General features: G+C 45.1%; 2 protein-coding genes across 2 annotated transcripts; one reads left to right on the forward strand and one right to left on the reverse strand.

Annotated features, from left to right (window-relative positions):
• Positions 1 to 565: 565 nt before the first annotated feature.
• LOC308580391 (von Willebrand factor A domain-containing protein 7-like) lies at positions 566 to 35,941 on the reverse strand. Its single transcript, XM_081181920.1, has 18 exons — positions 35,663 to 35,941; positions 33,868 to 33,990; positions 32,178 to 32,357; positions 30,177 to 30,252; positions 29,849 to 29,940; positions 27,806 to 27,970; positions 26,683 to 26,892; positions 25,262 to 25,400; positions 24,026 to 24,162; positions 23,011 to 23,289; positions 21,201 to 21,416; positions 18,818 to 18,990; positions 17,647 to 17,761; positions 16,531 to 16,735; positions 12,983 to 13,064; positions 11,426 to 11,649; positions 10,406 to 10,525; positions 566 to 749 (listed from the first exon to the last, which is right to left on the reverse strand). Exons 1-17 carry the CDS (start codon positions 35,922 to 35,924, stop codon positions 10,417 to 10,419), a joined length of 2,787 nt encoding a protein of 928 aa, XP_081038046.1. The 5' UTR covers positions 35,925 to 35,941; the 3' UTR covers positions 566 to 749; positions 10,406 to 10,416.
• A 10,909-nt stretch (positions 35,942 to 46,850) lies between these two features.
• On the forward strand, positions 46,851 to 52,426 carry LOC308581153 (natural cytotoxicity triggering receptor 3-like). Its single transcript, XM_081183657.1, has 4 exons — positions 46,851 to 47,201; positions 49,209 to 49,331; positions 50,346 to 50,389; positions 52,278 to 52,426. Exons 1-4 carry the CDS (start codon positions 46,874 to 46,876, stop codon positions 52,389 to 52,391), a joined length of 609 nt encoding a protein of 202 aa, XP_081039783.1. The 5' UTR covers positions 46,851 to 46,873; the 3' UTR covers positions 52,392 to 52,426.
• Positions 52,427 to 65,005: the final 12,579 nt, after the last annotated feature.

The following is a 65,005-nucleotide window of genomic DNA, read 5'->3' on the forward strand; positions in this document are numbered from 1 at the left end:
GAGATAGACTTTCTGTGGTTTGGAAAGTGAAAGGGGGGGGTAGCCTTGGAAAGTGTGGGAGGGAGGAATGATTAACGAGAAACAGTGTAAACACCCCGCAAGAAAACCGGGGTGCTTATTGTTGTATAACCTCTGTAAACAACTCAAGATGAATGCCGCCAGATGCAATCTAAGTTCCCTGTAAGCTTTGTGCAAGCAAATCAGGAGGAACGCTTAATAAACAGGTCGTTTGGAGGGACCGATACAGTGGTACCTCGGCTTAAGAACTTAATTCGTTCTGGAGGTCCGTTCTTAACCTGAAACTGTTCTTAACCTGAGGTACCACTTTAGCTAATGGGGCCTCCTACTGCCGCTGCTCCGCCACTGCATGATTTCTGTTCTCATCCTGAGGTAAAGTTCTGAACCTGAGGTACTATTTCTGGGTTAGCGGAGTCTGTAACCTGAGGTACCACTGTATATGCTATGGGCCCAGAAATTCTGGCTCATCAAACTGATGGATGCTTTGTTAGTTTAGACTGCAGACATGCCCATTATTCTTAACAGCGAGTGTAAACACAGGCACAAGTGCTTTCTGAAGTTTGTTTTATTTGGCTGTGGGTGTAATGGAGGCTGCCAATGTGGCTGGATCACCACTTGGCCGTTTAACATCTGGATAGTATCTCCTTCCCGATTCAAATGGCACCACAAAACCAGAAATGCGACTCTCCAAAGCTTATTGCCTTTTGTGATAGTCATATAATGCAGTTCAGCTGTTAGGAGAGAGAAAGAGAAAAAAAAAGAATTTCTGCATGAAAAGCATTCAGGTATCTGTCAGTGTCCTCCCTCTCTCAAATCCCCAGATCCGGGGAGAACTTTAGGGGTGCCACATATGTCCTTTGCTTCTTCCGTAGTTCAAGGCAGATGTTCAGCTTGAACTCTGACCTAGAGAAGCAGCAATGGGAGAAGCTGCTTCTGTTGAATTTCTGCCAGTCAGCTGGGCACAGAGCTTCTGTCGAGAGAAAAAGATAGCAACTCTGCTGACTCCCAGCCCTCCTGTTCCTCTGCTAACTCCTTATGCGTTTGGAGTTATTCCCTCACTAACTCCTTTTAATGTTTGTTTTTTTAAAAAAATATTATTATATTTATATAAAGGGATTTGAACCCTAGTTTCCCATGTCCTAGTTTAGCACAATCGCCATTATACCACACGGCCTCTCTGCTGTCATTCAGCAGCAACTAGACCTGTACAGTGGTACCTCGGGTTAAGTACTTAATTCGTTCCGGAGGTCCGTTCTTAACCTGAAACTGTTCTTAACCTGAAGCACCACTTTAGCTAATGGGGCCTCCCACTGCCGCCACGCGATTTCTGTTCTTATCCTGAAGCAAATTTCTTAACCTGAAGCATTATTTCTGGGTTAGTGGAGTCTGTAACCTGAAGCGTATGTAACCTGAGGTACCACTGTAAATAAAACACAATTTTAGACCTGCAATTGTATTTCAAATCACACTCCCCAAAAGCCCACTCCCAAGGGCTGCTTCTTAATATATGTTTATTCAGAAGCAATTCCAATTCAGCAAATCTCCCACTTCTTCCACTACCAGAAATTACTCTTTCATTCTCCCCCCCCCCGAATAGTGCAACTGTTATTTTTAATATTTCTTTTTTAAAGGACAAATTGATCATAAAAGGTCCTATATGCAGAGTACAAAAAATGACAAAGCCACTCCCGACATCAGGAGGGGGAGGTGTTGCGGGCTCACGACCCCGTCTACAATCTCGCGGGGCTGGGGCAGCACCGCGGGAGTCAGGGATTCCCCTCGCTCATCCATATTCATCACCAGCGAGCCGGCCAATCAGCTGCCGGCTGGGGCGGGTCTATCTGGGCGCACTTAAGGTCGGGGCAGCCCTGGCTCACCCCTTTTCCTTCTTGGGGCTCCCCCTGTTGGTGCTTAACCCTTCCCGGTTAGACCGGTAGTTTGTTAGGGCCAATGCCTAAAGCCTATACCTCTCTTACCTGTAATCAATAAAGTTGTGGCCATTTACGCCCATTAACCTTAAATTCTGGTGTCCGAGTCTTTATTTGCTACATTTGTTGGAGGGGTCGGGAATTGCCACGCAATAGCTGATTCGGTAACATTGTGGCCACAGCGAAGGAAATATCTAGTTAAAGAGTCAGTTAAGGGAGAAGCTGACGATGCTTTATAAGGGCCTTTGCCAACCTAGTGCTCTCCTAGTGTTTTGGACTACATTTCCCATCAGCCCCAGGCAAGCAGGCACGGGGCGAAGCAGGGCCAGTGAGGGGACTGGCTTTTGGAGAGTGCTGTCTGTGGGATAACATATAACCAACATGCTTAACTCTAATTAATGCATGAAGGGGTTAAAACCATAGAGCAAGCTGTCCTGCCAGGTTTAGTTCACCTCGGGAGAGACTAGGCAATCAAGCCTTTGTTCCCTCTGTCTACCTGAGAAGCTCAACGTGTGCGTTGGTCTAACAGCCTACATTTCCACACTTCACCTCGCGGTACATTTAGTGATTTCAAATCTCTGCTGGGGTTCCCTCACCAAAGAGTGCTTGCCCCAAACCTGGATCTTTAGCATCCAGGAATTCTCCTGTTTAATACTTACATTTTGTCTCCTGCACCTACACTCTCGGGGCCAGGTAGAAAGGTTTGAAAGATCACCTCCAGCCCTTGGGCCTGAGGATCCCCACTCCTGTCCAGTGCAATGCTTTTGGCAGTCGTGCTCTCTTATTTCCCTGTCCAAATGGTGATATCAGTTCCAAAGAAAACAGCTAGTTTGGGAGCAGGCCTAGCAGATGATGTCCCTTCCCTGTCCCATTGGGATCCATTCTTCTCACTGAGAACCATGGAGTCCTAGTTTTTAGCTGCAACCTAATCTAATAGGGAAGAACAGAACTGTCCATTCTTCTTCTTTCTCATTTTCCCCCAGTCTTAAATTAAGTTCTCCACATTTTTGCAGTGATTTGTGAATGATTATTGAATCCATGAAAATTCACCAGCATTGACTTCCGGAGGCGGCGCGAAATAAGTAATGGCGGTCCTCTTTGCGCTGCGAAGAGGGGCTCCGCAGGAAAGGGACGTTCGCTGCGGCAAAGCGACGACCCATTAAGATAAACCACGAGCAGAGCGAGCTCGTGGCCGTGGGATCCGGCGGGCACCTAGAGCGACCCCCAAAACGAAGAAGGGTCCCCGTAAGGGGGTCCGGAAGTGCGGAGGGGAAGCGGTGCTGTGGATTCATCGCTCTTTCTGCGGGAGTGAAGCCGCGCGGCTGTTGCTGATGAGCGCCGACCTTTCTTCCTTAAGAATTGGATTCTAAATCATCTACTCGTAAGTAGGAAGAGTATTAATTTCGGGACTACAAAGTAAAAATTTGGCTGAAAGCGGGAGACGAGAAAAAGGAAGTCCGTCTCCCGGTAGTGCTTAGAGATCAAAGGCAAAGGAACTGACAAGCTGGAAGCAATAGAAAGGGTTTTTAAGACGGGAAGTTTCATGCGTCTGGTGGAGTTTGTAACTGAAGGGAAAGGCAAGCTTTTATTTTTCTATCTGCTACTGTGTTGATTTTACTTGAGGATCCTCTCCTTTACTGGACTTTTAAAACTTTAAAAACTTTAAAAACCCCAGTCCCGGGCTTGCAGGGGGTAAAAGGCTCCTTTGCGGATACATATACAAAGTTGAAATGGATACATAGAGGCATCATTGGTGGATACAATTAAATAACTGTATCTTGCATCTTCAGATAAACTATTGGGACAATATTGAAAGGGCTTTGCCAGTGGAAAAAAGTTTTCTTTGAGGACTATTGTTAATTTACTTAACTGCAGGAACTTTAATGGCGACTGAACTTTCTTCCTTCTTTCCTGAACTGCAACAACACTCCCTCTAGTGGAGTTTGGGATTTACAAATTCCTGAGAACCAACTTTGTTTTGACTCTCTGTGGCTTGGTTATCTACTTTGAGGCCTGTCTTTCTCATGGAACATTTGACAGTTTGACCTTGAATCCAAAGGCAGGTGTGGAATGAGTGGCCCACCGAAAACAAGAGCTGCGTCGAAAGCAGGAAAAGGCCAATTAGTACAAACAACTCTGATTTCTCAGGCTCGCAGATCTTCAGTCCCTGCTGTTTTACAGGGAGCTGTACCCTCAACAACAGCTCCATCTAAGGAAGCTGAACAGCCAACAACTAAGGATATGGCAGCAGGGGGATCTGGAACTCTTTTAGAGGAAATGCTACAACAATTTGCAATTTTGAACAAAAAGGTTGATGACCAAACTGCAAAAATTGACTTAGCTACATCTTCAATTACTAAACTTTCTGAACAGGTGGCTAAGCATTCACAAGATATTGGGAGTTTAAAGGACGCTACATCTGAAAATCGGAAATTGGCCGAGGCTGCGAATGAAAAAGCAGGCCAAGCAATTCAGAAAGTGGATGAATTGAAAGGAGAAGTAAGGCCGCTTTACAAACACGTCAGCGACCAGCAGGCCTACCTGTCTATGGTGGAACTGAGAAACAGGGAAAATAATTTGAGATTACGCTCTATCCCAGAGATTGAGAAAGAGGACTTGACTGGCTTTTTGACAGCAGAATTTTCTAAATTCTGGGGTATAGAAGAAGATTCAGATTTTAAAATAACAACTGCATTCAGACTGGGAAGAGTTGCCAAGAAGGACAGGCCTAGAGACTGTTTGATCATCTTAAGGACCAAGCAAGAGAGAGACAAACTACTTGACCTACATTTCAATAAAGCACTTGAGATCCAGGACAGAAGAGCTCAAATTTACAAGGATATCCCTAAACAACTACTGGATCTCAGATCAAACTATACTGACCTAGCTGGACTTTTGAGAAGCAACGGAATACCCTACAGGTGGGAGTTTCCACAAGGCCTATCATTCAACTACAAAGGAAAGAAGATTAAAATCAAAACGAAAGAGGATAGCCAGAAGTTTCTGCACGATCACGGAGAAGACCTGCAGAAGGGAATAGCAGGTCCTTGGCCTCCACCTGAGTCTGGGAAAGTGCCAGCACCCTCGGATTTAGACAAGAAAGAAGACACCCCATAAAGAGCAACAACAGATCGATACAGGATGTCTCTACAGCTGTATAGTTGGAATATTAATGGCGCAAATTCCCCGGAAAAACGCAAAAGGATTTTTCATATTTTGAAGAAGGAACATTTGGATATAATCTGTCTGCAAGAAACCCACGTGACCAGGCTTCACAGGAAAGTGTTAATAAACAAAAGACTAGGCCAAGAATTTATCTCATCAGACAGAGTTAAAAAGAGAGGAGTGGTGATCTATGCAAAAGAGAATTTATCACCAAAATTTTTGTTTAAAGATGAACAAGGAAGAATCCTGGCAATTGAAATACAAATCCAAGGAGAAAAAGTTTTGATATTAGGAATTTACGCACCAAATGAGGGGAAATCAGAATTCTACAAGAAGCTTCATGAGACATTACTGGACTATCTGGACTATTCTAACATCATTATGATGGGAGACATGAATGGGGTGGTCTCTACCTATATGGATAAGTCACAGAACCAGAACCTGACCAAAGATGGAAGACTACCAAAGACTTTTTTCGAACTAACTGACAATATGGATTTGATTGATCTATGGAGGACGAGAAACCCCCTAGGTAAAGAAGGAACTTTCTTTTCTGAGGCCCATCTGTCATGGACAAGAATCGACCAAATTTGGACAACTAGAGGTCTGGCACCTAAGACCACAAGAGTAGAAATCTGCCCAAAGACATGCTCCGACCACAACGCTATGAAAATGGAAATGAGATTTACTACTGCCGACTCCTTCAGATGGAAAATGAATGACAACCTGCTAAGAGATCAAGAGATTGTAAAGAAGGCCCAAAAAACTTTAAAGGACTACTTTGAAATTAATCTCAACACCTCGGTGGAAAAAAGAATAATCTGGGACGCAAGTAAAGCTGTTATGAGAGGGTTTCTGATACAACAAAATACGATCAAGAAAAAACTTTGGAATGGGAAAAAGGATAAGATATTAGAGAAGATAAGAGTCGGAGAGAAAAAATTAAGACTGAATCCAAAATCAAAAGAGACTTTAAGAGAAATTAAATTTCACCAGTCACAATATATGAAATTGATCAACCAAGAAGTGGAATGGAAAATTAAACAAATGAACCAAAGATCTTTTGAATCTGCGAATAAATGTGGGAAGCTGCTAGCTTGGCAGTTGAAAAAGAGACAAAAATTAAACTATGTTACCAATCTAGAAGTTGAAGGAAAAAATATTCAGAAACCAGGAGAAATTAGAAAGTGTTTCCAGAAATATTTCAAAAAACTGTACACCCAAGGGCCTGAGGAAGTGACTGAGATAGAACAATTTCTGAAAGATAATGGCCTACCAGAATTATCTCAAGAGAAGAGATCAATCTTGAATTGTAAAATAACACAACAGGAAATTGAGGTTGCCATACAGAACATGCAGTTAGGCAAATCCCCAGGCCCTGATGGACTTACCTCCAAGTACTACAGGATGTTAAAGGACTACTTGACACAACCATTAATGGAGGTTTGCAACCAGATTATGGGGGGAGGGAGGGCACCAGATACGTGGAAAGAAGCATTCATCACTCTGATACCTAAAGTGGAAACTGAAAAGACTCAACTCAAGAATTACCGTCCCATCTCACTCCTAAACGTGGATTACAAAATATTTGCAGACATTTTGGCAAATAGATTTAAAAAGGTTTTAAATGAAGTAATTCATAAGGACCAAGCAGGCTTCCTCCCTGGTAGACATTTGTTTGATAACACCAGGAACATTATTGATATTCTGGAACTTTTACAAACAAATATCAACACTAAAGCAGTGTTAATTTTTATTGACGCGGAGAAAGCCTTTGACAACATCTCTTGGAAATTTATGAAGAGAAACTTGGAAGGGATGGGAGTGGGAAGGGGGTTTGAGAACGGAATAGAAGCAATCTATTCCGAACAAAAAGCTAAGTTGATAGTGAACAATGTGGTGACAGAAGAACTTCAGATTGAAAAAGGAACACGTCAGGGGTGCCCCCTGTCCCCTTTATTGTTTATTTCAGTCCTGGAGGTTTTGCTGAACATGATAAGGAAGGATCGGCAGGTACAAGGAATACGGGTCGGAATGAAACAATATAAACTGAAAGCATTTGCAGATGACTTGGTTTTAACATTACAGGAGCCAGAATCTAGTACAAAAAGAGTTCTGGAACTGATACAGAAATTTGGTCGGGTGGCGGGTTTCAAGTTGAACAAACAAAAAACAAAGGTGTTAGGGAAAAATTTGACAGTTACTGAAACAGAAGAGTTTCAGAAGGAAACAGAACTAAATATTGTTAAAAAAGTGAAATACCTGGGGGTCAATCTCTCTTCCAAGAACCTGAATTTATTTAAAGATAATTATGAGAAATGCTGGTCAGAAGTTAAAAAAGATCTAGAAATTTGGTCAAGACTGAAGTTATCCTTGTTAGGCCGAATTGCAGCTATAAAAATGAACGTTTTGCCAAAGATGTTGTTTTTGTTTCAGGCCTTGCAGATTGTGGACAGAGTGGAATGTTTTGGAAAGTGGCAGAAGGATATCTCTAAATTTGTCTGGCAGGGCAAAAAGCCCCGAATAAAGTTTAAAATACTAACTGATGCAAAGGAGAGAGGGGGATTTGCCCTGCCGGACTTAAGGATATATTACGAAGCTGCAGCCTTCTGCTGGATGAAAGATTGGATCTTGTTGGAAAACACTGATGTCCTAGATCTGGAAGGCTTTAATAACTCGTTAGGTTGGCATGCGTATTTGTGGTATGACAAGGCAAAAACATATGGAATGTTTAAAAACCATATTGTCAGGAAAGCAATATTTATGGTCTGGAAAAAATACAAAGACTTATTAGAAAGCAAAACTCCGAGGTGGGTATCACCAATAGAGGCCAAGGCTCGGAAAAACCCCAATATGGAGGCCGGTTGGCCGAAATATTGGGAAATAATAGAAAACATTGGAGATAACTGGAGGTTGCAGAGCTTTGAAAGGTTAAAGGGTAAAGTGCAAGATTGGTTTCACTATGCCCAAATTAATGAGGTTTTTAAGCTAGATAAAAAAACAGGATTCCAGGTGGAAAAATCGAAACTTGAGACAGAATTGTTAGAACCAAAGACCAAGCTATTATCGAGAATGTATAACTTGCTGCTGAAATGGAACACCCAGGACGAGACAGTTAAATCAGCCATGATAAAATGGGCTCAGGACATTGGTTATAACATCATGTCTGAGGACTGGGAAAGGTTATGGACCACCGGTATGAAGTTTACGGCATGTAATGCCTTGAAAGAAAACATTATGAAAATGGTATACAGGTGGTACATGACCCCAGTCAAGCTTGCTAAGATCTACCATTTGTCCGATAATAAATGCTGGAAATGTAAGGAGGCTGAAGGGACATTCTTTCACCTCTGGTGGACCTGTCCAAGAGTGAAGGCCTTTTGGGAAATGATATACAACGAGTTAAAAAAGGTGTTTAAGTACACTTTCCCTAAGAAACCAGAGGCATTTCTCTTGGGCATTGTCGGCCAGAAGGTGTTAAAGAAGGATAGAACTCTTTTTATGTATGCTACTACTGCAGCAAGGATTCTTATCGCTAAGCATTGGAAGACTCAAGATTTGCCCACACTGGAGGACTGGCAGACGCAACTGATGAACTACATGGAACTAGCCGAGATGACTGCAAGGATCCGAGATTTGGGAGAAGAAGCAATGGAGGAGGATTGGTGTAAATTTAAGGACTATTTGCAAAAGTATTATAAGTTATATGAATCTTAAGACGCCGTATGATTTGGAATATCAGCCCTAGCAACAAAAATGGTTTATATAAGAAATTGGATAATTTTTATGAAAGAATCAAGGTTTAAATGGGTAAAAATGACAATATGTTATATTTTAAAAGTAAATGGAAAACAAGAGATTTAAACTTAAACTGCAATTGTAAGTAAAAAGAAACACATGAAACAAGGTTATAATTTGCTGATAATTTTATTGTCAAGAATGCATTATGTGGGAGATGTGGGGAAGCCCGATAGAAATTTGAAATAAGTTGTTGAAATGGTTGAGATTTTCTGTTTTTTCTTTCTTTCTACTGTCTATGTTCTTTCTTTTCTATCTGTAATTTGGAAAAAACCGTAATAAAAATTATTATAAAAAAAAAAGAAAATTCACCAGCATTTAGTGCATTTTTCTCCTAATATGCGTGTTATGTAATAAGATTAGCTGCAGTTCTTACTCAGGGCCACCAGTATGCAAATGAAGGATCGAGAACTGTCGTTCTCTGATTGGTTAGCTAGTTGGGAGTTGTTACTGTTACAAGTTACTTAGTATTACAGTGGTGCCTCGCAAGACGAAATTAATTCGTTCCGCGAGTTTTGTTGCCTTGCGATTTTTTTTGTCTTGCGAAGCACGGTGTCGGGAAAGTTTTGGAAAAGCTTAAAAAATCACCAAAGTCTTTAAAAACCTCAAAAAAGGCTACCACACCGCGTTCTATGAGTTGCTCCTCAAAGTCAAGTCGCAACTGTATTAACAGTGTTAAGAAAAAGGAAACAAACTTGCAAGACGTTTCCGTCTTGCGAAGCAAGCCCATAGGGGAAATCGTCTTGCGAAGCAGCTCAAAAAACAAAAAACCCTTTCGTCTAGCGAGTTTTTTGTCTTGCGAGGCATTCGTCTTGCGAGGGACCACTGTATATAAAGCAGCCAGCTAGACTGCACTGAGTCTGACTCCAGGAGCAGATCTAATTGCTGTAATAAAGAGCTGTGAATCTAACAGAGCTGTCTCCTTCGTCCATCTTTCCCACTATTTAACAATGCGCATGTTTGTGTGCGGTTTTTACATTATATAGAGTTCCCCCTAATAAAATGTATTTTTGAATGTTTTGCATGTATCCTTTCCCCATACACTTTCCCCTAATACAGTGGTACCTCTGGTTAAGAACTTAATTCGTTCTGGAGGTCCGTTCCTAACCTGAAACTGTTCTTAACCTGAGGTACCACTTTAGCTAATGGGGCCTCCCGCTGCCGCCGTGCTGTCACCGCGTGATTTCTGTTCTCATCCTGAGGTAAAGTTCTTAACCTGAGGTACTATTTCCGGGTTAGCGGAGTCTGTAACCTGAAGCATTTGTAACCCGAGGTGCCACTGTAATACATGCATTTCTGCCAACATTTTTTGCTTGGAGAACTGCGTCGCAAAATTCAACGCTGTGTTTCAGTTTTGTGTGCATTGTTTCAGAAAGTGTGAATTTAAAGGAAAGCCTTTAAATGCAAACCGAGCTGGGTTCGTCCCCTATGCCTACAGTTACAGGAAGGGAACATTGCCCCAAACATTGGAGAGCTGCTGCTACTGCGTGTTATACCTGTTGTAGGTTTATGAGGCGGAGGCAGGACGGGGTCGTCTGTAGTCTACAGTAAAAGTCTTTGTGTTCCCGTTTTCATCGCTGATCAGGAATTCTGCATAAGGAGAACAGCAATTCGACCTACAAAAGAAGACACAAGGCCGATAAACCAAAGATGAGAGGAAGGGAAGCTCTGATGGGCGTGTGATTCAGAGGTCATGGTCTCATGATATGCAAAAACCCCCACCCTATATACAACAATGGGGAAATATTGTTAACATTAGTTGAAAAGCAAGCAAGCATTGTTTTCAGGGACTTCCTGAAGGCCTTTAGAGAGGTATTCTTATATGCAACGGTCGCAGCTCAGACTTTGGTGGCAAAGGGGTGGAAGGAACAAGAAGCCCCGACAATAATGGATTGGCATTACAAGCTACAAGAATTTGCTGAAATGGCGCAGTTAACAAATACCCTGAGAGGCAATTCAAAACAAAAAATTATGGAAAAGTGGGATAGATATAAAACATATGTTCAAAAATACAGTAAAGGTTCGCTATCTATGCTAGCATTTGATTGACATTGGAGCGAGACTGAGTTGAGATATAAGACTAAGAGCACATATTGATATAGGAATGTATTAGATAAAATGTAAAGAAATATACAATAATAAGAGTACATTCATTTGTAAAAAAGGAATATACAACGGGATAGACAGGAAGTCTAGTGTGTTGGTATGTATATGATTTGGGGGGGGAATTGTTTTTGTTTCTTCTCTTTGTTTTTTTGTGTGTTTCATTTTCTTTCTAGGTATATAAAATTTGTATATAATTTTTGTATACATATTGGAAATTATAGTAAGTCCTGTAATATAATATGACAACGTTTACCAATGTAATATAAGAATGTTAACAAATAAACAAAATGCAAATTAAAAAAAAAAAGCAAGCAGAGGTAAACAGGAATCAGCCTCTGCTGTGGAGCTCCATGATCAGTGGTCATTTTCTGCACCATGCCATCAGATTTCTAGAAACCGGATATACATACTGATAGTGACACATGACTTCCTTGCTGCCATCAGTCCCCCGTGGGCTGCAGGATAGACCAGAAGGATTTGCACTGATTTGGACGGTGACAGCGCTGTGATTATCCATTGCAGAGAATCTCATTTTCCAAATGTGCCGAGAGCAGGTAGGCTTGTGCTGCAATTTGCTGACACAAGGCATGTAAAGGTCTAGAAGCGCGTAGTTTGGTGGGATCTCATCAGTTTTCTGTTTGGATGGAGCACAGGTTGGTTAGGAAGAACCAAGAGTAGCCATCTGTAAAGACCACTTTCTGCTAGGACTCGGGTAGCCAACACAGTGCTCTCCAGACATTTTGGACTACAATACACACAACTCCTGACTATTGGCCACGCTGATTGAGGCTGATGAGAATTATAGTCTGGAGGGCACCACATTGGCAACCCTTGAATGGCAGATGGATCAATCAGTCTGTAGCTTGTCTATGTAAGTTTCACATGTGTTCATAAGTCCCATTTTCACATTAATGTGTGTGTGTTTTCAAAAAACAATCTGCATGCAAATTTGTATTTACATTATTTAAATACATGAATATATATATGTTTATATATGCATGTGTGTGTGTGTGTGTGTGTATGTTTAAATACAAATTTGCATGCAGATTTTTATTAAAAACACACACACACGGATTAAAAAGGGCTGATCGCCGAAGAATTGATGTTTTTGAATTATGGTGCTGGAGGAGACTCTTGAGAGTCCTATGGACTGCAAGAAGATCAAAGCTATCCATTCTGAAGGAAATCAGCCCTGAGTGCTCACTGGAAGGACAGATCGTGAAGCTGAGACTCCAATACTTTGGCCACCTCATGAGAAGAGAAGACTCCCTGGAAAAGACCCTGATGTTGGGAAAGATGGAGGGCACAAGGAGAAGGGGACAACAGAGGACGAGATGGTTGGACAGTTTTCTCGAAGCTACCAGCGTGAGTTTGACCAAACTGCGGGAGGCAGTGGAAGACAGGAGTGCCTGGCGTGCTCTGGTCCATGGGGTCACAAAGACTCGGACACGGCTAAATGACTAAACAACAACCTTTCTCAAACTGGGAGGCATTTAGGAATGTAAGAGAATTCTCACAATAATAGAAATGGGAGCGGAAACTGCAGGTGTTCACTTATTTGTCCCATATCTGGAGCAAAAATCAATACAGCAAATAAGATTGGTATTCACTGTTGTTGTTGCTCTCAGTCCATAAAAAATACGTAATTGATTATGTCTCTCCCACCCCCCCCCATTTGGATTGTGTTTCCTTTACATTTTAAACGAATGGGGGTGGAGTAACATGACGACAACATAACTTACGTAACCTGCAAAATTAATTATGCAAATTACGTAAGCTACATAATTTCACCGCAACAGACTGAGAGACAAATAACATAATTTGGGGCAGTGGAAGATGAATTGCAGTGGGGGGATGGGACAGCAGGGCAGAACAGAAAATCATCCATTTTTACATTCTTAGGAAGTAGGCAATTATTCACTGACTATCACATATTAGTGAATAATCAACGTGGAGTGAGAACTCACCGTATCATTTTCAGAAATGACAGTGATGGGCAGTCTCAGGTAGTTTTGAGTTGCTGAGCTTTTAGCTGTGAACGTTGCGGTGCTGCAAGAACATTAGGTAATGATGAACAGAGTGCATTTTGGGGGGGGGTAAGGAGTGGCGCTGTGGGTTAAACCACAGAGCCTAGGACTTGCCGATCAGAAGGTCGGCGGTTCAAATCCCCACGATGGGGTGAGCTCCTGTTGCTTGGTCCCTGCTCCTGCCAACCTAGCAGTTCGAAAGCACGTCAAAGTGCAAGTAGATAAATAGATACCACTCTGGCGGGAAGGTAAACAGCATTTTCGTGCGCTGCTCTGGTTCGCCAGAAGCGGCTTAGTCATGCTGGCCCCATGACCTAGAAGCTGTAAGCCGGCTCCCTCAGCCAATAAAGCGAGATGAGCACTGTTATGTTCTGAAGTTCTCACCCTGGGCCAGCAGGGGGATACTCTGCATGGGTGAAACCTGCGGTCCCATCCCTGGCATCTCCTGGCAGGGCTGGGAATATTTCCTGCCTGAAACCCAGGAGAGCCACCGTGGGTCAGGGCAGCCAGTATTGACCTGGACTGGCCATTGGCCTGACGCTGTGTGAGGCAGCTTCCTATGGCCCTAAAGTGCATCGAGGGAAAAGCTGTGTCTCAGCAATAGAGCAGTTGCTTTGCATTCAGAAGGTCCCAGGCTCAATCATCTTCAGGTTGGGCGGAAAAGAAACCGTGGAGATCCAGTGTAGCAATACTGAACTGGATGGTCTGATGGTCTGATTTGGGATACAGCTGTTGGATTTGCGTTCGACTGAGTGACTCTTCCGGTTGAGTCCTCCGATGTGATTAATGACCTGAGCCTTTGATGAGGATCTAATCACGTTCCCCCATTACACAGAGTATCCAGCACGCAGGGAAGGACGAGAAATATGAGCTACATCGCTATGCTTTATTTCTAGCTACGCAGACAGAAAAGAAATATTCATGCTCTCTCTGTGAAAGCAGAGAGCAACTGGAAAACAAAGGAACAGGAAACCAGTAACATCACATCCATCTCCTGTCTTCCGTGAGACTTCCAACAACCTGGAATCTCTGGTATGCAAAACAGAGTCTTGTGACTCCAAGCACTGCACAGTGGCACAAACAGAAACCAACAACAGCAACCTGTAACCTGTTTGTGCCCATCTGTCAGGGAATATCTGAAGGGGACGAGATTGAAGAGGAACGGTGGCAGGGCCGGATTTAGGTTTGATGAGGCCCTAAGCTACTGAAGGTAATGGGGCCCTTTATATGTTCAGCTGTCCTTTGTCAACAACAAAGTGTCACTGTTTTTTGTGTGGAATATATGCTATATGGTAATTTATGGACCTAACAGGTATCTAAAGCCATTTGCTCATGTTGCCATGCAACTGGTCAATGCAGAATGTAGGCACATTCTATATACAGAAATGAGCAAACCAGTGATATTTTAGGGAGCAGGCCAGCAGGCGGGGCCCATTCCTTACGTCATAGGAGCCTACACAACACAAAACAGTGTTGCTGTATGTAGGTTTTGTTTTTGTTTTTTATCTTATATTTTGTAAATGTACATCCAGTTTTTTCTTTAATTTTTTGGGGAGCCCCCAAGAGAGTGGGGCCCTAAGCTATAGCTTGTTTAGCTTATACGTAAATCCGGCACTGAATGGTGGCGATCCACCCCCTTCTCCTGAAGCTTCCAGAGAAGAGAAAGGCAGTACAGTGGAACCTTGGTTCTTGAACTTAATCCGTTCCAGGAGTCTGTTTGACTCCTGAAACCATTCAAAAACCAAGGCGTGGCTTCCTGCACTCAAGCGGAAGCCTCACCGGATGTTCAACTTCCGAAAAACGTTCGCAAACCAGAACACTTACTTCCAGGTTTGTGGCATTCGGGAGCTGATTTGTTTGACAACTAAGCTGTTCGAGAACCAAGGTAACACCATATTAAATACAAGATGGGTGACACCTGGCTTGAGAGCAGTACATGTGAAAAGGATCTAGGAGTCTTGGTTGACCACAAACTTGACATGAGCCAACAGTGTGACGCGGCAGCTAAAAAAGCCAATGCAATTCTGGGCTGCATCAATAGGAGTATAGCATCTAGATCAAGGGAAGTAATAGTGCCACTGTATTCTGCTCTGGTCAGACCTCACCTGGAGTACTGTGTCCAGTTCTGGGCACCACAATTCAAGAAGGACACTGACAAACTGGAACGTGTCCAGAGGAGGGCAACCAAAATGGTCAAAGGCCTGGAAACGATGCCTTATGAGGAACAGCTAAGGGAGCTGGGCATGTTTAGCCTAGAGAAGAGGAGGTTAAGGGGTGATATGATAGCCATGTTCAAATATATAAAAGGATGTCACATAGAGGAGGGAGAAAGGTTGTTTTCTGCTGCTCCAGAGAAGCGGACACGGAGCAATGGATCCAAACTACAAGAAATAAGATTCCACCTAAACATTAGGAAGAACTTCCTGACAGTAAGAGCTGTTTGACAGTGGAATTTGCTGCCAAGGAGTGTGGTGGAGTCTCCTTTTTGGAGGTCTTTAAGCAAAGGCTTGACAACCATATGTCAGGAGTGCTCTGATGGTGTTTCCTGCTTGGCAGGGGGTTGGACTCGATGGCCCTTGTGGTCTCTTCCAACTCTATGATTCTATGATTCTATGATTCTAAATTACAGCAGTGGTTTGAGGAAGGTCATAGCTCAGAAGAAGGTCATAGCTCACAGGCAAACAGTTAGGAGGTGGGAGGTGTTGGGAGAAGGGGGGGGAGAGACAGAGACAGAGCAGCCAGCTGACACATTATCACTGGAGAGTGTTTCTGGCCCCCCCTTCTCCCAGATCATGGCGTTCATTGAGAGTGCAAGAGCAAAAGAGTCACAGTCAATTAGCCCCTGTCAGCTCCTGTAAGGGGAAGTGCTGTTGCTAGGAAGGAAGCGGGGAGGAACTCAGTTGGGGCAACGCCATTATTGGGAGTCAGGCTGCATTCCTTTGTCTCTCGCTGTGATCACTGAATAAACTCATTTGTAAGGACTCTTCCTTGTTTTTCTCTGCTTCTTGCTGCTACTGGGGAGGGATAGAATTCCCTGAAGACTGACACCATCAAAGTTGGTCCGTCTTGAGCAGGGGTCAGCAAACTTTTTCAGCAGGGGATCGGTCCACTGTCCCTCAGACCTTGTAGGGGGCCGGACTATATATATATATATATATATATATATATATATATATATATATATATATATATATTATTTGGGGGGGGGGAAATGAACGAATTCCTATGCCCCACAAATAACCCAGAGATGCATTTTAAATAAAAGGACACATTCTACTCATGTAAAAACACGCTGATTCCTGGGACGTCCGTGTGCTGGATTTAGAAGGCGATTAGGCCGGATCTGGCCCCCGGGCCTTAGTTTGCCTACCCATGGTCTTGAGACTACCGCTTCCTGCCCATAGACCTCCCAAATGTTGGCACCTCGTCCATGGTCCCACTTCAACCTGCCTCTCCTGTTCCAGACCGTTACAGCAATCCTGTCCTACCTGGAAGTAAAGCTGCTGTTCTTCAAAGGCGCCGTGAAGGTTGCCCTGAGGACGACGCTCTCTCCTGAATTTAGGAAACTTTCCGTCGGTGTAAAGCTCTCCAGGAAACCAAAGTCGTCCCAGACTTTAAAGGAGAAGGCGGCAGCTGTCCCTTCATTCACCACCATGACAGAGACCTCCAGACTTTCGCCAGGTGCCATTGTGCCTGGATAGATAGGAGAACATGGGCAGGTACTGACAGCTGGGCCTCAGCCCAGTATACTAGAAGGAGTGTCTCCAACCCCATCGTTCAGCCTGGGAGGACGCATTGGTTGTCAAACCATTCTGTAGCTATGTGGGGGGGGGAATAGGGGGCACCTAGCAACTCTCAGCACCCGGAAGGAGAGTCTCCACCCCCATCGTTCTGCCCGGACACTGAGGTCCAGCTCCGAGAGCCTTCTGGCGGTTCCCTCCCTGCGAGAAGTGAGGTCGTAGGGAACCAGGCAGAGGGCCTTCTTGGTAGTGGCGCCCACCCTGTGGAATGCCCTCCCTTCAGATGTCAAGTAAATAAACAACCACCAGATTTTTAGAAGACATCTGAAGGCAGCCCTGCTTAGGGAAGTTTTTAATGTTTGAAGTTTCATCGTGTTTTTCATATTCTGTGGGGGCTGCCCAGAGTGGCTGGGTGGATTTCTGCCTGGACACTGAGGTCCAGCTCTGAGGGCCTTCTGGCGGTTCCCTCCCTGCGAGAAGTGAGGTCACAGGGAACCAGGCAGAGGGCCTTCTCAGTGGTGGCACCCGCCCTGTGGAACGCCCTCCCACCAGATGTCGAGGAGATAAACAACTATCTGACTTTTAGAAGACATCTGAAGACAGCCCTGTTCAGGGAAGTTTTTAATGTGTGACATTTTAATCTTTGTTGGAAGATTTTTAATCTTTGTTGGAAGCCATCCAGAGTGGCTGGGGAAACCCAGCCTGATGAGCGGGGTACAAATAATAAATTATTATTCTTATTATTCTTATTATTATCATCACCACCACCATCATCTCACCGTTGGAGGTGGCTGCTACTGGTCATGAGAGCTAATGCTTTGCCTCCTTTGTTGGAGGCAGTCTGCCTTTGAATACCATACTCACTGTTTTGGTCCGGCACGGGTAGAATCTGCACGGACTCCGTGCTGATGGGGTAGCTGCTGACTCGCGAAAAGGGCAGATTCTCTGGAGACAGGCCTTCCACACTCAGCAGCGTGGTCTGGAAGGTAGAGGAGAGAGAATTATTGTTAAAGATATTTTAAAGCAGGGCAGGAGAACCTGTGGCCCTCCAGAAGTCATCGGACTACAGCTCCCATCATACCCGACCATTTCTTTTCCTAGTAGTATCATATATATTGGACGCAGGTAGTGCTGTGGTCTAAACCACAGAGCCTCTTGGGCTTGCCAATCAGAAGGTCGGCGGTTCGAATCCCCGCAACGGGGTGAGCTCCTGTTGTTCTGTCCCAGCTCCTGCTAACCTAGCAGTTCGAAAGCACGTCAAAGTGCAAGTAGATAAATAGGTACCACTCTGGCGGGAAGGTAAACAGCGTTTCTGTGTGCTGCTCTGGTTCGCCAGAAGTGGCTTAGTCATGCTGGCCACATGACCCAGAAAAATTGCCTGCGGACAAACACCGGCTCCCTCAGCCAGTAAAGCAAGATGAGCGTCACAACCCCAGAGTCGTTCATGACTGGACATAACGGTCAGGGGTCCCTTTACCTTTTTATCATATATATGTATGTGTGTATAGGACCCCTGAATGGTTAAGTCCAGTCAAAGGCGACTATGAGGTTGAGGCGGTCATCTTGCTTTCAGGCTAAGGGAGCCGGCCTTAGTCTACAGACAGCTTTCTGGGTCATGTGACTAGCATGACTAAACCGCTACTGAGACACTGTGATGGAAACTAGAGCGCACGGAAATGCCGTTTACCTTCCTGCCGCAGCGGTACCTATTTATCTACTTGCACTGGCGTGCTTTCGAACTGCTAGGCTGGCAGGAGCTGGGATGGAGCTACAGGAGTTCACCACGTCGTGGGAATTTGAACCTCCAACCTTCTTATCGGCAAGCCCAAGAGGCTCAGTGGTTTAGACCACAGCGCCACCCGTGTCCTGACATTTGTCTCCGGGTTAGTCCGGGAAGGTCTTGGTAGTAACATAGTAGGAGCACTGGAAAGCTGCATTTGGTTCTGCACCTGAGGTCCTGCCCTTGCCCAATGGTAGAGCCGGCCCTGCAACTGGCACCAGTCTTTAGCAAATGACATGAGGAAAGGGTACTTACCGGAGTGTGCAAGAAAACAGGGGCAATAGCCAGGACATTGCCAAGGGCATCAGAGGTCTGGTTCAAAGTGATGGAGTCTAGGGGGTTCCACAATCCAGAAATAGGGATCAGGCGCTGGACCCGGGCACCTTTAGCCCCACCCACCAGCCTCAGCGAGACAGTATAGTTGGAGCCTGGAACAGAGATGCAGGAACTCAGAAGAACATCCTTGGAAATCCCCACCTATCACTTCAGTATCTCCACTGAGCTCATCCAGACCAAGGGTCACTGGGAGATATTTGGACTATATGGAACTTGCCAAACTGACAGGGAGACTCCGAGACCAGAGAGAAGAGACGGTGGAAGAAGATTGGGAGAAGTTTAAAGGATATTTGAAAAAAATATGTTAATATTTAAATCTTAGAATAGCTTTGGAAGTGGACATAGGCTGTAGGGTTAGAAGTAGAAGAGAATAGTATTATTTATCAGTGATAAAACGTGAAGATTTTTATGGTAAAACTAAGTGATAAAAAATGGTTAAAAATTATGATATATGAAACTGCTAAAGATGAGCTAAAATGAAAATCAGGTAGGGGGGACTTGGGGAAGCTCACCTAGCAATGTTTAGAAAAAATAAGGATAAGCCAAGAATTTGTTTGCATTGTTAGTTTTTCTGTTTGTATTGTTTATTTTTGTTATAAAATGAAATTATTTTTTTCAGGGGGGGGGGAAAGTATCACTGGGAGATAGCACCTCCCATGGGTGCTCCAGCAAGAACCTCATGGCAAAAGGAGACACCAACCTGCCCCCCCATCCCCATCCCTTTAAGCCTGCAAACAGGGAACTTGCATAACTGGGGGAGAGGGGATGAGCAGGTTAAACTACAGCTCAGTGTAATGCAGATGAACACCCAAAAATGAGTGCATGGGACATGGCAAACATGCTGCAAATGACAGGTGTGGGAGTGTCCTTAACAGGCATGCCAGCTGCCCCCCCCCCAAGTTCTTAAGGACAGGGCTGGGCCCCCTCAATATCGAGCAGTAACGTTGTGCATACTTAGGGTTGCCATATTATTTCAACTTTGGGCCAATGTTGTTGAGCTTGTTTTGCAAAATCTCCCCCCCTCCCAAAAAATGAAGTTTTTGAGGAAAATCGGGGGGGGGGGGGTAAACACTTTAGACATGGGTTGCCATTGGAGTTGCCACATTATTGCCATATTCGGAAGGTGAAAATCCAGACACAAAAGTTGTTGAGCTTTCGTTGGCCAAAGTTGTTGAGTTTTTGAGCTATTTTTAATGAAAACCACCAGAATCTACACTGTAATGGGAATTGGGGTTGCTTGTGCGTAAACTGCAAACTGCTCCATGCTGGTCGTATAGCTAAACTTTTCCCTGGTTTGACAGCCCTTAAAACGCGACTGTCTTAGTCACTGGCAGAATCCGTCAGTGGGCGTCTCCTAAACTTCCTCCAACATAGAAATTCTTTGACTCCAAGTCTCCTCCTAGATTCTCTGCCGGAAGCCTTCTGCGCAGCGTGGGCGTGCCAAGCGGAGGTCCTGTGCTCTCTCCGCTGATTTCACTGGAAGAGTCTCGGAGCCTCCCCTCCGCAGTACTCTCAGCCTCCCCTTCCTCCCTGGTGTCCCCTGGATTTCCTTCCCCAGCGGAAGCTCTCTCTCTCTCCTTGCTAGTTCCCTCCCCTGCATCATTGGAGCGTCTTACCTCTCCTCTTGCCTCTGATGGCAGTTCCCTGACATACACTATTGGTCTGAGCTGCCAAACGTCCGGATTTCCCTGGACGTTTCAGCAATTTCCACCCGGACGCTGTTTACGAGGGCTGAATCCTGGACGTACGGCAGCCCTACGCATGCTACATTGGCATATTGCGTGACGTTGGCCCCCCTCAAGAGCGGAGGAAGCCGGAGCCTCTGGCCCTTACTATCTGTACAACTCTTTAGGTGCTTTGTAAGCCTTAAACAGGGATGCGGGTGGCGCTGTGGGTTAAATCACAGAGCCTAGGACTTGCCGATCAGAAGGTCGGCGGTTCGAATCCCCGCGACGAGGTGAGCTCCCGTTGCTCGGTCCCTGCTCCTGCCAACTTAGCAGTTCGAGAGAACGTAAAAGTGCAAGTAGATAAATAGGTACCACTCCAGCGGGAAGGTAAACGGTGTTTCCGTGCGCTGTTCTGGTTCGCCAGAAGCAGCTTAGTCATGCTGGCCACATGACCCGGAAGCTATACGCCAGCTCCCTTGGCCAATAAAGGCAAGATGAGCGCCACAACCCCAGAGTTGACCACGACCGGACAAAGGGTAAAGGGTTAGGGGTCCCTTTACCCTTTTAAAGCTTTAAACAACAACATCAGATACTCCTGCCCTCAGTATGGCTGCTTCAAATCCCCCCAAACTTACCTTTCACAGGTTTTCCCTGGACCGGAAGCACATACTCTTTCTGCTTCTGCATAATCTGGTAGGATATGTCTAGCAAGCTCTTGCCTCCGATTTCCAGCTCGTAGGAGCCACTGGGAGAGACAGTCACGGTCCACATGCCCCGCTCAGGGATGGGGGACACCTTCACAATCTTGTGGCTGGCTGTGTTGATCACTGTGTGAGTGGATGGCGAGACACCTGCTACAGGATGACACAAAGACAGACAAGGTTGCAGGAGGGGCAGAGCAGGGGTGGGGAATGTCAGGCCCGGTGGACAAATGCAGTCCTCCTTGTTTGTCCCTCTCCACAGTCAATAACCTCTCTTCTGGCCACACTCTTTACTGCCCCTGCTTCACACCCTCAATAAATGCAAGTTCTCCAAGCCCTGTTGAAGACTATGTACCGTATTTTTCGCTCTATAAGACGCACCAGACCACAAGATGCACCTAGTTTTTGGAGGAGGAAAACAAGAAAAAAAATATTCTGAATCTCAGAAGCCAGAACAGCAAGAGGGATCGCTGCGCAGGGAAAGCAGCAATCCCTCTTGTTGTCCTGGCTTCTGGGATAGCTGCGCAGCCTGCATTCGCTCCATAAGACGCACACACATTTCCCCTTACTTTTTAGGAGGGAAAAAGTGAGTCTTATAGAGCAAAAAATACAGTATATTTGACTGGGAAGTAAGCACATTCTCCACGAGGGCTGGTGAATGTGCACCACAGCTGGTTGTTATGCTCAACATACCTTCCCCTTAACATACATTTATTGTATTATGCTTTGGGGGGAGTCCCCTCATGAAATCGGGAAAATATTAATTAGTTAATAATAAAATAATAAAAATTAATTGATTCATAATAAAGAAAACCCTGCAGCAAACAAACATGAGTTCTTTAAAAAATAAATACAGTGTTATGTTCTCCTCCTCTCTCTCCTTTCTTTTTCTTTTTTAACAAAATGATAATAATTTTTTTTCAGGTTTCCCTTAAATCCAAAGAGCCAGTTTGATTTAAAGATCCCAGTATGATTCAGGTGGCTAGAGTGGCTAGAGCAGGCACCCCCAAACTCGGCCCTCCAGGTGTTTTGGGACTACAACTCCCATCATCCCTAACTAACAGGACCAGTGGTCAGGGATTGTGGGAATTGTAGTCCCAAAACACCTGGCGGGCAGAGTTTGGGGATGCCTGGGCTAGAGTGTCAGACTTGCACTGGAGCCACCCAGCTTCAAATTCCCTATTGTGCACCTAGGTATTCCCTTTCTTGATGTCCAGGGCAAGCGTCACAGGTTGTTGCTGGGGGCTGGAGCAGCTGCTGTCTGGTGGGACCACCGCCAGCCCCCAGAGTGGCTGGGGTAGATCCAGTCAGATGGGCGGGGTGTAAATAATAAAATTATTATTATGGAATAAGACGTCCCTATTTTCATCAGAGATATGTTGGAGGATATGCCTTCCTTGAGTACCCACCCCTCTTGCTTAAATGTTTTTGAACTCTGATCATGCCCCTCATTTCCCTGGGTGGTTGATAGAGATGTAGGCCTGTGAATGTGTGTAGAAGCTCTCTTAACTGCACAAAGGTAACATTTACTGCCAATGCTCTCCTCTCGCTTTGCCTGTCGCTGACGTGGGGTCCCTGGACGGTAGCCCAAAAGCCCAAAACACAGCCCTCAGGCCAAAAAGTGTTCACCATTATTTGCGTAGAGGATGATTTGGCAAACCACACAAAACTCTCCACAATTTTCATTCCCCCCACCCTACTTTTGCAGGAAAGCTCTCTGCTTCATTCTCTGAACAAGCTGTACCTGAAGGTTGCCTCACAGTAATGGTGAAATCCAAAGAGTGCAAGCTCTTGACGGAGACTGTGATTTCTGTGAGGGTCTCATCCACATGGAAGGAGCACTGAGACCCATCCAATTGCTTATGGGCCACCGTAACCGGGGCGGCATTCAGAGACAGCTCCATGATGCCCAAGACCTGGTCGAGTTCGCCTTTGGTGGTCATCACATAGAAGCCTCCGGAATAAGCAGCTAGTTCTTCATAGATGTTAGCATAACTTCTCCCAGAAGCCTCTTTGGCAGCACCTGTGGAGAGAAAGGATGGGTTTTTGTCTCAAAACCTGGCCTCCTTCTCTTCTGTGTTCACAGGAGGAAAGGCAAACCACAGTGGGTGTTTTGGCAGCAGTTGCTTATAAGGTTTGCCTGTCTAATGCCAGTGTACTGGAAGAAGCAAAGATCACCAGTGTAGAAGCAATGATTCTTCAACATCAACTTCGCTGGACTGGTCATGTTGTGCAGATACTTGATGATCGTGTTCCAAAGCAACTACTCTATTCCGAACTTAAAAATGGAAAGTGTAATGCTGGTGGTCAACAAAAGAGGTTTAAAGATTCTCTTGAGGCAAATCTTAAAAATTGTAGTATAAACACCGAAAACTGGGAAACACTGGCCTGTGAGTGCTCCAATTGGAGAACAGTCTTTACCAAAGGTGCCATGGGCTTCGAAGACACTCAAACTCAGGACGAGAAATGCGCTAAGAGGAAGGCACGTTTGGCAAACCCTCACTGTGATCAACTCCCACCTGGAAACTACTGTGGATCCAGAATTGGCCTCCACAGTCACTTATGGACTCATTGTTAAAACTGTGTTTATGGAAGACCATCATACTTGGCTACGAATGATCACCAGAGAAGAATTATATTGGCATAAGTTGGGAGGTGGGCCTGCTGATTTCTCAAGGATCCCACCCTTCTATTTGTGGAACACTCTCCCACCAATAAAAATGCCCTCTTTCTCATTGCTTGCCAAGAGCTATACATACTTCTGCGTTTCCGGCTAGAGCAATACCCTGTGAGAGCATAATTCACTTCAGACCCGGATGAATCAAGTAGGACCTGGACTTCATCTTTCAGGTGCTCATCTTTGGCTCCAGCATCAGTAAAGGTGTAGATCTTGGACCTTTGTGCAAGGAAGAGAACAAATCAGGAAGCTAACTAGAGTTTTCCATTTTGACCGAACCGATGGTTAATGCCTTCTGAAGAAGTCAGGATATCAAACCCTAGTTCAAAGTAGGTGTAATACCAAGGCATGTTCCAAAGCGAATAGAGAGAGCGGTTTTTCTACCCGCCGGAGGGGTCCCACACTGATACCAGAACAAGAGGCCATCAAACAAAGCTGAATGTTGGGGCATGAAGGTCTTCTTCATGCTGTGCATAGCTAAACCATGGAATTCTCTACAACAAAGACAAAATAAAAAAATTCCTTCCAGTAGCACCTTAAAGACCAACTAAGTTAGTTCTTGATATGAGCTTTCGTGTGCATGCACACTTCTTCAGATACAATCTGAAGTATCTCTGTATCTGAAGAAGTGTGCATGCACACGAAAGCTCATACCAAGAACTAACTTAGTTGGTCTTTAAGGTGCTACTGGAAGGAATTTTTTTATTTTGACTATGGCAGACCAACACGGCTACCTATCTGTATCTACAACAAAGAGGTAGTGTTCAAAGGAGATTAGAGAAATTCCTGAGGCTATTGGAGGCTGATAGCAGTGATTCAGGATCAGAGGAAGGGCTAATGCGCCCATGTCTTGTGTCTGGACTTCCCATAGTCCAGCAGTGAGATGCTGGACTAGATCGGCCTCTGGTCTGATCCAGTAGACCTCTTCTTATGTTCTAGAGCTTAATGGGAAATTAACTGGTTAATTTTCTGGTACACATAAAGGGGTTGAGCGCATGTTCATGAGGCTCCTTCCTACCGCAGCTTATTTAATGGAGGTATGATCGTTGGAACATGGCCACTCAATACATACTTGGGCACCATAGTTGTTGGGGGCAGGTGGGGGAGGACTGGAGTTTTGAAGGCTTAACTGGTGGTGGTGGGGATTTGAAAGAATAGAGGTGACCACAAGGAGATGACCTGGGAAGAAGTTCCAGGTCGCAAGGGAGAATGAGTGGAGTGACTTCTAGGTCCTCAAGCAAAGGTACTAGGAATGGAGGAATGAAGGTAACGGGAATATTTATGTTGGGAATAAGGCGGGAAAGGCCAGGTCTATTACCTTGGCAAGCTGTGTTCCAAAGCCAACTTCAGGCCACTCAAAGACATCTCTGGGCAGTCACCGCCACCTGTAGGTCTGAGGTTAGAGATCAAGGTCTTAAGCTCATCCACATCCTGAGTCACTTGGACTGGGCCAACATCTGCAGGGATAGATATGAGAGGGACTGAGTATCTGCAATGGAGAGCTGGCAGGCAGAGACATACCTTAAGCTGGGTCACGTAGGGTATGTCATTTTTTGGGGTGAAACTTACTTTCGGCAAATTTCTTCAGCGAGGGGTCTTAAAATACGTGTTTTTTGGGGGGGTGTGTGTGAGAAGAATTCAAACCTGATATTATTTTTGTGATTAGTCAATGTTTAGCTTGGTCAATTTACCGTATTTTTCGCTCTATAGGACGCACTTTTTCCCCTCCAAAAATTAAGGGGAAATGTGTGTGTGTCCTATGGAGCGAATGCAGGCTCCTTGGCTTCAGCGATAGCAACGCGAAGCCTCCGAAGCGCAGAGGGAGCGCTCCCTCCGCGCTCCGGAGGCTTCGCGTTGCTTTCGCTGAAGCCAGGAGAGTGAGAGGGATCGGTGCGCACCGACCCCTCTCGCTCTCCAGGCTTCAGGGATAGCTGCCTGAAGCCTCCGGAGTGCAGTGGGAAGTCCCGCTGTGCTTCGGAGGCTTCGGGTTCCTTTCGCTGAAGCCGGGAGAGCAAGACTCCCCTGCCTTCAGCAGAGAGAGAGAGCTGCGCGGTGCCCCTTCAGTGAAGTGGGAGGAGAAATGGAAGGGGCTCCGTTTCTCCTGCCGCTTCGCTGAAGGGGTGCTGAGCAGAGAGGGGGAGAATTTTTCCCCCTTGTTCTCCCCCTCTAAAACAAGGTGCATACTATAGAGCGAAAAATATGGTACGTTTAGTGAAGAAGGACATAAAATGCTTTGGGGAAACCACAGAATTCTAATGTTACCTTCTGAAAATGTCAGGTAATGCCACATAACAACAGCAACAAACAACAAACAATATAAATACATAATATATAACTGCAAGTACATGGCAGTCATTTTTAACTATTCCTATGCAATTTTACACTTATTTTACATACCAAGCGGAACAGAATTATGGGAATGACCATTATGTGTGCAACCAAGGCATGCGTGACCATTTATGGTCCTGGAATGGGGCAGGGAGGGGGCAGAATGGGGTGGGGTGGGCTTACGCTGCACCAACATGCATGATGACCCAGAACGTAACCCCCACACAAATGGGGGAGTTGCCTGTATATTAATTTAACCAAAATATCATTTGAAGTCACTTAACAAAAGAACAGGTGAGCAACAATGTTATTTGGATTCTCCGAAAAAAGGCAGAGTGAAGGAAGGCATGCAATTTCAGACTAAGCAGACTTAGCGTGGGAAGAACCAGCTCTGCCTTTTTGCCCTCTCACCTGGATCGTTGAAAGGCACAAGAATGTAGTTAAAGGGTTTATCCGGGGAGCTGGAAAATTCCCGGAGGAGGTTGATGCAGGTGGTTATGACATGGTGGATATCCTCCGACATGCTGCCAGTCGTGTCTATTACAAAGGTGAGCGAATAGCCTTCCAAGTTGAAAAACCTCTTAAAGGTATCACTGCCCACCTGGTCCAGCAGGCCGTACCCTGAAAAACAACAACAATGGAGTAAAAACAGGTTATGCTTATCCACTTTTCCTTAGGACCTCCCTATTTTCACTGGTGAAATATACTCAGAGTCGCAAAGTGATTTCATGCTCTTTATTCAGCTCATAGTGGAGAGGAGGAATGAATGAATGCCCCCTCACAGTATCTGCTTTATATACATTATTTACACAATGGGCTGCACATGATTGGCTAATTCCGGAATTCTACTGTAAGCCAATCAGGTTGTGGATTCACTTCTATCTGGAGCAGGATTGGGTGGTTCCTGCCAACCAATCATACTGCTGCATTGTTCTAGGACCAATCAGACTGCTGCATTCTGAATCCTATTGTTCTAGGACCAATCAGACTGCTGCATTTTGGATCCTATTGTTCTAGGACCAATCAGACTGCTGCAGTTTGGATCCTATTCAACTCAGTACATAACAATTGGACAATACCTTGTCTCAGACTGGCATGGTGGATGGTGACATGGTCTTTATGGGCAAAAGAACAAAAGCGGTAGGTCCAGGGTGAGGAATCGGTCCATGGGCCTATTTCTTTGTTTATCTATTTCCCACCCTTCACTGTAAGGTCTCAGGGCAAGTCACAACAGTTTAAAACGCTACGCGAAGAAACAGTTTAAAACAATTACAGGAACAAGGTGGTGTCTAATGATCCATGTCTATATCATGTGTCACAAGCGTGCCTTCAGAGCACAACAAACACCATACGATGAAGGTGTGTGATGCACCTCTGTGGGGAGGGAGTCCCATAATTTAGTGACAGCCACAGCCAAAACAAATCACAAGAGCTAAAACCACCACAAGGGTTGCAACTATATCAAGGTCATAAAAGGCCTGGAAGAAGAAAAAGGTATTATTTATCCCTGTGCTGAAAGGTCAATGAACCATACCATCTCCTACAAAGAAGTCTCTTGTGGCTTGTATGGCCAGTTCAGCTGCTTGTTGATGCAACTGATAGTGCGGGGAGAGCCGGGGGTCAGTTGTCTCCTTGTTGATCCCCCCCGTGGTAGGGAACATTTCGGCCGGGTCATTTCTTCCACCATGTCCACATTTGCCTACAGAAAGAATATAGGAAAGAGAATGGAGGAGACATAAGTGAGAGCCAGTGTGGTGTAGTGGTGAAGAGCAGTAGATTCGTAATCTGGTGAACCGGCTTCGCTTCCCCGCTCCTCCACATGCAGCTGCTGGGTGACCTTGGGCCAGTCACACTTCTCTGAAGTCTCTCAGCCCCACTCACCTCACAGAGTGTTTGTTGTGGGAGAGGAAGGAAAGGAGAATGTGAGCTGCTTTGAGACTCCTTCGGGTAGTGATAAAGTGGGATATCAAATCCAAACTTTTCTTCTTCATAAGAGCCAGTGCAACGTAATAGTTAGAGTGTTGGACTGGGACCTGGGAGAGCAGGGTTCGGATCCTTACTCAGTCATGAAGCTAACTGGGTGACTTTGGACCAGCCACTGTCTCTCAGCCTAGTCTACCTCACAGGGTTGCTGTGAGAATGAAATGGGGTGGAAGAGAACCAGGTACACTATCTTGAAATCCTTGTAAAATAAAGGTGATATATAAATGTAAAGAAGGAGGAGGAGGAGGAGGAGGAGGAGGAGAAGAAGAAGAAGAAGAAGAAGAAGAAGAAGAAGAAGAAGAAGAAGAAGAAGAAGAAGAAGAAGAAGAAGAAGGAGAAGAATTGCTAGGCTGGATCATTTAAGTTAACAGATTGAGGTTGAATCCTGACAAGACAGAAGTACTGTTTTGGGGGGAAAGGGGCGGGCGGGTGTGGGGGATTCCCTGGTCCTGAATGGGATAACTGTGCCCCTGAAGGACCAGGTGCGTAGCCTGGGAGTCATTTTGGACTCACAGCTGTCCATGGAGGAGCAGGTCAATTCTGTCTCCAGGGCAGCTGTTTATCAGCTCCATCTGGTATGCAGGCTGAGACCCTACCTGCCCGCAGACTGTCTTGCCAGAGTGGTGCATGCTCTGGTTATCTCCCACTTGGACTACTGCAATGCGCTCTATGTGGGGCTACCTTTGAAGGTGATCTGGAAACTACAACTAATCCAGAATGCGGCAGCTAGACTGGTGACTGGGAGCGGCTGCCGAGACCATATAACACTGGTCTTGAAAGACCTACACTGGCTCCCGGTATGTTTCCGAGCACAATTCAAACTGTTGGTGCTGACCTTTAAAGCCCTAAACGGCCTCGGCCCAGTATACCTGAAGGAGCATCTCCACCCCCATCGTTCAGCCCGGACACTGAGGTCCAGCACTGAGGGCCTTCTGGCGGTTCTCTCGCTGTGAGAAGTCAAGTTATAGGGAACCAGGCAGAGGGCCTTCTCGGTAGTGGCACCCGCCCTGTGGAACGCCCTCCCATCAGATGTAAAAGAGAAAAATAACTACCAAACTTTTAGAAGACATCTGAAGGCAGCCCTGTTTAGGGAAACTTTTAATGTTTAATAGGTTATTGTCTTTTAGTGTCTTGTTGGAAGCCACCGAGAGTGGCTGGGGAAACCCAGCCAGATGGACGGGGTATAAATAATAAATTATTATTATTATTATTATTATTATTATTATTATTATTATTATTATTAGTTAGGGAAACACAGTAGTGAGGGTCATCAGCTTCAGTTATGGGAACGAGGTGGACATTTTAGTCTTCACATCAGTGGTGGGGAATCTGTGGCTCTCCAGAAGTTGTTGCTGGACACAAGCCTTGACCACTGGCCATGCTGACTGGGCGGTAAGCAAACTCCTTTAACCAGGAAGCCACCACCGAGAAGTCCTTGTCTCTTAGTCAGCATGTAGGAGGTAGGTGCAGACATGCAATGAACTCAGAAGTTGCCTTTCTCGTGTCTACCTATCCTCCATGCATTATTCAATGGCATGAAAAGAAAACGAAAATGCCCAACAACTGGCAGGAAAGCGACAATCGCTGGTCTTACCTTTTGGTTTACGCCTGCATGATGCTGACAACTTGTACCCACTTGTGAGCAGGTCGTTCACTAGGATGTTTCCATCGCACACAAACTGGTTGCTGTTAAACAGAGAACGTGGAAGTTGGTAAATGCACTGCTTAGAAATAAATTTACCATTTGAAGGGTGCTCTCCACTTACACAATTTTCACTTATGTGTGAGGGAGACTCTGAGGTGTTACGGAGCAACACAAATCAGTAGCACTCCTCTGTTGTTTACTGCCTGCATGGTCACAATAGAACAAGCAGCCGTTTCTTCTCCTCAACCATCACCCATGGGTGCCCATGGGTTCCTACCTTGCATCTCTGCTGCAGTCGCGACAGGTTTCCTTAGAAGCGGGAGCAACAGGGAAAGCAGGACTGGCAGGGTTTACTGTAGGGCAAACATAATGGGAGAGAAAAAATCCTATTTTAGTCTGTGTACATACCATACGGGGACGCGGGTGGCGCTGTGGGTTAAACCACAGAGCCTAGGACTTGCCGATCAGAAGTTCGGCGGTTCGAATCCCCGTGACGGGGTGAGCTCCCATTGCTCGGTCCCTGCTCCTGCCAGCCTAGCAGTTCGAAAGCATGTCAAAGTGCAAGTAGATAAATAGGTACCGCTCCAGCGGGAAGGTAAACGGCATTTCCGTGCACTGCTCTGGTTTGCCAGAAGCGGCTTAGTCATGCTGGCCACATGACCCGGAAGCTGTACGCCGGCTCCCTCAGCCAATAAAGCGAGATGAGCGCTGTTATGTACTGAAGTTCTCACCCTGGGCCAGCAGGGGGATACTGTAGATAGTTATGCAAATAAGGGATCGAAAGTGACGTTCAGTGATTGGATAGTTTTAGAAAATTGTTACAGTTACGTTGTACTGGAGCTCTATATCGGCCACGACTGGCTCTATCGGCCATGACTGGACCTAATGGTCAGGGGTCCCTTTACCTTTACATACCATACATTCAAAGCACATGTGTGTCTCCCTCCCAAAATGAATATTGGGAACTGTAGTTTGCCAAGGCCGCTGGGAGTTGTAGCTCTGTGGTGAGTAAACTAAAGTTCTCAGGATTTTTTGGAGAGGGGGAATGTGCTTTAAATATATGGCGGGTACACAGCTTTAGACTCCGTTGAATTCCATGTAAACCTGACAATCGGCAGCTCAGGCAGGTTTATGATGATTCTGTACGGTGATCTGAGAGCATGAGTGGAAAAAAGGGATGTCGGTTTTAAAAACCAGGTAGATAAAAAAAAATGCAAAAGGTGCTTTAGATCAGTCTTGCAGATTCCCACTGAATCTCTTGAATGTATTTGCCTAGACTGGAAAGAGAAGCTGCTGAATTGCAACTCATTACCAAACTTAAAACCATGGAGAGACCTGGTCTGAACAAAGACATTGGATTCTTATCTCATTATACATGACTAAGCCATTTTTCACCTTCTCACCCCTTGCCTTTTCCTGTAAGACCTATTGCAGTCGTTAAGAGTCGTCAACAGGCTCATCTCAGCTATCTGCCAATCTCCCATTCCCACCACCCTTCTGAGTAATACCCCTCCCCACCTTCTCACTATATAGAAGGATCTGGCAACTTCTGTTTCAGTGTATCTGAAGAAGTGTGCATGCACACGAAAGCTCATACAAAGAACTAACTTAGTTGGTCTTTAAGGTGCTACTGGAAGGAATTTTTTTATTTTGACTATGGCAGACCAACACGGCTACCTATCTGCCTAGTTTTGCATATGATCAAGCTCACTCATCCGGTCAGGGACAAATAAAGTCATGAAAGAATGCAAAAAATGAGGAATTCTACCATAATTGCAATAAATTCTTTGTTTTTAAACAAATGATCTATATATTAAAAAATACGCAATTGGAGATATTTATATTAGGATGCAATGAAACCTCTCAAATGAGCTGTTATTGGATTTCTTATACTGATTATGGATAGCATTGTTTGGGGACCTGGAATGCAAATGGATGAACCATGGCATGCTTCTATATTTCTTTGAAGTAATACAGTCGTACCTTGGTTGTCGAGGGCCTTGGTATGCATACGTTTCGGCTCCCGAACGATCGAAACCCGAAGTGAGTGTTCCGGTTTTTGAACGCTTTGTTGGAAGCCAAATGTCTGATGGGGCTTCTGCAGCTTCCGATTGGCTGCAGGAGCTTCCTGCAGCTAATCGGAAGCTGCGCTTTGGTTTCCAAACGTTTTGGAAGTCAAACAGACTTCCGGCTTCCATTTGGCTTCCAAGGTACCACTGTACTTCTTATGTTTAACTTTGAAAACAAGAGAGAGTTTTCCAGATCCATTTTGACTTACAGAGGTGATCGTAAGGTCCACCTTTCCCCAGCTCAGGCCAGTTGGTGTTACTGTAGAATTGTTGAAGGATGTGCAGAGCTTGTCCAGCACTTTGTCGAGCCGATTCCAAATCCGATGAACTCACGGGTTCCTTTAAGCTACTTAGCATGGAATCCCTCAGGTTTCGCATCTGTGTTATACCTGGGAATAGATAACACAGGAGAACTTTTTATATCCCTGTTCCTCCTCTGAACTCTTAACTTCTAAACTGGAGAAATGTCAAGTCTCAAGCCTAACTGGAAGCCATGCACTCTTCCTTGGAATGAATTTCTCTAGGGATTCTCCAGGTATGGTTAGATTCCAGCTCCCATGGCGCTGTGGTCTAAACCACTGAGCCTCTTGGTCTTGCTGATGAGAAGGTTGGCGGTTCGAATCCCCGTGACAGGGTGAGCTCCCGTTGCTCAGTCCCAGCTCCTGCCACCCTAGCAGTTCGAAAGCACACCAGTGCAAGTAGATAAATAGGTACCGCTCCGGCGGGAAGGTAAACGGCGTTTCCATGCGCTCTGGCTTCTATCACGGTGCCCCGTTGCACCAGAAGTGCTTTAGTCATGCTGGCCACATGACCCAGAAAGCTGTCTGCGGACAAACACTGGCTCTCTTGGCCTGAAGGTGAGATGAGCGCCATAACCCCATAGTTGCATTTGACTGGATTTAAGTGTCCAGGGGTCCTTTACCTTTTTACCTTTTTGTTTTTATGTGTTACAAGCCTCCCAGAGTGGTTAGGGGAACCCAGCCAGATGGGCAGGATATAAATGATAAAATTCTTGTTGTTGCTGTTACTGGAGATGATAATATCCAGAACATCTGGAGGGCCAGAAGCTTCCTAACCTGAGTTAGGCAAACCAAATCTTCTGTAAGTAGTGGCCTGGTAAATCTGAAGAAGCATCTCCACCTCCATCACTCAACCCGGACACTGAGTGGGCCTTCGCGGTAGTGGCCCCCTCCCTTTGGAACGTCCTCCCGTCAGATGTCAAGGAGATAAAGAACTACACAACTTTTAGATGACATCTGAAGGCAGCCTTGTACAGTGGTAGCTCGGGTTAAGAACTTAATTCGTTCTGGAGGTCCGTTCTTAACCTGAAACTGTTCTTAACCTGAGGTACCACTTTAGCTAATGGGGCCTCCCACTGCTGCTGCTGCTGCGGTGCCGGAGCATGATTTGTGTTCTCATCCTGAGGTAAAGTTCTTAACCTGAGGTGCTATTTCTGGGTTAGCGGAGTCTGTAACCTGAAGCGTCTGTAATGTGAAGCATCTGTAACCCGAGGCACCACTGTATAGGGAAGTTTTTAATGCTTGATGTTTTACTATGTTTTTCTATATGCTATAAGCCACCCAGAGTGGCTGGTGAAATCCAGCAGATGGGCAGGGAATAATAATAATAATAATAATAATAATAATAATAATAATAATAATAATAAATAAATAAATAAATAAATAAATAAAAAATAAAAATAAAAATAAAAATAAAATATACAGATAAACTAAGCATGAGCTCTAAAAATATGGACTGTTGTAGATAGCATGGCTAATTAAGTACCTTTCACCTGTGCTAGCAAGTAGTTCAGTGTTTCTCTTAAATCAAGAACAGTTCCCCACATCACCCCAAACACAGCTCCACCCCCCTCTCCCCCAAGGCACAGCTCCCCCTTACTTGGGGCAATCTTTTCACAGTGGAAGAAGTAGTTACTGTTTTCAGCGTAGTTGACCTCCACTTGATTATTTGCAGAGATGAGTTCCTGTATGGCTTTGACTAATCGATTGGGAGAGACATCAGCTGTGCAAGAAATAAAGGGGACAGGTGTCAAAAAAGCTTACCATATTTACCAGTATGTATGCTACTATTGCAGGACGTGGGTGGCGCTGTGGGTTAAACCACAGAGCCTAGGACTTGCCAATCAGAAGGTCGGCGCTTCGAAGGTAAACGGTGTTTCCGTGAGCTGCTCTGGTTCGCCAGAAGCGGCTTAGTCATGCTGGTCACATGACCTGGAAGCTGTACGCCGGCTCCCTCGGCCAATAAAGTGAGATGAGCGCTGGAACCCCAGAGTTGACCACGACTGGACCTAATGGTCGGGGGTCCCTTTACCCTTTTTATACTACAACTGAAGCCCATGTTTTGTTAGCCCCAAAATGGAAAACGAGCGAGGTCCGAATTGGAGAAGAATGGCAACTTAAGTTGACAGAATAAGCACAACTCTCAGACTTAACATATAGAATAAGATAACAAGAAGGACATACGTACAAAGAATATTGGAAAACGTTTATTGAATATATGGGAAATAGTTGTGCACACAGCGGAAAATGCTGGCAGTATGGAGATAAATTCAACAGTGTCAACAAGTTTTGACGGATGCAATAACGGAATACTGAATGGTGTAGTTTTTGTAAAACATGCAGGGATTTATGATATGCAAAACGAACCATGGGAAGAGAAGAAGAGAAGCCACTGATATCTTAAGGATTTAAAACGAGTATTTTAAATTGTAAAATGGAAAATTTAATAAACAATTATATATAAAGAAAAAGAAAACAGGGACAGATTGCATGACTGGTTTTCGAACCCTGAAATCCATACAAAAAAATGGAAGTGTTTTTTTAAAACAGCCCCAGCACCGACTTATGCAAAAGTTGGGGTGGGCAAGCTGTGTCCCCTCCAGGCGCTTATGAACCTCAGCCTAATTTCATGTGGGTGGTGAGGAGCTGGGGGTGGGGTGGGGAACAAGTGAAAAGAGGCAAGAAGAAAAAGAAGAGTTTGGATTTGATATCCCACTTTATCACTACCCGAAGGAGTCTCAAAGCGGCTAACATTCTCCTTTCCCTTCCTCCCCCACGACAAACACTCTGTGAGGTGAGTGGGGCTTAGAGACTTCAGAGAAGTGTGACTGGCCCAAGGTCACCCAGCAGCTGCATGTGGAGGAGCGGGGAAGCGAACCCAGTTCCCCAGATTACGAGACTACCGCTCTTAACCACTACACCACACTGGCTCTCAAGAAGAGTGACTTGCTCTTCTCGGAAGCAAGAAGAGTTACCAACGATTGAAGAATGGAGGATGATGTTAATGGACTATGCAGAATTAGATAAACTAACAGGAAGGATTCGAAAGAACAGGCGACGTTCGTAGGGTTGCAAGAAATTTTGTGAGGAGTATTATTAGACGTGTTGTAAAAATGGAGAAGGGGGAGGATGATTTGTTAAGAGATGTAAAGGCAATATAAAGTTAAGAAATGCCTAAGAAGTGGTTAAAACGGTGGATCATCAGAGGTGCTGATGGAAGCCTAAAAAGATTGTATAAGTGATAAGTTTTGTGGTACGTTTTATAGTTTATATGTTAAAATTAATAAAAAAAGAAAAGAAGCAGTGGAGATATAGAAAAGGAATAGGCTGCGCAGAAGCAATCCTCTGCGAGGGCCATGAAATCTAGTCTTCACACTCCTGTTTTCCAAGCCTACCTTTGAAAAAGGCCCTGAAGAGTTCAGTTGCTGTCAGCGATTTCATGTTTTCCAGCTCTCCCGGGGCCATGGGAGATCTTCCGGGCAGTGGGTTCGTCTCCATGTAATGGGCAACAGCCCGAAGGACCCCTTCTTCTGTGATGTCTGCATCTGTGAAGACTGTCGAATCGATGCCCCCCGATTCGTGGTTGGGGAGGAACCCGCTCACGGTGCCCAGGCAGAGGAGCACAGTGATGCCCACAGGAAGCAGCATGCTTTGCATCGGGGGCAGGAAAGAGATCCTGTGCCTTCCTCTGCTCTGCCAGTTAAATAGCTTTTGAGCCTGAAGAGGGGAAATCCCCCACCTGTTCAGTTCAGTTCCTCCTACGTGTACAGCAGCCAGGCAAAGGATTCCAGGAAAAACCTCTCTCCCAAACCATTACTGCTTGGCCACAAAGCACCACAACCTCCCATATGAAAGGGGGATACTTTACAGATAGTGATGGGTGAGTCTGACGGTTTTGGTATCTCTCTGTTTTTCCTTTTCCCCCAGTCTTGAGTTGAGATCTCTGCCTTTCCACATCACTTTGCAAATACGTGTTGTTGTTTAAAAAAAGTCCTAATAATAATACAGTCATATCTCAGGTTACAGAGGCTTCAGGTTACGTTTTTTTCGGGTGACAGACCCGCTGAAACCCGGAAGTACCGGAAGCATAGCTGTCAATGTTTCCCTTTTTTAAAGGGAAATTCCCTTATTCCGAATAGGATTCCTCGCAAGAAAAGGGAAAAGTTGACAGCTATGACTGGAACGGGTTACTTTCGCGTTTCGGCGGTCACACATGCTCAGAAGCACTAAATTGCGCTTTGCGCATGCGCAGAAGTGCCAAATTGCAACCTGCGCGTGCGCAGACCACCACTGCGGGTTGCGAACGCTGCGGGTTGCAAACGTGCATCCTGCACGGATCATGTTCACAACCCGAGCGTCCACTGTAACAACAACAACAACAACAAATTTATTATTTATACCACGCCAATCTGGCTGGGTTTCCCCAGCAGCTCTGGAAGGCTCCCAACAGAATATTAAAAACATGATAAAACATCAAACATAAAAAACTTCCCTAAACAGGGCTGCTTTCAGATGTCTTCTAAAAGTCAGATCTGCCACTCCTGAGCAGACCTTGCTTCTTCTAAGAAAGACTTATTTATTGCTGACCCGCTCCTGCCCCTTACATAATGCCCCCAAGGAGAAAACGCATCATCATGGTGTAAGAATTTTAAGGTCTCGTACATAGAATAAATATTCCTAAATGCACACATATTTAAATATATCAACCATGTGTCTGACATAGTATGGGAGAGCAATCCTGAAGCCATTTTGACTCTCCCAATGACTCCAAATATTCCTCTATAGTTTGTTGTTGTTGTTTAGTCGTTTAGTCGTGCCCGACTCTTCGTGACCCCATGGACCAGAGCACGCCAGGCACTCCTGTCTATAGTAAGGGAGGCATTTTTGAATAAGATACTTCTAAGCAATTCTTTACCTTTACATTAGCAATTATTTACCTTTACATTGATTGATTTACAATTACATGGATCAGTTTTATGCTTTATTTGCTTCTCATATAAAGAAGGCTAATAGTGAGTATAGACATATCAACACCCAAGGGCAACACTGTGAGAATAAAGGAGCCCTGTTTGATAGTTCAGCCTTCTGGTTCTTTGCCTACAAAGATTTACTGGTTCTCCCAGTTGGCCTGTGAAGCATTCCCAGGTATGGGTTGTAAGGAATCAGAGGACCTTGCCAACTTTGTCTCAAATCCATTATCCTGCAAAATACTTCCTTTTCACTGAAGAGTTGCATTAACTGGCGTTTTTGGCCAAAGTACCTTTTTGCGTACGTAGCAGCCAAGCTACGCATTATGATTAATGCACGTTGGTGTGCAATTTGTGAGGAAGGGTTGAGCCAGTCTCACTGCTTTTGGCAGCTGGCATCAGGCCCAATCCAGACCTTTGCACAGGTGAACGTTGGTGCAAACATATTACAACACCCCTTTTAAAATCTAGCTCAGTATTGTTTACACACTGATTGGCATGGCATCCTATAAAATGATACAGGAGAGCTATTATACTTTTTTAAAAAAACCACAGAGCCTAGGACTTGCCAATCAGAAGGTCGGCGGTTCGAACCCCCCACAATGGGGTGAGCTCCCATTGCTCGGTCCCTGCTCCTGCCAACCTAGCAGTGCGAAAGCACATAAAAGTGCAAGTAGATAAATAGGTACCACTCCGGCGGGAAGGTAAACGGCGTTTCCGTGCGCTGCTCTGGTTTGCCAGAAGCGGCTTAGTCATGCTGGCCACATGACCTGGAAGCTGTACGCCGGCTCCCTCGGCCAATAAAGTGAGATGAGCACCGCAACCCCGGAGTCGGCCACGACTGGACCTAATGGTCAGGGGTCCCTTTACCTTTACCTTACTAATGACCTTAGTTGTGGACATGCATTTAAAATCAAGCTGCTGTGAGTGGAACGGAGCAAAATTGGGCTGGTTTGTGTCTTGCGGCAAATGATTACTAGAAGGATGCAGCCAAAGAACTGGATGGTTTGTTAAAAACAATATGTGGAATTCAGTCCATACCTGTCCCAATCTTGCTTTTTGGTCCTGATTGTTTCCTTAAGATGGTGGTGGGCAGAGAGACTATTTTTGGGCCAAAGAGCCAGATCTTTATCTCCCCCACCCCTGGCTTTACAGGGGGCAGGGCCTTCCGCCTGTGGCATCCAGGGGACGCTTCCTTTTGAAGCCTTGATTGTAGAGACTTAAAAGTCAACTGCAGGGCTTTGAAACAGCCCTTTGCAAACATCCTCATGCAGGAAAGTTTGTAGAGGCCTTTCAATCATCCACCCCCCTCCGTGATTCTATTTCAAATGAGGTTTGGAGAATCACGGAAGGGGGACTTGTGCTTTCCTACTGTCCATCAGCTGATGGGGCGGGGGCACACCTTCAAACAGCCTCCTGCAGTGGTTTAAAAGAGATGTTCAAGGGGACAGCTGAAGGTTTTCTCTCCATCATTCCTCACTGTCTGCTTCTGCCACTGCAAGACGGGAGAGGGGAAACCTCTGCATTTTGAAATGCAGGCTTTTTTTCTCCTCTGCATGGTAGCTGTGGCAGCAGCAATGGGGAGCTTCGGTCAAGCCGTTCTCTGAAGCAGTGCCACCTCCTCGTAAACAGCACTCCACCAATGTTTAAAGAGGGGTAGAGCAATTTGGTGAGGGATGCAGGTGGTGCTGTTGTCTAAACCACAGAGCCTAGGGCTTGCCAATCCGAAGGTCGGCGGTTTGAATCCCCGCGACAGGGTAAGATCCCATTGCTCGGTCCCTGCTCCTGCCAACCTAGCAGTTCGAAAGCACGTCAAAGTGCAAGTAGATAAATAGGTACCACTTCGCTGGGAAGGTAAACGGCTATCCGGTGATTGCCCCTCATGAAATATGGCAGCCCTACTCCAAGTAAGCTGCAAGGGCAATGGGTTAGGGTGGGAGCTCTTCCCCACCAGCTTCTGAAATCACCTTATTTCTTCACCAGAGGGAAGTTTGGTTGGAATGTTGCGCCATCCCACCAAAAAGTGCCCTGGAGCAAGGTAAATAAAAAGCCCTGGTGTTCAAAAACCGGGTTTGCGTTAGCTGAGTGATGTGCCTAACTGACAGCTTAAGACTCTTGTTGTTTTAGCTTAAATGAGGTGGCCTGATGAGCCGATTTGTCACCTCTCTCCTCTCCCCAGAGCCAGAAGGTTCTCCAGCAGCTTTTGTGCTGGCAGCCGGCCTTAAGTGCCACCTCAGCTAGAAACATTTAACCAAGTCTCATGGTTGTTGTTTTTTGACAAGAGGGCTTTGTGCATGCATAAACCCTTACTGGGAGGCTTTTGGGATTTGTTTATTTTAGAACCAAGTAACATTTTTCTACATATACCCAGGGTGTCTGGCAAATATGAAGAAACCCTTATTTGCTTTTAAAATACAGAACGGTGGTATAATTATGACAAGGGGGCTGCGCACAACCACGCAAAGGGCGCCCCCCATTTAATGCGGAGAGCGGTCATTCTAGCCTTAAGATTGGTTGTACACATTCCCACATCAGCCTGCAATTTAAAACAAGAACAAGAAAAACAACAACAACAACAAATCCTTGTGAAAATTCATCAGCATTTTTGTACTCCATGCATCTTTGAAACTCAGTTTTGCTTAATATAGACATTTTTGAGGAGCAGTTTCCCCTAACGTAATATACTTTTGCCATTTATTTTCACTGGTATGCACAAATTTAAACAAACTGCGGCATTTTGGTACCCATTACTAGGCCGGAGGACTGCATTTCAAACTTCAGAGAAGTGCGAATTTTGAAAGACGGCTGTGTTTCAGTTCTTGTATTGTTTCGAAAAGCATAACTGAGGTACTTTAAATGCTAACTTTTGATCATGGCAGCACGTTATGCAACCCATTACCACTGAAATGTCAGTTTAGCTAAGCAAGATTGTGACAGACAGATGAAATGGCCCAGAACAAAATTGTTGATGGGACTGACACTCTGAAAGATCTTTACCACACATTCGAAGGCATATTATGTCCTTCAGCAAAACTCTCAATAAACTGTGACGCTGCTGTGTTCGTAATTTTTTGTTTCCCTTTTCTGCTTGATGAGCACGTATCTGTTCAGTGTTTTCTCTTTGTTTTTCTGTATTATTTCATAAATATGATTTATTTAACAACGCTCCTCCCTTTTCTACCCTTTCATTGTGTGCATGGATGTCCTCTCACTTATTTGTATTTGGTATTTAACTGTCATTTTATTGTTCTGCTTCCTGGATATAAGCAGCTTTAATCCCCTAAATTGCCCTCAGATTGCTGTGCAAAGCTTCAGTATGATTATCTCTCCGAACCAGTTTCCCCCCTAGATAATCCCACTGACTGTTCCACTTCTTTGCCACACTAGGCAGAGCAGCGTTCCCCAACCTTGTGCTCTCCAGATATTTTAGACGGCAATTCCCATCAGCCATTGTTAACAAAGTCACTTGAGCAACACAGTCAGAGTCCAGGTAGAAAAGTCTTGATAACATTTTACTGAGGAAAGTGAATAAAACAGTGTATAACTTGAGACTCTTGGGGTTGTGGGTTCGAGCCCCACTTTGGGCAAAAAATTCCTGGGGGTTGGACCCTCGGGTCCCTTCCAACTCTACAATTCTGATATTATGTCATTCAACTAATACCATGTTTCCCAAACTTGAGTCTCCAGCTGCCATTTGGACTACAACTCCCATCATCCCTAGCTAGCAAGACCAGTGGTCAGGGATGATGGGAATTGTAGTCCTCAAGCTACAAGTTTTGGAAACACTGAACTAAAACATAGAAGAAAAAATCCATCAGAATTATGCATTCAATCAGAGCATGTGGTACCTTAACAAAAAGGGACGTGGGTGGCGCTGTGGGTTAAACAACAGAGCCTAGGACTTGCTGATCAGAAGGTTGGCGGTTCGAATCCCTGCGACGGGGTGAGCTCCCGTTGCTCGGTCCCTGCTCCTGCCAACCTAGCAGTTCGAAAGCACATCAAAGTGCAAGTAGATAAATAGGTACCGCTCCGGCGGGAAGGTAAACGGCATTTCCGTGCACTGGTCTGGTTCGCCAGAAGCGGCTTAGTCATGCTGGCCACAGCTGTACGCCGGCTCCCTTGGCCAATAAAGCGAGATGAACGCCACAACCCCAGAGTTGGTCACGACTGGACCTAATGGTCAGGGGTCCCTTTACCCTTTACCCTTTACCTTTACCTTAACAAATGATCATGAACAGAATTAACACTTCAGCTGCATGTTGTATGATCTCTGCTGTTGCATTCCCAACAGCCACAGAATTGTAGCTCTGCGAAGGGTCTCCTAACAACTCTCAGCACCCTAAACAAATTATAGTGCCCCGGGTTCTTGGGGTGGGGGGTGGGTGGGGGAAAGCCATGACTGCCAAAGTCATAAAAGAGTGCTTTAAAAGCACAGCGCGAATGTGACCTAAAATTCATCTGAAAATACTGCCCCTTTGTTGTTTTTGTTCCAGACATTTTGGCAAGCTTGCTAGTAACACATGAGCTTCTTGAGAAACTCCAGCTTCTCTTTATGAACAATGACAATGCTCACTTCTGAACAATGCACCTGTTTCATTGCAACAATAAAAAGGGTTATCTCCAGTAAGGTCCAGCCTATTTTCCCCATTAATTTCAACGGGTGTGCCCTATTTTTTTTTAAAATAAAAAATGAAGGAGTCTATCAGCTACCTCAATTAATCAAGCCCATAACTGCAGGTTTGTAATGTACACAGAAGCAGGAAGACAAGCTGTCGACGTTTTAAGAGCGGGTCTTTAGTTAAGCAATAAATAAACAAGGAAGTGAATATTTGGTCAGGAATCCACTCAAGGTACTTCTAGAACAAAAGAAAGTGGCTGATAAAGTCGGGCCCGCAATCCAATTTCACACAATTGATGGGGCCTCACAAGGAAATCTGCAAGTTGAAAAGCGAGGGCAGGAAAAGAAGTGCGAGCGTTGTGGTTTGGAAGGAAACAGAAGCGGCAGTAGCTTGCCAGGGGAGAGTTTAGTCTCGATGGCGCTGCTAGAGAGAGACGTGACCGTCCGTGCAAGAGGCCTGTTGCCTCTTAGCATCAAAGCGGCCACGGCAAAACTCCTCCTCAGAGTTGCTCGGGTGGATGCGAAGAGCCATTGTTTGTGGTCTGGAAGGTGGCAGAGGCCTTTCCTGTCTCTCTCAGTCCTGTGGTTTGCTCTGTTGCGACTCACGGACCCTGCACTTAAGAGCCTCTCTCAAACAAACAAGCAAACACACACTTCTGGGAAGGTGGGGTTGTGGAATTGAAAAAGCACTTGCGAATCCAAAGAAGGGCAGGCTGTGTGGGTGACACAGGAGGGACTCAGTATCTGCAGTTGGGAGGGAAATAGATCAGAACCAGAAAGCCACTGGAGATAAGAATCGCTTTGCTGAACCCAGTGGTGAAGTCGTGGAATCTCCCAGCTCCAGATGTGGATGCAGCGTGCTGTACGTTATTACAAAACCAGCATCTCCGGCAAAGAACAAGACCCTGGAAGAAGGATGCTGAGGAAACGCATCGCTCCTTGCTCACAAATCCAACCTCTGCTAAGGAGGGCTGGACTTTCTGAAGTTCCAGAGCTACAGCTGTGGAACAGAGAGAGAATCTGAGATGACGTGATCCCCCCCCCCCCCAGTTGGGAGCTTGTGCAATGCCAGCAAACTGTTCCCTCCCCAAGGAAAATTGCAAAAAGAAGAAGGGGGAGGAAATCTGTGCCTGTTTATAGAGGGATTTGAGTCAGTTTGCCACAGAGTTGTTGAGAGAATTGTACCGTACTTGAAAAACACCTGAAACTGTGCTTTGCGGACTCATAAGGTCACAGGGAAAAAAATGAAGATTATGGTTGCTGATTGTCCCAAAATACTGGCGAGGACATGTGTGGAGGACTCAGGATAAAAAAAAAAATCAGCATGGTTAATTAAATTCATTTAAATTATTTTTCTTTAAGAAGATTTTTACGTCTCTTGATCAGTGCTTTTTTCCTGGGGGGACGCATACCCCTAAACATTTTATGAATCTAAGTTTGCCCTCATTGAGGGGCAGTATTTCAATATGAGTAGGAAAATGAGAGTACCCCTAAACATTTTTTTAAAGAAAAAAAGCACTACTCTTGATTATTAAAAACCTCTAAGAGGTTTATAAAAGTATAAAACAAAATATTCAGATTGTTGATACAAACATTGCTCTCTTTTTATTATCACAACAACTCTGTGAAGGAATGCCAGGCGACTGCAAGATGTTGACAGGCTCCAGGAAACCCCACCCACAGCTGACTGGAGATTTGAGCCAAGGTCTCCCTGGTTCTAGTGGGACACTCTAACGTTATAGCTCAGTGACTGTAATCTGACTTGCAAATCGTCCCCCAAAGTCTTGGGCAGAGCACCTTTCCCAGGGATAGAGAAGAAAATTTCAATTCACTCTGCATTCAAAGGCCAACTTTTCATGAGGGCTTCAAGCATGAGGGCTTCGAAATGCAAGCTGATGTAGAGAGAACCGAATTGAAGACTGGAGAAAGGATAAACAGAGAGAAACTCGAAACGGACTTATTTGCCCACCCCTACTATTAAGGTAAAGGGATCTCTGACCATTAGGTCCAGTCGTGGCCGACTCTGGGGTTGTGGCGCTCATCTCGCTTTATTGGCCGAGGGAGCTGGCGTACAGCTTCCGGGTCATGTGGCCAGCATGACTAAACCACTTCTGGCGAACCAGAGCAGCGCATGGAAATGCCATTTACCTTCCTGCCGGAGTGGTACCTATTTATCTACTTGTACTTTGACGTGCTTTTGAACTGCTAGGTTAGCAGGAGCAGGGACCGAGCAACGGGAGCTCACCGCGTCGCGGGGATTCGAGCCGTCGACCTTCTGATCGGCAAGCCCTAGGCTTTGTGGTTTAGACCAGAGCGCCACCCGCGTCCCTACTATTAGAGACATTTTAACTCAAGAGCTAGTGAACCCGTGGCTTTTCCAGATCTTGTTTGAGTGTCAATTCCAATCAGCCCCAGCTCTCCAGGAGAGCCTTGGCTCAGTGTTCAGGGAGGATTACAGTTATACAACAACAACTTCTGGAGGGGAACACGTTCCCTGCCTCTAGTTTAACTGGAGAGGCCAGGGATCAGATGTGGGACGTTGTACATACAGAACATGTTCGCTGAGCTATGGTTGCAAGCTACAGAAGCTTTGGGGGACAATGGATGGGCTGGAAAAGTTTGGGGGATGGATTGATCGCCTGCTGCAGTGGCTCCCGGAATGGAAAATGTGAGCTGTGTTTTCCTGTGGACGGGCAGCACCTCTTCCTTCCGGCCACCAGACCACATTTTCCACCATGCGCTTGCCTTCTCCGGAAGCTACTGGTGGAAGCGTGCACACTATGCGCACTCTGTTTTGTGCAGTTCAAACCGATTCCTAACTGCTTCGTGTCGATGCCTCTGGAGGTCTTCTGCTTCTCCTTCACCCTCTGGGCAGGTAAGGAGTGACTATTTCATGTTCCATCTTCTTGGACATGTGCATTTTCCTGGTCTCTGCTGACTGCTCCAAGGCTCCCCCGGTGTTAAGGTGCCCAAGAGAGAGGGGGGACAGAGCTCTTGTTCTGTTAATAGCCGTATAGAAGAGGGCAGTTTCTTGTAAAAACGCAACCACAATTAATAATAATAATAATAATAATAATAATATTTATTTATTTATTTATTTATTTATTTATACATACATACATACATACATACATACATACATACATACCTCGCCCATCTGACTGGGTTTCCCCAGCTACTCTAGGCAACTTCCAACAAAATATTAAAAATACAATAAAACATCAGACATTAAAAACTTCCCTGAAACAGTGCTGCCTTCAGATTATCACCTACATGATTCTAATAACATATTTCAAATCCAAACCAGACTTTTTTGGTTTAGCCGTGTTAAGCACTTGTAGCAAGGCTTATGAAGTTGTGTCCTGTGGCAGTTTAAAGACCCGTAAATTTATTGTGGTGCAAACTTTCACAGGTAATACTTTGTCAGATTTAACCACCAGGCTTCAACGGTTCACCAGACTTCAATGATACACAAAATATTTGAAACATTACATTACAGTGGTACCTTGGGTTACATACGCTTCAGGTTACATACACTTCAGGTTACAGATTCTGCTAACCCAGAAATAGTGCTTCAGGTTAAGAACTTTGCTTCAGGATAAGAACAGAATTCGTGCTCTGGCGGCGCGGCGGCAGCAGGAGGCCCCATTAGCTAAAGTGGTGCTTCAGGTTAAGAACAGTTTCAGGTTAAGTACGGACCTCCGGAACGAATTAAGTACTTAACCTGAGGTACCACTGTTATTGATACTGCAATGAATTGTGACTATTGTGTGTCCCAACACAAATAAGTGCAACTGTATAGCGGTTTCTGCAGGTGCGGAATCTACTTGTCCATGCTGGACAAATGAGCAGCAGCGTTAACTCTGAGAGCACCAAATATGGTTTCCAAGAACTGAGGGGGATGCACCTCCAGAACACAGAGGGCGAGGAGTTGAATTGAATTTCTCCCTCATTCCTGCTGTGGTCTAATGCAACTGAAATGATAGCCACATGAGTTTTATTTCCTCCTCTTGACCATGTTGGAAATAAGTTACAATCATAGAATCATAGAATCATAGAATCATAGAGTTGGAAGAGACCACAAGGGCCATCGAGTCCAACCGCCTGCCAAGCAGGAAACACCATCAGAGCACTCCTGACATATGGTTGTCAAGCCTCTGCTTAAAGACCTCCAAAGTAGGAGACTCCACCACACTCCTTGGCAGCAAATTCCACTGTCAAACAGCTCTTACTGTCAGGAACTTCTTCCTAATGTTTAGGTGGAATCTTATTTCTTGTAGTTTGGATCCATTGCTCCGTGTCCGCTTCTCTAGAGCAGCAGAAAACAACCTTTCTCCCTTCTCTATATGACATCCTTTTATATATTTGAACATGGCTATCATATCACCCCTTAACCTCCTCTTCTCCAGGCTAAACATGCCCAGCTCCCTTAGCCGTTCCTCATAAGGCATCGTCTCCAGGCCTTTGACCATTTTGGTAGCCCTCCTCTGGACACGTTCCAGTTTGTCAGTGTCCTTCTTGAATTGTGGTGCCCAGAACTGGACACAGTACTCCAGGTGAGGTCTGACCAGAGCAGAATACAGTGGCACTATTACTTCCCTTGATCTAGATGCTATACTCCTATTGATGCAGCCCAGAATTGCATTGGCTTTTTTAGCTGCCGCGTCACACTGTTGGCTCATGTCAAGTTTGTGGTCAACCAAGACTCCTAGATCCTTTTCACATGTACTGCTCTCAAGCCAGGTGTCCCCCATCTTGTATTTGTGCCTCTCATTTTTTTTGCCCAAGTGCAATACTTTACATTTCTCCCTGTTAAAATTCATCTTGTTTGTTTTGGCCCAGTTGTGTGTGAACAATGGTGCCTCATTCAGGGACCATTAAGACTGTACAGTTTAGCTACACTGGGAGGTTAGGTTGGGAGAACTGGTCAAGACCATGAACAACTGGGACTCCTGCTTTTCCTTCTCTCTCACCCCCATCCCATTTCCACTGTCCCAGCTTCCCAGGCTCAAGAACTCCTCATGGTCTCCCAGCCCAGCTCAGCAGAAGGCACGGAAGGCGGTTCCGTCACCTTGCACTGTTCCTACAACTCCACCTCAGAGCCTAAGGTTGGGAGCTTCCGGTGGGTGAAGGAGCCAGGGGTGGAGGTCAGAAAGACCACCCGGGAATTCATGGGAAGGGTGAGTCCCACCTCGGAGCAGGCCTTCCTCTTGGGGAGAAGAGCTGACATAGAGATACGGGATCTGAGACATTACGACTCGGGGGTGTATCAATGTGTGGTGAAGATCCCTGGATTCCAGGAGACGTCGGGGAACGGGACTGAGCTTCGCGTGCTTAAAGCTGCGAAAGGTAAAGAGCTTGGGTTCTGTGGAAGGAATGTACAGTGGTTCCTCAGGTTACAGACGCTTCAGGTTACAGACTCCGCTGGCCCAGAAATAGTACCTCGGGTTAAGAACTTTACCTCAGGATGAGAACAGAAACCGCGCAGCGGCAGCGGGAGGCCCCATTAGCTACAGTGGTACCTCAGGTTAAGAACAGTTTCAGGTGAAGAATGGACCTCCGGAACGGATTAAGTTCTTAACCCGAGGTACCACTGTAGTTGGTCAGAAGGAAGGAAGGAACTGGGATGGGTTCATTGGGAAAACAGTGGGCTAGACTCAGATGTTGCTGGTTTTATCATAGGAAGTTGCCTTCTACTGAGATAGTCCATCTAGCTCATTATCAGTTTACAGTGGTACCTCGGGTTACATACGCTTCAGGTTACATACGCTTCAGGTTACAGACTCTGCTAACCCAGAAATAGTGCTTCAGGTTAAGAACTTTGCTTCAGGAGAAGAACAGAAATCGTGCTCCGGCGGCGCGGCGGCAGCAGGAGGCCCCATGAGCTAAAGTGGTGCTTCAGGTTAAGAACAGTTTCAGGTTAAGAACGGACCTCCGGAACGAATTAAGTTCTTAACCTGAGGTACCACTGTACTGTAATCTACAGTGACTAGCACAGCTCTGCAGGGTTTCAGGAAAGATGCAGGTGCTCTCCTACTCAGCCACAGGCCTTCCCTGTCGCTTGAAGCTGCTTGTGTAGAAAGTGCTGGGGTGTAGTACTTCTGGATTTTCTGTGTGGACAGTAAGTTGGTGGTGAAGAATTGATATATTTGAGGAACGGGTGAGGGAGATGTGTATGTTTAGCCTGTGCAAGAGGAGACTGGAAGGAGAAATGAGAGCCATCTCCAAATATGGTGCATGCTCTAGTTATCTCCCGCTTGGACTACTGCAATGCGTTCTATGTGGGGCTACCTTTGAAGGTGACCTGGAAACTACAACTAATCCAGAATGTGGCAGCTAGACCGGTGACTGGGAGTGGCCCCCGAGACCACATAACACCAGTCATGAAATACCTACATTGGCTCCCAGTACGTTTCCGAGCACAATTCAAAGTGTTGGTGCTGACCTTTAAAGCCCTAAACGGCCTTGGTCCAGTATACCTGAAGGAGCGTCTCCACGGCCATCGTTCTGCCCAGACACTGAGGTCCAGCTCCGAGGGCCTTCTGGCGGTTCCCTCACTGTGAGAAGTGAGGTTTACAGGGAACCAGGCAGAGGGCCTTCTCGGTAGTGGCGCCCTCTCACCAGATGTCAAAGAGAAAAACAACTACCAGACTTTTAGAAGACATCTGAAGGCAGCCCTCAGTGTCTGGGCTGAACGATGGCGGTGGAGACGCTCCTTCAGGTATACAGGACCGAGGCCGTTTAGGGCTTTAAAGGTCAGTATCAACACTTTGAATTGCGCTCGGAAACGTACTGGGAGCCAATGTAGGTTTTTTAAAGACCGGTGTTATGTGGTCTCGATGGCCACTCCCAGTCATTAGTCTGGCTGCTGCATTCTGGGTTAGTTGTAATTTCTAAGGACCGGCTGCTGCTTTGAGGTTCTCCCCTAGATTGGATGGGCAGCAGTGATGTCACTGAATGTTCCCAAATATTCTAACTTCTAAGGAGAAAGGCCATTCTCAGGGTGTGATAACATGTGCTACATGAGAAATAGACAGTTGGTTGTTCTGTCTGAGAGGGAAAAACCCCATGCAAGGCCAAAGGACAAGACTGTGTTTTCTTGTTGGCGGCAATGAGGCAAGAGATTCTCTGTGCTAGTGTATAAAAATGCCCAGAGGAACATCTAAAGTTAAAAAGAAAGAATAGAAACCGCAACAGCAATCCAGCAGGATCTGTTGAATTTAATCTGAAATTTTCTCACAATGTCTTCCTGTATTGCGGCACTGTGTACATATGTGGGTGAGTGTGCCTTATAACATTTTGTTACCTTGATTCTGAAGTTTGATGATGTAATACCCCATTTATTCTCTCTCCTAGGAGATCCTAAGAAACCTGATGAAAACAGCACACACTCCATAGCGCTTTGGGCAGGCCTCAGCTCAGCCCTGGCGGTTTTTGTAGTTTCTCCTCTGATAGTGCTCTACTGTAGGAACAGACAAGGTGAGCATGGTGACTGGAGCTTATCTCTAAACCAGAGATGAGCATTTGACAGACCTCGGGGTTGAAGGCAGGGTGGATAAAAATCAATGCTTTTTTTAAAAAATGGATTTTTAAAAAATTTAAATCGGATTTTTAAAAAATTTAAATCAGATTTTTAAAATTTAAATTGGATTTTTAAAATAAAATGCTTTTGGAGGAAAAATCTTTCTAAAGATAGTTTTCTGTTTAAGTTACATTGTAGTCCAAAGGCTATTCATCAGGAAATAAGGATTTGTTTTAAGTTTTTCATGTGTGCTAAAACTCTTTTTTTTTTAAATAAAAAAACCATTTAACCACATCAAGTTAACAAACATGGATACTGTCAGGGAACTGACATCGGAGCCAGAGGCGGAGGGAAGGCTCTCAAATGATGCTGGAGAAGGGACCAGCAGGGAGAGAGGTAGCTCAGCGGGGGAAGGAAATCAGCGCAACACCAGGGATAAAGGGGGGCAGATGGGGGAATCGGCGAGAGGGCTCCAGTACTCTTCGCTGGACACCAGCAGGGAGAGCACGGGTCCTCCGCTACCCACACCCTCCCTGCACAGAAGACTTCCGCGCAGGGAGAGTAGGAGGAGACTTGGCGTCAAACAGCTTTTATGCTGGAAAAGGTTTAAGAAACGCCCACTGACGGAGTCTGCTAGCGACTGAGGCAGTCACAAAGTGAAGGGCTGTCCAGACAGAAAGGGTTTAACAAGGCAACATAGCCAGGAGTGGCGGCAACTTACGCACGAGCAACCCCTATATTCATTACAGATACATATGCTATAATGTTATTGTTTTAGTTAAATAAATTGTTATTAAGGAAATGATATTATGTTGACGTCCAAAACACCTGGAGGGCATAAGCTTGGTGAAAGCTGCTATAGCGTAGCAAAGAGACGGGAACCAAAGATAGGCCTCCAATGGGTTATACTTAGAGGAAAATTTGTTCGGATTGCATCTCGCTCGCTACATTTTACGAAACTGAATTTGCAGGTTGCCGCCAAGCAAGAGGATCCAGGACGAAACGCCTGAGTCAGGTAAGCCCCGAGCTTAAAAACAGAGTCAGGCTTGCAAGTGTAGCGCTCAGAAACCTGGCTCCAAGCTGGATACGGTTGGGAGGCAGAAGGGCTGCAGTTCAGTCGCAGATACTTCATGGCATAGCAAAGGTCTCAGGTCTGATACCCGATATCTGCAGCATAGCTGTCAACCTTCCCTTTTTTTGCGGGAAATTCCCTTATTCCAGCGCCGTTTCCCACTGCTTCCTGCTGCTATCCCGGATTGTTGGATATCCCGTAGACTGTCCCTGGGACAGGTGAGGCTGCTGATCCCTTATTTTCAAATCTGAAAGTTGACAGCTATAATCTGCAGACTGGCTTGTGCTTGAAACACAGTTAGCTAGCATAGATAACACTAGACAGGCAAGTTTGGAAACTGGGAGGAGGTTGGAGAGGTGAGGCAGAACTGATGTAGTCTCTAGCCCAGAGGTTTTCAACCTTTTTGAGTCTACGGCTCCCTTGAGCAACTACAGTGGTACCTCGGGTTACAGGCACTTCAGGTTACAGACTCCGCTAACCCAGAAATAGTACCTCGGGTTAAGAACTTTACCTCAGGATGAGAACAGAAATCGTGCGCCAGCGGTGTGGCGGCAGCGGGAGGCCCCATTAGCTAAAGTGGTACCTCAGGTTAAGAACAGTTTTGGGTTAAGAACAGACCTCCGGAACGAATTAAGTACTTAACCCGAGGTACCACTGTAAGGGACGTGGGTGGTGCTGTGGGTTAAACCACAGAGCCTAGGACTTGCCGATCAGAAGGTTCGAATCCCTGCGACGGGGTGAGCTCCCGTTGCTCGGTCCCTGCTCCTGCCAACATAGCAGTTCGAAAGCACGTCAAAGTGCAAGTAGATAAATCGGTACTGTTCCGGTGGGAAGGTAAACGGTGTTTCCATGCGCTGCTCTGGTTCGCCAGAAGCGGCTTAGTCATGCTGGCCACATGACCCGGAAGCTGTAGGCCGGCTCCCTCGGCCAATAAAGCGAGATGAGCGCCGCAACCCCAGAGTCGGCCACAACTGGACCTAATGGTCAGGGGTCCCTTTACCTTTACCTTACCACTGTATATCCATTTTTTTTTTGCAAGCGGTCTCCCCCAGTGTAGTGCATTTTTGTACGCCACTTCCCCTAAGGCACTTGGTTTAAGACACACTTCGCCCAGATGTGCTCATTGTTCAATACATAGAAGGGACCAGATAGGATCATCTAGTCCAACCCAAATATGCAGCCACCTCATACAGGGTTCAAGCCTGCAACCTTGGCATTATCAGTACCTAACCAACTGACCTATCTAGGCTATCTTTGGGCTGGAGACCTGCACTGCAAAATTCAGAGAAAAGCGAATTTAGAAGAACAGCTATCTTTTGGTTTTGCATATTGTTTTAGGAAGTGAGAATTAGGTATGTTGGCAATGAAATGAGAACCAAATTTCTCTGCCACCCCTGGACGGGTGCATTAATTACTCCCCGCATCCCTGGAAAAAACAACACAGTGAAACCTCAGCTGCCAAATGCCTCCCTTTGGAACATTTTGGCTGCCGAACGCCAAAAACCCAGAAATAGCTGCTTTGGTTTTCGAACAATTTTCAGAAGCTGAACGGCTTCCGGGGAGTTTTTTCTTCTTTTCTCTCCACTGACTTTGCCAACCACCCTTTGATCCTTGGTTGTCGAACGTTTCGGAAGTCGAACAGTCTCCTGGAACGGATTACGTTCGACAACCAAGGTTTGACTGTAATTGCAGCGATTGTAGTAAGGTTGATCTGAAGGAGCGGTAACTTGCTAGAGGCCTAATGGCTGATGTTGTGGCTGTACCAGTGTTCAGGAAACATCTGGGGGAAGCTCACAAACGATGACACTGATTCTTTGACCTCTTTCCGTAGGACAAGAAGTCAGAGTCAACGGCAGATCTGAATTATTCAGAGGTCGTCGTGAAGAAGACGGGGAAATCCAAGCGTCAAAGCGAAAAGGTCACATATGCTTCCATACGTGTATAGTCTTTTTTTAAAAAAAATTTTATTGCATTTTTGAAAGTTACAGAGAAAAGAGAAAAAGAATAAAAGAAAAAATACAAAAAAGGGGGGGGGAATTAAAAGATATGTGTACAGTGGTACCTTGGGTTACAAACGCTTCGGGTTACAGACTCCGCTAACCCAGAAGTAGTACGTTGGGTTAAGAAATTTGCCTCAGGATGAGAACAGAAATTGTGTGGTGGCGGCTTGGCGGCAGCAGGAGGCCCCATTAGTGAAAGTGCACCTCAGGTTAAGAACGGTTTCGGGTTAAGAACGGACCTCTGGAACGAATTGAATTAAGTTCGCAACCCGAGGTACCACTGTATAGTCTTGGAGTAAGTGCCTTCATCCTCGAACCTACAGTAATTCCTCAACTTCCTGGCCCCTCCACTGACTGCTTGAAAATGGCTAATTCTTTTGGTGGGTCACCTAATGATTTGACTGTCTGTTGGTAGCAATTGTAATGTGTTGGGCTAGATTTGCATCCCATAGAATTCAAGACATAATGCGGGAAAATGAAAGAAATAAAAGAAACAATAAAACCCCCAATTAAAAATCAGTATGGATATTTAACACGGGCATGCAGTAGACCACCTGGATGAAACTCATGCGCCACAGTTTGGGAATCCCTGCTCTATGTACATTCCTGATAGCAGGATTTTGATTTGTGGCAGCTTGAAAGCCAGGAGAGGAATAAGGATGGGAAAACTGCCATTTCCTCCCACTTGGGTGACTTAAAGCAAAAACAAATGGGAAGGATGTAGAAATGTTTAGCACAACTTCGAGAAAGGTTTACCTTGGAATGAACTGTTTAAAAATGTAATGTTTAAATTCTGTTTTTCCAGATTTTGCTTCAGTGCTGTAAATTATTGGCTAAGAATAACAAGTCATATTCAACCACAGTTTTGGTAATAATGATGATGATGATAATGATAATGCATATTTTTCTGTATCAGCAAAAACAACCAATTGAGATGTATAGAATTCAAGACCCAATAATATAAAATCATTCACTTCCTGCCTTATACAGATACCTATATACAAATGCTGATTAAAGGTTTTATTTTGCTTGCTACTCCTTTGACATTCTGGATTGGTATTTCAATTCATATTATGTTCTCCTGGATTCTATACAGTTGTACCTCGGAAGTCAAACAGAATCCGTTCCAGAAGTCCGTTCGACTTCCAAAATGTTCAGAAACCAAAGCGTGACTTCTGACTGGCCGCAGGAGCGTCCTGCAGCCAATTGGAAGCCACGCCGGACGTTTGGCTTCTGAAAATTGTTCAGAAACCGGAACACTCACTTCCGGGTTTGCGGCGTTTGGGAGCCAATTTGTGCAGGAGCCAAGGCGTTTAAGATCCAAGGTAGGACCATAGCTGTCAACCGTCCCTTATTTGGCGGGAAACTCCCTTATCCCAGCGCCGTGTCCCACTGCTGTCCCTTATTGATGATGTCCCTTAAATTTCCCGGGTTTCAAAGGAAGCAGCTCCTCTCCCTCCCTCCCTGCCAGTGAGGGAGGAGGGAGGCTCCAACTGTGTTGCTTGGCTGCGTTGCTCACCCAATAAGGAGTCTAAGAACGACTGGGGGGTGGAGCTTGCATGCCTTGTGCCGATCAAATCAGCCGCGTTGCCTGGGGACTCGCCTTTGCTCAGCGCTTCCCAGCAGAGATGTGACAGTGGTTTTCCTTGCTGCATCCCCTTTGCCGGGTTGCTGCGCTGTGGGAACCACCGCTTGAGGCTTCGTTTGGCTACTGGCTGGGCTTTCTGCCTTTGGCTCGGAGGGGCTCAGAAGTTGAACATACCTGTGCTTCGAAAATCCCTTATTTTGGCTGCTGATCCCTTATTTTCAAATCTGTAAGTTGACAGCTATGGGTAGGACTGTATTTGCCTTTGTTCCAAAAACATGCACCTCCCCATAACTATTTCAGTCATATAGTGGTATATTCTTTCTCCCCCATATTTAAAATATTTTAATGCAGGTCTAGCCCTACCACTGGACAAAGTGAAGTGGCCCCCTCAGGCAGCTGATTCTTTGTGTCATGAAAAGGCAGCAGAATGTTAGCTATTTAATGTCTCATTATTCTGCCCCACCCATCCTTTCCCCCCCTGCTGCCACAGAGAGAGAAAGATGTGCTTGTGAAATATTTTTCCTCGGGTATCAAAATTATTTCGGACTTGGGTACTTGATGGACCTCGGCTTGGATAGGCAGTGGCGTTGTCTGCCCCACCTCAGGCATCAAAATTGTTGTTGTTGTTTAGTTGTTTAGTCGTGTCCGACTCTTTGTGACCCCCTGGACCAGAGCACGCCAGGCACTCCTGTCTTCCACTGCCTCCCGCAGTTTGGTCAAACTCATGCTGGTAGCTTTGAGAAAACTGTCCAACCATCTCATCCTCTGTCATCCCCTTCTCCTTGTGCCCTCCATCTTTCCCAACATCAGGGTCTTTTCCAGGGAGTCTTTTCTTCTCATGAGGTGGCCAAAGTACTGGAGTCTCAGCTTCAGGATCTGTCCTTCCAGTGAGCACTCAGGGCTGATTTCCTTCAGAATGGAGAGGTTTGATCTTCTTGCAGTCCATGGGACTCTCAAGAGTCTCCTCTAGCACCATAATTCAAAAGCATCAATTCTTTGGCGATCAGCCTTCTTTATGGTCCAGCTCTCACTTCCATACATCAAAATTACTTGAGCAAAAATTTGCTTTTTTAGACAGTTGGAGACCAAGGAGAGAGACTTATGAGGGAAGAGGGAGGAGGAGGAGGGGGAAAGGGTGAGTAAAAAAAGTAGATGGAAAAACTTCATTCAGAGGCAACAGAGGGTGCTATTCTCCACCTTTCATGAGCGATTCTACCCCTCTCCCTTTGAAAGATAGTGGCACAGATATGGCAGCAATTCTAACATTTTACCGGCAGGTGTCAGTGTCTTCTGGCTGTCACAAAGCTACATTTTGGCTGAGCCCGAAAGCAAATGCAGCTATGGCTGAATAAAGGGACAGCGTAGAGTGTTTTTGAGGTTGTACAAGATGTTAGAGATGTTGTTGCCCTGTGGGTGGGAGGTCGGATAAACTCCTCTTGTTCACCGATCTTGCAGGGTTTTGTAATAATAATAATAATAATAATAATAATAATAATAATAATAATAATAATAATAATAATAATAATAATAACAACAACAAAATTTTAAAAAAATATTTATACCCCGCACTTCCCTGTTAAAAAACCGGGCTCAAGGGAGCTAACAACAAATTTAAAACACTTAAATTATAAAAGCAGCATAAAATACAGTATAAAAACATGAATAACAATGAAATTCAAAAATCAATTTGATAATCCCCAGGGCTAACTGGCTGAATTGGTCCTACTTGGGCCAGCGAGGAGGCCAGGGGAGAATTAGCTGTGGGGTCTCAGAGCAGGTGATCTTCATAAAAGGGGAGGGAGAGGGAAAAGAAGGGGAATAAAAGATCAGGCTGAATTCAAATTAAAGGCCAGGTGGAATAGCTCTGTCTTACAGGTCCGACCGAAGGAGGTTAAATCCTGAAGGGCCCTAGTCTCCTGGGACAGAGCACTCTACCAGGCCGGAGCCATCACTGAAAAGGCCCTGGGATAGTCTGACTTCCTTAGGGCCTGGGACCTCTAAACTATGGTTATTCATGGACCTCAAAAGCCTGCAAAAACTGATGGACCAGAGATAACACTGGGGCAAACTAAATCGCAGAACCATAGAGTTGGAAGGGATCCCAAGGGGCATCTAGTCCAACCCCCTGCAATGTAGGAATCTCAGATAAAGCATCCATGACAGATGGCCCTCCAACCTCTCTTTAGAAACCTCCAAGGAAGGAGAGTCCACCGCCTCCCATGGGAGTCCATCCCACTGCTGAACAGCTCTTGCTGCTGGAAAGTTTTTCCGAATGTTTAGTCGGAATCCCCTTTCCTGCATCTTGGAGCCATGAGTTCGAGTCCTACCCTCCAGAGTAGGAGGAAATAAGCATGCTCGCTCCTCCATGGGACAGCCCTTAAGATATTTGAAGATGGCTGTCATATCTCCTCTCAGTCTTCTTTTTTCCAGGCTAAACATACCCAGCTCCTTCAAGCGCTCCTCATAAGGCTCAGTTTCCAGACCCTTGATCATCTTGGTTCCCCTCCTCTGCACACGTTCCAGCTTAACATCCTTCTTAAATGGTGGTGCCCAGAATTGGACACAGTATTCCAGGTGTGGTCTGCCCAAGGCAGAATAGAGTGGGACTATTACTTCCCTTGATCTGGACACTAGACTTCTCTTGATGCAGCCTAGAATAGCATTCGCTTTTTTTGCTGCTGCATCACACTGTTGACATTTGTTAAACTTGTGGTCCACCAAGACCCCTAGATCCTTTTCACACGTACCGCTAGTAAGCCAGGTGTCCCCCATCCTATATTTGTGCAATTTTTCTTGAAATTGTTGACTGATGTGAAGCTCTTGGAATCCTAGCCAATCTGTCATCCATGATTGGTTTTTTAAAAGCTCAGCATACATTTGCATAACAGTTATGCACTTAATTTATTTGACTACATTCCGGAAGAACTGTAGAGTCTCATTTGAGAACCTCAAATGAGGCTCCATTTTAATATTTTAATGTTCCATTATTTTAATGTTGTATTTTATTTTTGTTTTTAAGTTGTAATCACTCATCTTGTTTTTATTATTGCTTGTAAGCCGCTCTGAGCCCGGCCTTGGCTGGGGAGGGCGGGGTATAAATAAAAAATTATTATTATTATTATTATTATTGTGTATCGTGTGTGGGAATGTTTAGGGATGCGGGGAAGGATATATTGTCTAAGATATCCTATCCCAACTTGTCTTTGCAAGTTCAGCAAAATCAGCAGAGTTAACATTCCCCTTTTTAAACACACTCACAGCAGATAGCTTGCTCAGACTCATTAGAGTCTCTGTAAATATTTCCTGGTATTTTCCCTGCTTAATCCCTCCTAAAATAAGACGCCACACAGTCTTCTGTAAAGTATAAAATGTTTACTCACAAGTAATCATCTGTTCATACAATGGTTCCCAGAAGGCAGACTTAAAAGGTTAGAACATAGTTTAAATGTGGTGACTATTTCCTTATGGGAGAAAGCCCCCCTTTTTTTTCTTCTCTTGGCCTGGAGCCAAGGGTGCATCTTAGTAGTGCTGTTGTTAAGATGGCATCGATAGAGACAAGATAAAAGATGGTCGCCAGCCTGTGGTTCTGGTTCTTTCTACTTCAGGAGAGGCCATGTCCATCTCAAGTTACACATAGGAAGTTTCGTCTCAGTCCTGGAAAGTAGGAAGTTCCTGCTGGAGGTTTGAGACAACCTTCATGTCTACTCTAGTAATGTTGTGTTTGACTGCACCTGATTCTTACATCCCACATCTGGTTCTTCCCCCCTAAGTGCAGAGCCTTACATTTGTCCCTGTTGAACTTTGTTTTGTTAGCTTGGACCCATTCTCCAGTTTTTTAAGGTCATCTGGAATTCAGATTCTGTCTTCTAAGGAATTAGCTACCCCTCCCAGTTTGGTGCCATCTGCGAATGAGTGTGTTGTTCAGTGGGGAAGTTACTGGTGTGTCTTGTCAACTCCCTCTTAAACTAATTTACGAGCGTGTCTGTGTGGCAGATTCAAAGCAGTTTAAATGTCATCCCGAAAACTTCTGTCCTGTGAGGGTGGCTAAGGACCTTTAACAGAGAACGACCAGAGTCATCAGCAAACTGCAAATCCCAGAATGCCTCGGGGCAACCATGGCGGTGGAAGGAAAAGAATTGGACCCACTGATTCCATAATAAAGCTCCACCTGGAAGAATCCTGTGTCCCACACAATTCAAACTTTCAGAACTTCATCTGCCTTACTGACTTATCCCCAGACAGTGGATCTTCCTTCACATTACATCAGGATGATTGGATAATGCCTACTTTGATTCACCAGGTGTTATCCCAGAATGCCCTGAGTCGGAGGCTTCAGTTGGGGCAGAAAACTGAACTCAAAGAAACCACTCCAGTAAGAATAATAAAAATGAAAAACTCTACTGCTCTGGAGGACCAAGACGGTGGTGGATGCCTGGATTAACCTGAGGAAGGGGCCATGGATCTTAACAACCCAGTGGCGTAGCGTGGGGGGTGCAGGGGGGGGGGCGGCCACACCAGGCGCAACATCTGGGGGTTAGGGTTAGGGGGCGCAAATCCACGGGTTAGGGGGCACAAATTACTTGCCTTGCCCCGGGTGCTGACAACCCACGCTACGCCACTGTAACAACCACAAGCAAGCAACCAAACCTGGATTTACAAAGTGCTGCAAACGAGAAAAATGATTTCTCCCCATAACACACACAAATGGATTTACAAAGTACCCCACTGGGATTATAAGGACATGGCAAGGAGGCATTTTGGCACTGAATTCAGTGCGGACCATTTCCATTTTACTCCATTGTGGTTTTCCTGGTGAATTTCACACACACACCCTTGTAAAGGGAGCCATTTGGCCTCTAGTTTTTAATATTCAGGGCTTCCTTCCTTCTGTAAACTGAACCTCACAAGACTATGTCCTTGTTTCTTTTAAAGTTATTGATTATATCCTGCCTGAGACACTGAGGAGGAAGGAAAAGCAGTGTCTTTTAAAAACATTATTCTAGACTTTAGAGGAAGGAAGCCAGGGCAAAAAAGATGTGGTTTTGAGAATTCATTGTCATGGCGGATTTGTTTTACGGGGGCCCCAGACTCCATCATTTGTCACTGTTGTGCTTAATTTAAGGATCCTCCTCTCTGTCATTGGCTGTTTGTGTGGTGTTGAGAAAATTATGCTGGTGTCCTTTCAATCGATGGGGCCGCCAACTATCCACGACTTATAGCAGAAATGAAATAATAGTCAAGTGACGCTTCAGAGGCTATGTAGCAAATGTATTCGTGGATTGTAAAGAATGATTTATTTGATGGACTTTAGCCCCCCCAAAGGTTACACTGCAATAAATTTGTTAGTCTTGAATGTGCTCATGCCGTTCCTTTTGTTGCTTTGCTCGGATTTCACTACGGTCTGCTTCACAGGGTCGTTGTGAGGCTCAAAGACCACGAAACAAATAAAAATGCAAAATTCATTCCATTTCAGGGAAATTAATTGCAAAAATATTGGCCAGGAGGAAATCAGTGCTAAAATGCTGGTGTATTTTTGTGAGGATTAAAGTAAAATAAAAATAAAAATGCTGCAGAAATGTGGAGAACTGAAAGTATGATTGAATGAAGACAAACTGAGGGAACGAAAATGGACAGATTCGTCCATCCCTAGTGGTAGAGCCTATGAAGATCCCAGGTTCACTTCCCAGCGTCTTCAAGTAGGGATGGAAGAATCCTGTCTAAAATCTATGTAGAACTGCTGCCAATTATTACAGACTGAGCTAGACGGACCAATGGTCTGACACAACATAAAGAAGCATCCAGTATCCCTATACTGGGACGCAGGTGGCACTGTGGGTTAAACCACAGAGTCTAGGACTTGCCGATCAGAAGGTTGGCGGTTCGAATCCCCGCGACTGGATGAGCTCCTGTTGCTCGGTCCCTGCTCCTGCCAACCTAGCAGTTCGAAAGCACGTCAAAGTGCAAGTAGATAAATAGGTACCACTCTGGCGGGAAGGTAAACAGCATTTCCGTGCGCTGCTCTGGTTCGCCAGAAGCGGCTTAGTCATGCTGGCCACATGACCTGGAAGCTGTACGTTGGCTCCCTCAGCCAGTAAAGCGAGATGAGCGCCACAACCCCAGAGTCATCCGCGATTGGACCTAATGGTCAGGGGTCCCTTTACCTTTACCTTAGTATCCCTATGGTGCTTTTTTCAGTTCATCCCATGAATTAAAACCTTGCATTTATATTTCAGTGACATTTTCTTTCCTCATTATATCAACCATTTGGTTGTGTGTTCTGGATCTGGAACAACAACAACAACAACTTATTATTTATACCCCGCCCATCTGGCTGGGTTTCCCCAGCCACTCTGGGCAGCTCCCAACAGAATATTAAAAACATGATAAAACATCAAACATTAAAAACTTCCTTAAACAGGGCTGCTTTCAGATGTCTTCTAAAAGTCAGACAGTTGTTTATTTCCTTGACATCTGGTGGGGGGGTGTTCCACAGGGCGCGTGCCACTACTACAGACTGCCAGGTCACTGGGTGAAATGGCTGCATGGACTACGATGGGGGCTATTCCTGCAGAAACAATTCTGGCTATATCGACATCATTGAGTCCTCCATATTTATTCTACCTCAGTTTTGAGGAATGCCAGCCTGGGGTGAAATAGAGAGGGGATGAATAAATAGCAATCTTGTATGTTTGGGGCTTTCGAAATGCATTTTAGAAACTGAAAATGTGGTGGGAGAAACGAAAGAAAATAGTTTCTATCAGCACGGCTGGTGAAAAGGTATACCGTATTTTCCCGTCTATAAGATGTCCCTGTGTATAAGACGCCCCCTACTTTTGGGGATTCAGATTTAAGAAAATCCACCCTCGGCACTATCCGTGTATAAGACAACACCCTCATTTTGGACATTATTTTTAAGGGAAAAAAGCTCGTCTTAAACACGGTAATCTTTAACCAGCATTGTCATGGGGTTATTTTCAGCGCTTTAAATCTTGGCAAAGTATTGTATGATACTTCAGTTGCTGGTTCAATTCAAAAGCATGTCTGTATTTTGGTTTTCAATTGGCACAATTGAATTTCCCCCTCTCCTGCTGTGCCCCGCAGAGGACCTTAAGGTCCATGAATAACCATAGTTTAGAGGTGCCAGGCCCTAAGGAAGTCAGCCTATCCTCCACCAGGGCCAGGGCCTTTTCAGTGATGGCTCCGACCTGGTGGAATGCTCTGTCCCAGGAGACTAGGGCCCTTCAGGATTTAACCTCCTTCCGTCGGGCCTGTAAGACAGAGCTATTCCGCCTGGCCTTTAATTTGAATTCAGCCTGATCTTTTATTCCCCTTCTCTTCCCTCCCCCTCCCCTTTTATGAAGATCACCCAGTCTGAAACCCCACAGCTAATTCTCCCCTGGCCTCCTCGCTGGCCCAAGTAGGACCAATTCAGCCAGCTAGCCCTCTAATTGATTTTAGCTTTTTGAATTTTATTGTTATTCATGTTTTTATACTGTATTTTATGCTGCTTTTATAATTAAGTGTTTAGTGTTTTAAATTTGTTGTTAGCCGCCCTGAGTCCGGTTTTTTAACTGGGAAGGGCGGGATATAATTAAAAATTATTATTATTATTATTATTATTATTATTATTATTATTATTATTATTATTCCTGGCTGCAGAGCTTTTGCTTTGCTTACAGAAGATCTCCGGTTCCAGCCCTGGCACCTCTAGGCAGCCCTTGCCTAGCTCAGTGGTTCTCCACCTGTGGGTCCTCAGATGTTGTTGGACTACAACTCCCATCATCCCTGAGCTCTGGCCTTGCTAGCTAGGGGTAATGGGAGTTGTAGTTCAACAACATCTGGGGACCCACAGGTTGAGAAAGGCTGGTGCCCTCCAGATGTTTTGGACTACAACTCCCATCAGCCCCAAGGACCTGTAGTCTAAAACAACTGGAGGCTACTGGGTTGGCTGTAACAAGTAACAGCATTCGCAGTGGCAACTGAACAGGACTTGATGGGTCGTCGGTATTGCCCAGAGTGGAAATTCTCATGCTCTTTCATGCTATCAAACCTCCCACTTCTTTTTCATGCTCAAACTGTGCAAAACCAGCAATGTGTCATCCCCAGACTTTTCTGGTATAGTGCTCAGGGTTACGGACATTGCACACCGTTTGCACTCTCTCTTTCCCACACACGTGAAGATTGACAGCCCAAGAGTCCCTGCCCCTCTGCTGTGATGCAATGTGGTCTCAGAGTCTCTTCTTGTGGCCTTGCATTCTGCAGAAGAGAGATCAGATCAAGATAAAACTGTTCCACCGAAGAGTGTTTGGGTGCGATTTCGAATTCTTACAAAATGCCGCCTGCTTCTCTTGAACCAATTAAGATTCTTGCTTTGGTGGAATATAAGGTGGAGAAAACAGCTGCAAAGAATAAAGGAATTTTTTTTTTTAATATACATTTTTATTAGTTTTTTTAACATATCATTTCCAACAGCCCTTTAACATAACTTCTTATCTTATACAGTGGTACCTCGGGTTAAGTACTTATTTTGTTCCGGAGGTCTGTTCTTAACCTGAAACTGTTCTTAACCTGAAGCACCACTTTAGCTAATGGGGCCTCCTGCTGCCGCTGCGCTGCCGGAACCCGATTTCTGTTCTCATCCTGAAGCAAAGTTCTTAACCCGAGGTACTATTTCTGGGTTAGCGGAGTCTGTAACCTGAAGCGTATGTAACCTGAAGCGTATGTAACCCGAGGTACCACTGTACAATATTTTAGACTTCTGTCAACAACCTCTGAAGATTTTCCGTTCTTTATCACTTGTTCTGCATTTCTTAATTTCTCTATTATTTTTAATTATCATTAACTAATAATTCTCTTCATAGTCTTCCTTGCAGAACTTCTTGCAGTCCTACTAGCGTAATCTGTTCGTTACAATTGCTTTTCAGAAAGTTCAAATATTTACTCCAGTCTTCTAAGAATCTCTGGTCCCGCCGGTTTGGAATCCTTCCTATTAATTTATTTAATTCTGCATAGTCTGTTAAATTTCATTTGCCATTCTTCTTTCGTCGGTAATTCTTCTTGCTTCCATTTTTGTGCCAATGATATTCTTGCTAAGAATAAAGGAATTAATCTGTTCTTATGTCCGGGGAGAATATTAATGCAGAATGTGGCAGTTTGTGATTTTAAGTCATTAAAAAACCCCTGAATTAATATAAAATAAATAAAAAAGAGAGAAAATAAGTATCAAAAAGCCCCCACCGGGGCTCAGAACCATTACCCTACAAAATAAAGTACATCATCATCATCATTATATTTCTATCCTACCCATCTGACTGGGTTGTGCCAGCCACTCTGGGTGGTGTTCTTAAGGGACTAGACAATACATTAGACGCTACAACAGAAAACAACCTGATACAGAAAGAATACAACAATGTTATGAATACCAAATAAAGCCATACTTCACTGAGCTTTCCATCCCTGTGTTTGACCTATCATGGAAGTGACAAAGGAAATTTAGAAACGGAATTAAAACACAACAAATCCTTTTGTTTTTTTAATAGACTTTGGTGGTTAGTATATGGGCGATGGGAGGACGTTTATGAAGAAAGCTGCTGTGCGAATCAAGGGCTAGTCATTAGAGGTGACTAGTAAGATTGGTACCTCTTTTGGGACATCCTCATTAAAAGCCATGATTGTTTAGTCGTTTAGTTGTGTCCGACTCTTCGTGACCCCATGGACCAGAGCACGCCAGGCACTCCTGTCTTCCACTGCCTCCCGCAGTTTGGTCAAACTCATGCTGGTAGCTTCGAGAACACTGTCCAACCATCTCGTCCTCTGTCGTCCCCTTCTCCTTGTGCCCTCCATCTTTCCCAACATCAGGGTCTTTTCCAGGGAGTCTTCTCTTCTCATGAGGTGGCCAAAGTATTGGAGCCTCAGCTTCAGGATCTGTCCTTCCAGTGAGCACTCAGGGCTGATTTCCTTCAGAATGGGGAGGTTTGATCTTCTTGCAGTCCGTGGGACTCTCAAGAGTCTCTCAAGACTGCCTTGTCATGGCGAAGGGTCTTGAATAACTCAGAGAAGCTATGAGCTATGCCGTACAGGGCTACCCAAGATAGACAGGTCATAGTGGAGAGTTTTGACTAAACGTGATCCACCTGGAGCAGGAACCGGCAAGCCACTCCAGTATCCCTGCCAAGAAAACTCCATGGACAGAGACAACAGGCATATAAAAGCCATGATACAAAGCACAAATCAGGACTGGAGGTGATATTTAGCAAGCACATTTTCTCTTTCTCTAGGGTCACTTGCAGGCTGTATGAGGGATTCAATCGCATAGCAGAAATTGAATCAAAGCTTTCCAGCTCAACAACCCCCTTTTTTAAAAAACCAACAACAACACAGAATTTTGCAGTTAGGAAAGTGATGGGGAAATGGATAAAAAATGGCGGACATGACTGATTGACAGAAAGACATATAGCAGCTGTGCAAGAAAATCTAGGTGAATGGAGAACGAAATGAATGCAGAGTGAATACCCAATAAATACTGCACATTGTTTATTGTTTTTAATGAAGGAAAATGTATGAAAAATAAAAAATAAATCAAAAAAGCTTAAGCAAATCTGAATGAATGCTGAAGAAACAGGTTTACCTGGAGAAACCCCAAAGTGTCACTGGTGGCTGTTGGCGAGGTTCAAAAATATGGTGTGTGTTTCAAATCTTGTCACCACACTAGTTCCTAAGGAAGGAAGGCTGAATATAAAGGTAACCAATAAACATTAGCAAACATTTTCCACTTTTGAAAAGGAGAAGAACTGGTGGTTTCAACAAAGGATCTGTTTCAGGGGTTTGGTTCCCTTCTCTCCCCCCCCCCCCGACTGAACAGCTCTAAACTGAACACTGGAATGAAGCTTGGCACAAATTTGGTAATATTTCAAACTCTGTGTTTTTAACAATTCCGAAAAACAATTTTTTAAAAAAGCTGCAATTCTACCT

The sequence above is a fragment of the Podarcis bocagei genome (assembly GCF_964188305.1).
Source record: "Podarcis bocagei genome assembly, chromosome: 2".
Taxonomy (NCBI): domain Eukaryota; kingdom Metazoa; phylum Chordata; class Lepidosauria; order Squamata; family Lacertidae; genus Podarcis; species Podarcis bocagei.

Coding starts and splice junctions, on each gene's coding strand:
- LOC308581153 (XM_081183657.1), top strand. CDS start 46,874: ATGGTCTCCCAGCCCAGCTCAGCAGAAGGCACGGAAGGCGGTTCCGTC. Junction 47,202..49,208: donor CGTGCTTAAAGCTGCGAAAG/GTAAAGAGCTTG, acceptor TCTCTCTCCTAG/GAGATCCTAAGAAACCTGAT. Junction 49,332..50,345: donor CTACTGTAGGAACAGACAAG/GTGAGCATGGTG, acceptor CTGAATTTGCAG/GTTGCCGCCAAGCAAGAGGA.
- LOC308580391 (XM_081181920.1), bottom strand. CDS start 35,924: ATGCAAAGCATGCTGCTTCCTGTGGGCATCACTGTGCTCCTCTGCCTG. Junction 29,941..30,176: donor GACTGCAGCAGAGATGCAAG/GTAGGAACCCAT, acceptor TCTGTTTAACAG/CAACCAGTTTGTGTGCGATG. Junction 16,736..17,646: donor ACCCGTGCCGGACCAAAACA/GTGAGTATGGTA, acceptor CTATCTATCCAG/GCACAATGGCACCTGGCGAA.